At 37.6% G+C, this 72089-nt stretch overlaps 4 protein-coding genes across 4 annotated transcripts in view; all 4 read left to right on the top strand.

The window, feature by feature from the left end:
* The first annotated feature begins 7711 nt into the window (after window positions 1-7711).
* LOC143587498 (peroxisomal ATPase PEX1-like) lies at window positions 7712-20658 on the top strand. The gene is made up of 17 exons (XM_077068773.1): window positions 7712-7953; window positions 8895-9068; window positions 9315-9414; window positions 9583-10008; window positions 15063-15728; window positions 16347-16438; window positions 16530-16603; window positions 16683-16905; window positions 16996-17089; window positions 17188-17342; window positions 17432-17662; window positions 17757-17957; window positions 18023-18148; window positions 18244-18305; window positions 18538-18655; window positions 19335-19619; window positions 20196-20658. The coding sequence occupies exons 1-17, from the start codon at window positions 7747-7749 to the stop codon at window positions 20232-20234; spliced, it is 3273 nt and encodes a 1090-aa protein (XP_076924888.1). The 5' UTR covers window positions 7712-7746; the 3' UTR covers window positions 20235-20658.
* A 2565-nt stretch (window positions 20659-23223) lies between these two features.
* Window positions 23224-32174, top strand: LOC143587514 (uncharacterized). The gene is made up of 18 exons (XM_077068785.1): window positions 23224-23543; window positions 23626-23668; window positions 24658-24779; window positions 24863-24970; window positions 25162-25306; window positions 25382-25505; window positions 25574-25671; window positions 25755-26202; window positions 26943-27085; window positions 27168-27273; window positions 27399-27516; window positions 28764-28931; window positions 29018-29308; window positions 30202-30906; window positions 30969-31022; window positions 31654-31748; window positions 31832-31925; window positions 32070-32174. The coding sequence occupies exons 1-18, from the start codon at window positions 23367-23369 to the stop codon at window positions 32172-32174; spliced, it is 3144 nt and encodes a 1047-aa protein (XP_076924900.1). The 5' UTR covers window positions 23224-23366.
* Window positions 32175-34002: 1828 nt separating this feature from the next.
* Window positions 34003-36768, top strand: LOC143587506 (adenylate kinase, chloroplastic-like). The gene is made up of 7 exons (XM_077068779.1): window positions 34003-34193; window positions 34271-34411; window positions 35097-35225; window positions 35297-35431; window positions 35648-35794; window positions 35953-36027; window positions 36516-36768. The coding sequence occupies exons 1-7, from the start codon at window positions 34020-34022 to the stop codon at window positions 36618-36620; spliced, it is 906 nt and encodes a 301-aa protein (XP_076924894.1). The 5' UTR covers window positions 34003-34019; the 3' UTR covers window positions 36621-36768.
* A 28592-nt stretch (window positions 36769-65360) lies between these two features.
* The window catches only part of LOC143587499 (transportin-1-like), a 10582-nt gene continuing 3853 nt past the window's right edge, over window positions 65361-72089 (top strand). Inside the window, exons 1-19 of the mRNA XM_077068774.1 lie at window positions 65361-65546; window positions 66673-66960; window positions 67345-67434; window positions 67546-67623; window positions 67707-67787; window positions 67934-67984; window positions 68130-68215; window positions 68504-68570; window positions 68663-68719; window positions 68801-68830; window positions 68922-68981; window positions 69704-69817; window positions 69944-70057; window positions 70140-70238; window positions 70894-71019; window positions 71090-71164; window positions 71633-71704; window positions 71778-71888; window positions 71976-72059. Coding sequence (XP_076924889.1) covers window positions 65361-65546; window positions 66673-66960; window positions 67345-67434; window positions 67546-67623; window positions 67707-67787; window positions 67934-67984; window positions 68130-68215; window positions 68504-68570; window positions 68663-68719; window positions 68801-68830; window positions 68922-68981; window positions 69704-69817; window positions 69944-70057; window positions 70140-70238; window positions 70894-71019; window positions 71090-71164; window positions 71633-71704; window positions 71778-71888; window positions 71976-72059 — 1869 coding nt within the window. The remainder of the gene's footprint in view (window positions 65547-66672; window positions 66961-67344; window positions 67435-67545; window positions 67624-67706; window positions 67788-67933; window positions 67985-68129; window positions 68216-68503; window positions 68571-68662; window positions 68720-68800; window positions 68831-68921; window positions 68982-69703; window positions 69818-69943; window positions 70058-70139; window positions 70239-70893; window positions 71020-71089; window positions 71165-71632; window positions 71705-71777; window positions 71889-71975; window positions 72060-72089) is intronic.

The following is a 72089-nucleotide window of genomic DNA, read 5'->3' on the forward strand; positions in this document are numbered from 1 at the left end:
AAATCAAACAAAAAAATCAGCATATATTAAATCTAAAAATCAATGTACAAGAAGAAAACACACTCGTTAAAGCCAAATGGCCCAAATGGTTCTGTTTGGAGGATTACAATTAACCTAAAACTCAACAAAGAAGAATAAAAACATAAAAAGATGCAATAAATAATTAACCTAGTAAACCATGAGGCATTTAGTACCGCCCATAGCCATCAACGACTCACCTTCACATACAACCACACCTCCAACATATGCTTTTCCCTTTATTTTTGCAATCCCGAGCCATTTTTGAAGTTTGAGTAATGTCATTCTATTTTGGTTAAAAAGTTTTAAGGGGAATAACCTTTTTAGGACTTGGATGTTGTTGTGCAGTTCTTAATGTCTTCTCTTTCTTGAGCCCCTTTGTTGAATCTGATATTAAGATCTCCACGTTTTGGAAAATATAAAATGAACAGCAACTATGTGAAATCTTTACCCTCTTCAAGTAGCTTGATATGATTCATTTTCATAAACATATAAATTTTTTTGTGTAAGAAAAATAAAAACTTTATACTGAAATAGCAAGATGTTATACACCTTAACTTTTGTTGACATGTCTCTTAAGAATGACTCTTAACTTAAATCTAAGTCTGAAGTTTAATTCGAGGCTCTTTCCACACATATTCTGAGATTACTTTGGGTTAGCGTCACTGACCCTAAAATTGTCTTCCACGTACATGAAACTAAACAGGGAATTATCAATTTCATTAGAGCACACACGATTTACCAACCAGAGTGTATAAATGAATTAAATCACATAGATCAAACACTAACATGGAATACGTGCACATAAGTTAACAAATAGATAATCAGTTGTAAACTAAAAATCCGATCTAGAGAAGATAAAAGTGGATTGTATTACCTGGTTGAAGGTTTTGACGTCGAAATCTCCAGTCCATATGCAGAAACTAAATCAAAAGATGAAGGAGGGGAGCCGTGTAAATATCTCTGTATGGAGCAGGTAAATATGAGATAAATGTACAAATTTAATAGCAGACACTGCAAGGCATTAACCAAAATATAGGGTACAAAAAAACTTGCACATAGTACATAATAATATGCAACAAATCAAGTTAATAGTAACTATAAGACACAAACCAATTTTGAAAATTGTAATATATATAATTTAACAATATTACATTTTAGTAATTCAAAATTTGAAAAACAATTAATACTCATCCATTAATTTTTGTCCATACTTTAAGGTAATTAAAATTCTCTAATTTTTGGTTCTTAGTTAATTCCGTATATAAATTCCTTATTTATTCAAGTCTCCCAAAATTCAAATACTTTATTATTTATGTATAAATACTTCACTTTCACACAAGAATTCTTACACTATCACACCACCACAAACCAAAAACGATTATCTTTATTTCTAAGGTTTATATTTTTCTTGTGTTTATATCGTCCATTTTGTTATTTAGTTTTTTGGGTTAAAAGTGTTATTGTTCTAATATGGTTTTCAATGAAAGAGAAAAAACGAAGATTATTTATAAGTCATGTAGGTTGAATTGTATCAAGGCAACGGACAATAAAGTTAGTTATGATAATTCAAATGGAAGATTTCAACTCTATTTAGGTTATAATAATATGGAATTTTGGTGTTTTACTGTCAGATGATATTATTAAAATTAGTTTTAGATTTATGTAAAATATATTATTAAAATTATTATGAATATTTAACATGATACCATTTTGTTATGTAGCCAATCTTTCAAAAGTATCCATGACTCGAGAAGGAGCATCAATTATTTTGTCTTTGGATTTGGTAAGCACTCTAAATTAAATCATATTCCATATATATGTCTCTAATAAATATATGCTTTAATATTTTGGTTGTTTATTCAAACTGGTGTTCAAGCTGTTTCGGATGCTCTTCTTATTGTGCCAATGACACCGGCTGAAAACTCCAAACTTAACACTTAAGTCGCTATAACTTCTTTGACTGTAAGTTTTTGTACCTTTGACTTATTTTGAATCAATTGGTTAAAAGACTTATATTTCATACTCTATTTGATACTCTTATCATATTATTCCGGTAAGGTTTTATATCAATTACAATTATTTTGTTTTCCATTTTTGCTTGTATTTATATTAATAATTATATGATTTTTTTATAATCTCTTTAGGTTATATATCAAAATCGAAGATTCAATGGAGATCTTCACTATTTCGTTTTTCCGGGTAACGTGATTCAAAATTTCCGGTTGCAAATTTTAACATCAATTTTACATTTTTTCACATGATTCAAATATTCTATAATTTGTAATTTATTTATTTTGTTATATTAATATTAATATTTAATTTTATCATTTCAGATTATTGTCCCCAACTTGATATAGCTAATTTCATGGATTAAATATTGTTTGATAAGATGTCTTTTATTTTGTTTAATATTGATGTATATTTATGTTAGTATTCATGTATTTATTTATTTTTCACAATTTATGTAATTCAATTGATTATTATATAATTCGAAAATGAAATATAGTTGATTATTCTTTACATGCTTTGTTATTGCTAATTATTATTATGAAAACAAAATGAATATAATATTTATTAATTATTAGCATTAAATATTAATAGCAAATTAGAAATTGATTCACTATTTTCGAAAATATTTCATTTCAAATTCTAATTTTAACTTAATAATTAATGTTACTTCGATGACTAGATAATAACTTTTCAGTTTAGAGTTTACTTTTTTCCAAATTTAAATTATATTCAAAGGCTCTTGCCAAATATAATTAAATCATTTAATAGTTTTCTAACTTTTCTTAATTTACAATTTTACATTATGATAGTCATTTATCACAATTAATTACTTCATATAATAAAATTGGTGAGATTAACTTTTATAGTTTCATCAAATATCTCAAAATTTAAAATCATTTGAATGACCGGATTAAAATCACATTCAATTACCAAAATTACATATCATTCAATTTACCATAATATGCAAAATCATCGGTTTATGAATTAATTGTAATTAAAACCTTTAATTATTACATACTAGTTTGAGGCCCGTGTTTTACACGGGTAATTGATGAACATTTTAAATTTTAACCATTAAGTGAAATCCAATCAACAACATGATCATATATTGTTAATAGAATTACATTTTACATTAAAATTACAGAAATTACATAACTAAGATTACAAAAATGTGTTACAAATAAGTAAACCTTCATTGTACATTACAATTTTTATTGTATTGGTCAGTATACATTGTTTATCAAAAATTAAAATCTTTAATACATATCTGTTTGTAACTCTTGATGAGATAACATATAGGTATGCTTATAACTCTTTCGTGTGACAAGTAAGGCTCTTTATATACCAACCATAGATAAATGATAATGTATCCATGAAACTAACAAAAAAAATATTTATACACATAAAATATCATATATTTTAATCAATTAATAAGATGTCATTTTAGATCATATGCTCATGTTTATCCAAATATCATTATTGTCTCAAAAACCAGATTTCCTAACTTTGATTAGATAATCATCTTTATAATCTGAAATTGATTGATTATTATAAATTCGTTGTCATTAATATTCTGTGTATGATAAATTTTTAATTGATTTTATATTTTACAATTAAAACTTGCATAATCAAACAACATATATATAACCGAAAATTAAAATATAACAAAATGATTTGTTTCATTTCATATGAATGTAATTGTCATAAAAATGACAAAGATATATTAACCTTAAATCATGGTCAAATAACATTAATTATTCTAAGTTAGCAGAATATTAGAATATCAAAATTGCATAATGTGAATATAGTGATTTTTATTTATAATACTTGAAAATTTGGATTAAGAATGTTTAAATTTTGAATATTAATCTCGTGTTATTAGTTAATGTTATGAAAAGTTATTGGAATATTTAACTAATCGATATATATATATATATTAACAACTTATAAAAAAAAGCAAAAGTTTCGGATTTATGGAAGCATGGTAAATGACTTTTAATTGGATTAACTATTTTTTTTTAAATTAATGTGAAAATAGAGTATCCTTGAATATAATGAGAAGCATGATTAAGTTACAAATAATAAAAAATAAAAATAATATATATTTCTATTAAGTTACATTATAATTAAGATGTGAATCTTAATGAATTTTTATTTTAATAATAAATGTTATAACTGTAATTTTTTTTTAAAAAAATTGTGTATAACTTTATTATTTTGAATATAAACCATAATACGCACTTTAATTTTGTACTAACCAACAGGTAAAACTACCATAACCTATTTCGATGTATTTGTATAAAAATAAAATTAATATAATTAATATAATATTGAAATCATGTAAATAACTGATAAAATGATATTTTAGGTTTCAATATCCTAAATGATTTTTTGGAAAACGAAAATAGTGGAATGAGATTGAAACAAATTTTCTGGTTTAACGTTTTGAATGCTTTTAGTTAAGTAATTTGTCTTATAAGGCATATTAAATTAAATACATTTAAATGTATAAAAAAGGTATAAATCAAGCTATAAAATATATATTCTTTAAAGCGTTTTAGTCTGAGTTATGAAAGAACATACTGAAAACTAAATATCGATCTTCTTATTACTAAAACCATTTATACTACACAAAAATGTCATATAAATAAATGACAAATAGTTCATTCCTTATTTCGTTATTTCACAATTAATGTTAATAAATGAATAAGTTAGAATTATATTTAATAACAACTGAATTCAAAAATTAAAAAGACTTAAAATATAAGAACCATATATTAAAATAGGTTGAAAATAGGGAGGGTGACTAAGAGATTGACAAGTGGCAAACATGAGTAGTTATTTTTTAGAATAGATAGATATAAACAGGAAAATGTGTTTACTTTTTTTTTTATTTTCAAGAGATTAAGAGATCCAGTTTCATAACATTTGATACTAAAAGGGGCTACAATGTGGGGCGAATTTGGGGGGGGGGGGGCAAGTTATTTGGGCGAATTTGGGCTAAAAGGGGCTACAACACCGCCCCCATGGGCGAAATGTGGGGGGCGCCAAGTTATTGTCGCCTGCTTGTGTTGTTTGTGGGGGCGAAAAGTGTTTTTTATTATTATTTTATTGTAATTGAGAGAGGGGGGGTATATACATATATACATATTTATATATATATTATTATTATATTATATCGTGGGTCCAGTTTGTAGCCCCTTCACCATTACACCCTAAAAACAAATTCTTACCCATTGCTGATTGGGCGCCACATGGCTCAAAACGCCCCAATTTGTAGTCCCTCCACTACACATAGCCTAAGCTTAATAACATCTTTTCATATTGTTTTATTTATTATGTTTACTTAAATTTATATCATCTACTGTTGTAGGAATTATCAAAAGTAGTTTTAAATTCGAGTTCGAATTCAAAACAATTTTTAAAATATACATGATTTTCAAATTCGAATTCAAAACAGTTTTAATTTTAAATTATTGACTATTAATGTTTTTTATAACACCCAGGTTATTTGAACTATGGAATCATATTGAACTATGGAATAATAAAAGTCACATTTAATCATACATTATGAATTATGTTTAATGTCTAATATTATTTCTTTAATGTTTAATACGGTCTGATATTAGTATTCACGTAATGTGAGATATAATTTATCAGGTTGCAACCAACTATTTTGAAGAACATGAGGTTTTCAAATGCATTAATGCCATATGTAATTCACATGTTATATTGGCATTGCCAAAGTAAGCAATTTTAAAGTATATGGAAACTTTGAATGATTATATTGTAGTATTGTTTTAAAAATAATCAGACTCGAGTCACATATCAAAAATATGTTCGGGAAAATGCGAGTTCCGAGTAAAATGATTTTAGTTCAAACGCGCATTTAAGTTAACAAATATTTCTTTATTATAGTTTTTTAATTACCGCGTTTTAATTAAGGTAACCAGTAAATTATTATTAATTAATCAATGTATTTACGTTTTTATAAAGATTCTTATAATACGTGTTTTAATTACATTAACCAAAAAATTAATTATTAATTAATGTATTATTGTTTCTATTGAAATTTCTATAATTTTCATGTTTTTATTAAGGTAAACAAAAATTAATTATTAGTTAATGTATTTTCTTTTTTTTATACAATCATATAAATCCATATTTTAAACTTTTAATTAAGGTTACAAAACATTTTTAAAGTTATTGAATAAGAAGTATGTTCTATAAGTTTATGAGGTTAAGAAATGATATGTAGCTATAAGTGAAGCAAATAACATTTTGTTTTTTAAAATTTTGATGATTGTCTGTAAATTAAAGAATGGGCAAAGACACATGGTATCAATGATCCCAAAGCCAGACACTTTAATTCTTATTTACTAAGAGGTTATTTTAAATGTTTGTTTTTTAGTTTTAGTTTAACACTTTTTGACGTTTGTATCTTAATTTTTTCTTAATATTCATAACACATTTAAACCTGATTAAATACAGAATTTGACCAATTAGCAACAAACTTTTAAATCTTTCTATACTCTTCAACCTCAACAAACTTTTTCATTTTCTTATATTTGACCATTTTTTTAATATTGCCTAAATGTCAAAATTAATGTTTAAAATAAACACATCATTTTATTATTTCAAAAATAATAAAACTTTTCATATGTTTTGGAAGTTGACTAATTAACCAATTTAATTTTAAATTTTTTATAATTATGTCGAAATTATCTATTACAATACAACTATATTAAATATTTTTTTATGAAAATTTACTAATTTTTTTTATTCATAAAAATGAACCATAGCTTTGGATTTATTTATATATTTTTTATTACTAATATTCATAAAAATTTACTAATTTTTTTACTAATATTAATAAAAATTTATTTATTCATAAAAATTTACTAATTTTTTTTATTTATATTTTAGGTACTAATACTGCCTATCGCACTTATATAATTCGTTATGGTCTAACACCTTCAGATAAGAAACTTTCGTTTAAATTGAAGAGAATGTAGCTTTTTCCAGTTGTATTCTGTTTTGGAATGACCATTAACAAAAGTCAAGTTCAATCTCTAGCGAGAGTTGACATATATCTCACAGACCAGGTGTTTACAAATCGACAACTCTATGTAGCTTTATCAAGAGCGAAGAGTGGTGCTAAAATTCTTATATTAAACAAGGAAGACAAAGTTACAAATAAAGTAAATATGGTTTCCAAGGAATTCTTTTTAGTAGCTTATGAGTTTTACATTTTTAAGTTTTGATTATGTTTTCAAAGGTTGTAATTTGAATGTTGTTTTTTGGTTTATCTTTGTATTTCACAATCATTGGTTTTCGTACCAATATTATTTACAAATTAAAGTATGTTGTTGTCTTGAATAACATATAACAACTTATGTTATGTTGTCCTTTCAAATAACATGTGCTTATTCAAAAATTTAAATCGTCCCACCCGTATCGTACACGGGTTAATAACGTAGTATACATATAAAATAAGGAAATAACCAATTAACCATACATTGGCAACTGACTGAAAGATACATAAATATTCACCTCTCTTTTCGTTGGGAAGACAAATACACCTCAATAATAATAATAATAATAATAATAATAATAATAATAATAATAATATTATTTTATATCCCCAAAACTGATAACAGCAGTCAGTCAGCTACTAGTGAGGGCTGAAGGAAGAAAAGAAAGAAAGGTGTGAAGATGGAGATGACGGTAAGAAGAGTTGCAGGAATTGAAGGATGCTACGTGTCACTGCCACTTCATTTGATTCAAACGCTCCAATCAACTTCTACTGCTACTCTGTTTTCATTTCTAGCTCTGGAGCTTCGTTCAGTGGCCAACGATCACGACGTCTGGTACGTTGCTTGGTCTGGTTCCGCATCCTCATCTAACTCTTCCGATATTCAGGTATTATCTCAATCTCAATTGAGTTACTATCTTTGTGCGTTTCAATTTCACTTATTTGTTAACTTCTGAAACTAATCCTGAATTAGGGTTCACGTAACATAATATTAATTAAAGTCTTCCTTTAACTTTTTAAACTATTCCTGATTTAGACTATTAATAATAAGGATCATATGGATGCTTTTGTTTGGTGTTTTGGGTTTATAGGTCTTTCGGAATTTTTAAAACCATACCCAAAACTCTATTTCGGTTTTATCAGGTCGGCTTAATCAGTTATTCCGGATTCTGAACGAGAATACGAGTAAAATTATATAACAAAAAAAAGGCAGGACATTGCTAAAAATAAAGCAACATAATTGTTTTCACTCGTAATGTAGACGGCCAAATACTAAAGCAACTCGAGCCTTCAATGTGTTATTGAGAGCTAGAGATTATGTAAAAAGGAGATACCGATTACGGAATAGGAGAAGTCAGTTATCGAGTTGCCGAATGGGAAGATAATCTCGTATAGGGAAGATCAGAAGACGTCGCTTAATTTTGAAACCTATAGAAACTGGAAATTAAGTTTAAACCCGTAATCGGGTTAACCCGAATCTCCCTAACATCTATGCGAAACGCGAACAATTTATATCAGATTGGCTTCAGGTGCGGTTTGTTCGGGTCGGGTTTCGGTTACGGTTTTAATAAACCCACCCCTATTTGGGTTGGAATTCAAAAGCAGTCAAGGTAGTTGACTAATATCATATGCAATGTGCATAGATGTGGAAAACAATTACTGATCATATTTTATATCTTCAATCTTCAATATAAACGCCCTCTTATTCTTGTTTTCCTTACTTGAGAAACAATATTATGTGCTTTAGTTATCAAGGCACTTTAGAAAGTATTAGCTATTTGTTAGTTTATCCGACTTCGTTATGATGTTTGATACTTTTATTTTGTAGATTGCTCAGCAATTTGCAGAATGCATTAACCTGCCGGATCACACAACTGTTAGAATACGAGCCATTCCTAATGTTCCAAAAGCCAAATGTGTGACAATAGAACCCGATACAGAAGATGATTGGGAAGTTTTAGAGCTGAATGCTGAACATGCAGAAGCAGGCATTTTAAAGCAGGTGCGTATTTAATATATTGTATATTTGTTAATATAAGCAAGTTGTATTTGACTTCTCATTATGATTATGGCCATATGCAAATTTAGAGTTGTCCGATATACACAATAGTTAACATAATATACTATATGTGATTATTAATAGAAGTGGAAAAGATTGAACACTTTAGTAGCTTTTTGTTTGATTGTATATGGTAATCCATATGTTTCTTTATATTACCTTTTACATTGATTTATATACTGACTGCAGGCGGGAATTGTCCTCGAAGGCATGAGATTTCCTTTGTGGTTGCATGGTTGCACAACCATTACATTTTCTGTAGTCTCAACCGACCCCAAAGAACCATTAGGTAAGACGATATCTGATGCTTAATTCTTATTTCATGAATTAAAAGTGTGTTCTTCATAGTGCTAATACATGGTCATATAACTTCCAGTTGTTTCCTTTTTATTGTGATCTATCATATCTTCAGTTTCTGCTTATTATGGTAGTAACTTGTGAATTATGTGCTGTATAGTGCAACTTGTACCAGGTACTGAAGTCACAGTTGCACCCAAAAGACGAAGACGATCTGAAAATGCAGTTGTAAAGGCATTGTTGCGCATCCAAGATGGGGACAGTAGATTTTGTCACAAATGTCGGGTCAACGACACTGAAATAGGATTGATTCTAACGTCTGCTGTCTTTATTCATCCAGAAACAGCTGAATCTTTTTCACTAGATCCTCTTCAACCTGTTGTTTTAGAACAAAAGTTAGTTACAAAGGAGCGAAAACTAAATCGTGGAAAGTCAAATGCAAAGGAAGCTGAAAATGGGACAGAAAGTCAGCTGCACGATACTAGACAGGCAGTTGTCCGTCTTCTAATATCAGATTCAGTAGCTAAAGGGCACATCATGCTTTTTCAATCATTAAGGCGTTATCTGAAAGCAGGCCTACATTCTTGTAAGTTTAATTTTAACATCTCATAATTTCATGACATTAACTGTATTGAACGGTTTAAACCCTCAACCCTCTTTGTATTACTTGATTTCAGTTATAAATAGTGCCTAGTCTTTTGCAATTTAACATATCTTATGCGTTCATTATCTTTTTGTTTACGAACTTCAAGGTGATTCTGATTCAATGTTATTAAAATAGGGGCAATTGCGTATATCCCCTTGTAAACTTCACTAGTTGCATATTCACCCAACCCAAAACCAAAATTGCATGTATCCCCTCCCTTAATGAAAAAATATATGAATTTACCCATTTTGATTTATTTTATTAAAAATATTTTATAAAATGACCCCTATTTTTTAAAAAACTTCTAAGTTTTCATATTTTTTCATTTTTAGCTAGTTTTCTTTTCACAAATTTATATTTGGTTTTACCTGTTTTCTTGCGTTTTACTAAGTTATTTTTTTTTTGCTGCTTTTTATTATTTTCTTTTGTATATGTATAATCTACTCTTATTATCATGATCTTTTGGAGTAACAACCATAAAAAACACGAGTGACTGTCATCAAAAAAACAAATGTCAAAGTTTTAGCTATGAAAGGGTATTTTTGTCATTATGTGAAATTTTAATAAGGGAGGGAATTTGGGTTGGGTAAATATGCAAGTTGTGAAGTTTACAATGAAATATATTCAATTCTATCTGTAAAGAAGATGGTTGTAGTGAAAGTAACGTTTATTACTTGAAGGTGTGTCTAATACATAAGCCACTACACCTATATATACACAACTAAACCCTAGCTAACAGCCCATAAAAGGCTCATGGGCTCTATCTAACCAAATGGGCTAAAACCCTAACTAAATACAATTAACACTCCTCCTCAAGTTGGAGCATAGATGTTAATCATGCCCAACTTGTTACAAATAAAATCTATCTGAGCTTTCCGGAGCGGTTTAGTTAGAATGTCTGCTAGCTGAAAATTTGTCTTCACATGAACTGGTTGAATGGAAGGAGGATCAATTTGTGTGCCTACTACCCGATCTCTGATAAGGTGGCAGTCGACCTCAATATGTTTTGTCCTCTCATGAAATACTTGATTCTTGGCTATGTGAATAGCTGACTGATTATCACAGTATAGCCTCATCAAGTCATTAGAAACAACCCCGAGCTCTCTGAGAAGACGACGAACCCATGTCATCTCTGATGTTACATCTGCCATGGCTCTATATTCTGATTCGGCACTCGACCGGGAGACCGTGTGTTGCTTCTTACTCTTCCATGATACAAGGTTTCCCCCAACAAACACACAATATCCGGTGGTAGATCGTCGAGAAATTGGACAACCTGCCCAATCTGCATCTGAGAACCCTGATATTCGACCATCTCCTTCTTCCGTGAAGGCACCTACACGACAATGACCCTGATCAGAGTATAATATGCCCAAGCCAGGTGAGGTCTTAAGATATCTTAAGACACGAAGGGCAGCATCCCAGTGACCGGTGTATGGTGTAGCCATAAATTGGCTCAGAACACTGACAGTAAAGGAGATATCCGGTCGTGTGACAGTTAAATAATTAAGTTTACCAACCAGCCGTCTGTATCGCTCAGGATCTTTCATTGGATCTCCTTCCTTTGGGAGGAGTTTCTTTGTAGGAAGCATTGGTGTATCAACAGGTTTACAACCCAGTAAGCCACATTCAGTTAACATATCAAGAACATACTTTCGTTGGGAGAGAAGTATTCCTTGTGGAGAGCGGGATACTTCTATGCCAAGGAAATACCTCAGTCGACCTAAGTCGCTTACCTGAAACTGAGACTGAAGAAACTGCTTGAGTTCGGAAATCCCGACATCGTCATCACCTGTGATTATAATGTCATCCACATAAACAACTACGATAATCCTCTTCCCTTTCTGGTGTCTAAAGAAGACAGAGTGATCGTAGGCACTCCGCGTCATCCCAAACTGTCCCATAACACTAGAGAATCGACCAAACCATGCTCTGGGAGACTGTTTAAGACCATATAGAGAACGACGTAGTCTACAAACTTTCGAGGCCTCCTCCTCAACGACGAACCCTGGGGGCTGCTCCATATATACCTCCTCCTCAAGAACACCATTAAGAAAGGCGTTCTTGACATCAAGCTGGTGGAGCGACCAATGATTAATGGCAGCAAGAGCGATGCAAATACGGACAGATGGCATTTTAGCAACCGGAGAGAAAGTTTCATCGTAATCAATGCCATATGCCTGAGAATACCCTTTTGCAACCAACCGAGCCTTTAAGCGGTGTAGGGAGCCATCCGGGTGTAGTTTAACCGTAAACACCCAACGACAACCAACAATACGCTTCCCTTTAGGAAGTGTTTCAAGATCCCATGTATGATTGGACTTTAGAGCCCCGATTTCATCTTCCATAGCCTGTCTCCATCCTGGGTGAGCGAGAGCGCTCGTCACATTTTTGGGAATCGGGTAGGAATCAAGGGTAGTGGTGTACGCATGAGATTCAGGAGATAGGTGGGTGTAGGCAACATAGTCCTGAATTGGGTAACGAGTACATGTCCGGGGTTCCTTGCGAAAGGAAATAGGTATATCGGGAAGTGGGGCACCAGGAGGATCATAAACAGGTGTGTCAGAGGTTGGTGGATCGGGTAACGATGTAGTAGTGAGAGGTGTGGATTGCTCAGATGTAGGCGGAGTATCGGAGGGTATTTCGGGGTCGTGGCCAGGTTGTGAATCAAGAGTCGCTGATGTTTGACCCCTACCCCGCCTAGCATATGTGAAAAGCAGTGGCGGAGATTCTGTCGATGGGTCAGAATCAGTAGAGATTGGATCGGTAAAAGGAATTGACACAGGAATGGTGGGGATGAAGGGAGATGTGGGTATATCGAGGTCGGGAAACGGGTCAGAAACAGGAGTGGAACACTCGGGAAAGTAAGGAGACTCGTGAAAAGTGACATCGGCACTGGTAAAGTATCGGTGAAGTGATGGGCTATAGCATCGATACCCTTTTTGAACCCGTGAGTAACCAAGAAAGACACAACGAATGGCTCGAGGATCAAGTTTGATGGTTTTTGGACTATGGTCATGAACATAGGCGACACAACCAAATACTTTAGGTGCGAGAGGAAATGGATCATAATTGGGAAATAGTATAGAAAACGGTGTTTTACCATGAAGAACGGTTGAGGGCATGCGGTTAATCAGATATGTGGCAGTGAGAACGGCATCTCCCCAAAAACGATGAGGAACACGTGATTGGATCATGATTGTGCGAGCAACATCCAATATGTGACGATTTTTGCGTTCGGACACACCATTTTGTTGAGATGTATAAGCACACGATGATTCATGAATAATGCCGTTGGTTTTTAAGTATGAAGAAAAGTCGGTGGAAAAATATTCTTTAGCATTATCAGATCGTAAAGTTTTAATGGTGGTGTTAAATTGGTTTTGAACATAAGCATTAAATTCTCGAAATATGGAAAATACCTCACTACGAGATTTCAATAAATAAACCCAAGTAGTGCGAGAATAGTCATCAATAAAGGTAATAAAATATTCAAAACCCAACGTAGATTTGATAGGGCAAGGACCCCATACATCAGAATGCAACAGTTCAAAACAAGAACTGACTCGATTGGGCACCCTAGGGGGATAGGGACGCCTGGTATGTTTACCAAGTTGACACGACTCACAATGAAAATTAAAAGACGAAAGTGGTAAATCTGGTCGCATTTGCCTCAGAACTGCTGTAGAGGGATGACCTAACCGACAGTGAGCCTCCCTGACAGCGGAATCACATAAGTTTGCTACAGGATGCGAAAACGGGGATATACGATAGAGACCTCCTGATTCAAAACCAGTACCAATTACCCGATTTGTTCCTAGTTCATGAAAAACGCAGTGAGTTGGGTAAAAGGTCACAGAACAGTTGTTTTGTTTGGTAATCTGACTCACTGAACAAAGACTGGTAGGAAATTTAGGAACAAATAGGATAGAAGACAGTTTTAGGTTTTCCGAGTTACTGATGGATCCTATGCCGAGAACGGGACATGAAGATCCATCGGCAAGACGTACTGGTGCATGGGAAACATTTTGAAGACTAGAAAAAAATACCCCGATTCCCAGTCATGTGATGTGTGGCTCCAGAATCAATCACCCATGATAAGTCAAGGCTAGAAGGTTTACCTGAATGTGCCGAGCTGGTTTGAGGATGAGGCAACTGGGAGGTAAGAAACCGTTGAATAAGATCATGCTCCTCTTTAGTAAATGTATACATGTATGTATTTTCGCCCATAGTGATACACGAAACTGAAAATTGACTGTGAACAGTAACAAGTGCGGGTGGAGGGCAGGAACAGATTCCGGCGTAAACAGTTACTCGTCGTGAACAGTTAATCCCGGCAGCGAACAGTAATTCCGGCAGCAAACAGTAATTTTCCGGCAGCTAACAGTAATTCCGGCAGCGAACAGTAACTTTCCGGCAGTGAACAGAATCCCGGCAGTGAACAGTGGTTTCCCCGGCAGCGAACAGTGTTTTCCGCGTGAACAGTGTTTCCGGCGTGAACAGTACCGGCGAACAGTGATTTCGCGTGAACAGGCTCGTCAGTGAACAGTAGTTTTCCGGCGTGAACAGTATCGGTGAACAGTGCTCGCGTGAACAGTGCTCGGACAGAACAACAAGGCAGGAGCTTGTTTCAGATCTGAAGGCTGCTGGTGACGGCTGGTCAGACTCAGGTTCGGGTCAGATCGCGGCTAGGGTTTGGATCGAGAGCCGTAGCTCTGATACCATGTAAAGAAGATGGTTGTAGTGAAAGTAACGTTTATTACTTGAAGGTGTGTCTAATACATAAGCCACTACACCTATATATACACAACTAAACCCTAGCAAACAGCCCATAAAAGGCCCATGGGCTCTATCTAACCAAATGGGCTAAAACCCTAACTAAATACAATTAACACTATCATTAAAATATGACTCTAATATCTGTCCTCATACAAGCACAACATCTTTAAAACACCATCATAAGAGAAATGTAAAAAATGTATTTTTATTTTCAGGGATACATGTGAAGAGTTGCAATATTGTTCTACAAAAAGATTCCCCTCCGTTTATTCTTTCTCCTTGCCAATTTAAGATGCCTGGGAAAAAGGTCTCCGAAAATGGCGGTTTTGAAAATCTTAATGGCTACAAGAACCGTCACACAGAGAAATTGCTTCTCAAGACAAACTCAGACACCAAGTTTGACTTCACTGATTGGTCAACCCATGAGAAAACGATCACTCTATTTTCAAATCATTCATCTGGTCAACAAAATGAAGAGTTAGTGGGTCTTCTGCGTACATGGATTTTAGGTCAACTCGATGCCATTTTGTCTTTTTCTAAAACCGAGCTGAATTCAATGGTTTTGGGAAATAAGACGTTGGTTCACTTTCAAGTGAAACCTGAAGTACGAAAGAGAGGTGTAGAATCATTAGTGGATATCATGTATGTTTTGTCTGTTTCTGAGGATTCTTTTCAAGGTGGGGTCGCTTATGAGTTTGAGTTTTCTGAAGTGAATAAGATGTCTGTAAATAAGAAGAGTCTTGAGTTTTTTCTTGAGAAATTGAGTCTGGCTGAAGGTTTACCTCTTTATTTCGTAAAAGAAAGAATACCTGACAAGCCTTCTAAGTTAAAGATTTATTCTTTGAGCTGGATGGGAACGACAGCTGATGATGTAACTAATAGTAGGTACTTTAGCTTTGATTTCTAACTTTTGCTGATAATCATGACTTATGCATATTTTTGGTTCTTTCTTTGTTTTATTTAGTACCCAATTAAATCAGTTTGGATCAAAGCACATAATTTGATGTAGAGATCAAAACAGCCCACCCGTCAACACCTTTTGTCTACTTTTGAATTTTGTAAATAGTTAATGTGTTAACTTTGATGTCTACTTTTGAATTTTGTAAACAGTTAATGTGTTAACTTTGATTACTAATAAGATAATTTGCATTGAATACAATGTTCTAAGACAAGCATTTTGATACCCGTAGGCGATTTTAACCCATTTAATATGTTTGCTCGCTCGTTTTAAATCTAATTTTGTACATTTGTTCTGTTTGGCTTGTTACTAATAGAATACAAACCTAATTGACCTGAACTCAATAGCCAGGGGCCTGAAAGTAGAGTAATTTCTACTAAAATGCAACTGCATAGTAATTTGTAGGAATTACTATTATTGTCTAATGTCAGAAAGACAAAAGTAGATCAGTTGCTCATGAGAGTACTTGTTTATTTAATTCTAAGCTAAATATTAGTGCTGAATAAATATTTTATCTGCCATGCATTTCTTCCTCTTTCAGGATTAATGGTATTATTGTCACCTTCATCTGGAGTGTTTTTAAGTACTTACAATCTTCCTTTTCCTGGACATGTGTTAATTTATGGACCTCCAGTGAGTTCTTAATTCATATTTATAGTTTCAGTGAAATAATTGACATAAAATTAATCATATAGTTAACATCCAATCTGTTTCTTCTTACAAGGGTTCTGGGAAGACACTATTAGCCACAACTGTTGCAAAAACAATTGAAGAACATGAAGATATCTTGGCACACATGTAGGTTTTTTCTTAACCGAAATATTTATTGATTTATTATGTTATGAGATATGGTATTGATTGAGGGATACATCTGCAGAGTTTATGTAAGCTGTTCTAAACTTGCTTCAAGTAAGTCACAGACTATACAGCAAACTGTTTCTAACTACATATCTGAAGCATTGGATCATGCTCCTTCTCTTGTGGTACTTGATGATCTTGATAGCATTATATCATCTCCTAATAGCTCAGAAGATCATCAATCTTCATCTTCTTCTACAGCCCTAATGGAATTTCTCACAGGAATTTTGGATGAATACGAGGTTCGTTTTTTTATCATATTTCTGAAACATTATCTTTCATGTGTGTAACTTACTAATGATTAATGAATAAATTAAAATTTTCAATAACAGGAAAAACGGAAGACTTCATGTGGAATCGGTCCCATTGCGTTCATAGCTTGTGTGCAGACGCTAACTAGTATTCCACAGGCCTTGAGCAGCTCTGGTAGTTTGGCTTCTTTTGAAGAAATTATATAATGATTTTCAATTAAAAGTCACAACTTTAATAACTTCTTTCTCATGTTAAACGATTGTTGACTCCAGGCAGGTTTGACTTTCATGTGCAACTTGCTGCTCCTGCAGCTGCTGAACGTGGCGCGTTACTAAAACACGAGATTCAGAAACGTTCTTTGTTATGTTCTGATGATGTTTTGCTAGATATTGCTTCCTTGTGTGATGGATATGATGCATATGATCTGGTATTTGAATTTTTTTCTTAAATCTGTTCTGTTCATTAAATTGGCGATTCAGTCGACATGTTTCATACCTAGTATGCATTCTTGTGCAGGAAATACTGGTTGATAGGTCGGTTCATGCTGCCATTGGCCGGTTTGTGTCTAGTGGATTGGCTTTTGAGAATGAGAGAAAACCTAATTTGGAGAAAGATGATTTTGTGCAAGCAATGAAAGGGTTTTTGCCTATTTCCATGCGGGATATAACTAAATCTGCGTCTGAAGAAGGGCATGGTGGCTGGCAGGATGTTGGTGGTTTAACAGAAATCCGTAACTCCATCAAAGAGGTATAGTTAATCGAACGGGCATGAACACATGTCTCGTTAGTTCATTTATGTTCTTTTTGCGCTAATATCCTATTTCATGTTTTACAATTTTTAGATGATTGAATTACCTTCCAAGTTTCCTACGATTTTTTCACAAGCTCCTTTAAGGATGAGATCTAATGTTCTATTATATGGTCCTCCTGGTTGTGGTAAAACGCATATTGTTGGTGCGGCTGCTGCTGCGTGTTCATTACGGTTCATATCTGTTAAAGGGCCCGAGCTGCTGAACAAATACATTGGTGCTTCTGAGCAAGCAGTAAGTAAAGCTAATATTACTTATTTACCCCTCTTTGTTACCCTTATTTACATTGTTAATTTCAGGTACGTGATATATTTTCAAAAGCAGCTGCTGCAGCACCATGCCTTTTGTTTTTTGATGAGTTTGACTCCATTGCTCCAAAAAGAGGTCATGATAATACTGGTGTGACAGATCGAGTTGTTAATCAAGTTAGTTTATTATTATTATCGGCGAGTCAAATTTGTGGTCTTCCTGCTGCTTTTTGACCATTATACTTAATGATGTTTGTATCAAATGTCTCCAGTTTCTGACAGAGTTGGATGGTGTTGAGGTTTTAACTGGAGTATTTGTTTTTGCTGCCACAAGGTTTGTAATTCTTTGACTCTCTCTTTTCCTATATCTGGGATCAACGTTGACTTTTAGGCATCAAACTCAATAAGAGCTGTTTTGGTCACAAAAATAATCAATTCTGTTAGCAAAATATCATTACCCAAATAAATTAATCTTGATTTTCAAAATAAAAGAAATGAACTTTGATTTCAAAATTTTAGTTTTACTCTCTGATTGGTAACATTTGAAACTTTTTGTGGATATACAGTAGACCAGATCTACTAGATGCTGCACTGCTGCGACCCGGTAGATTAGATCGCCTACTTTTCTGCGATTTTCCATCACCACAAGAACGACTGGATGTTCTTACTGTTCTTTCTAGAAAGGTGAGAATTACTAAAGGTTATGTATTTGACCCGTTACTTGTAAACGGGTCGATCAGGGTTATGCTTATCTCTCTTAACGGGTCAAATGGGTCAAGTCAATGAGTCAAACGGTGTCAAATTCATCAGAAGAGAGTTCAATACAAATGCATTCTAAATTATATTATCAAATTTGTTTGTGGGTTGGCCCGACCTTAAAATTACCATTTTAACCCAAACCCACTTCGACCCACCAATTTTGCCTATCTTTTTAAGGATTAGGGGTGCTAAACGGGTTGTGTTTGCCTGTTGGTGGATCCAACCTGACACAACCTGAAATTTTGACACGAGCCTGAACACGACTCGTTTGACCCGAAACTTTTTTATTGTTATTATGTATTAATACTTTAAATTAACATTTTTACAACAAAATAATATAAAACAATTTTCATTTTAATTATAAATTTTATGTCAATTTCCTTCTCAGTTTTAAATTTTATCATAGGATACCCAAAAAATTTAATCTATTAAAAACATTTAAATAAAAAGTAAGGGTTTGTGGGTTGCCCGTTTGACTTGAAACTACCTCGACCCGTTTATACCAAACCCAAATCCGTGAATTTTGTGTTAGGTTCATGTGGTGTTAAAAATTCACACCCCTATTAAGGATGCACGATCTCATTTTCAACCTTTTGAATATCAGTTACCGTTGGCTAAAGATGTGAATTTAGAAGCCATAGCTCAAAAGACGGAAGGATTTAGTGGAGCGGATCTCCAAGCTCTGTTATCGGATGCACAATTGGCGGCTGTTCACGATCTTTTAAACAGCAAAGAAGCTCACGAGCCCGGAAATATGCCACTCATTACCAATTCACTCTTACGGTCCATTTGTGACAATGCGCGACCTTCGGTTTCAGAAGCTGAAAAACAGAGATTATACAGCATTTATGGCCAGTTTTTGGATGCTAAAAGATCTGCTGCTGCACAGGTCTTTCTCATACACCCTTTTGATTTTGTTGGTCAAACAATACTTTTTTGTTTAATTTATGATTGATCAAGATTCTTTTAAGTTAGCGGCAATATGCATTATAATAGGACTGCTAAACCCGTCGTATTAGCATGGCCCGTTACGAACCTGAAAATTGTGTCAGACATATATGCATTATGTTAGGACTTGTTGTGTTAGCATGGCCCATCACGAACCTGAAAATCGTGTCAGACGAACATTTGAGGGTTGGCACAAACATGACTTGTTTAACCGGAAATTGTTTTTTTTTTAGTTTTAGTTTTTTAATATTGATTATAAAATATTATGTCAGTTTCTGTTTTTCTAAAGTTTAACATAAAATACTAATCAGTTTAATTATTGAGAAAAAAACACTTATTTTGAATACAATGGTTTAGGAGGTTCTATGTAATTTGATCCATTTTCTTTTAAAGCCAACTTACATCCATTGATAAGTAATAAATTTACTTCTTTGACCCTTAAAAAGTCCAAGTTGTTAAATTGACTGGAGCATATGCGTTTGACTGAGACAATTTCTTGACTTGACTCTGTGTGCAGTCAAGAGATGCAAAAGGGAAAAGAGCAACCCTTGCATGATGATTGACCAACCACCGTTTGATGCAATACGTGGTTATTGCAATGGTGGCCCACGGAGATGACAACTGAGTTTGCTACAGTCAGTCAGGTTGCTGCTGGTGTGTTAATGCGACAGGTGCGGCACTATTCGATTGGTCATAATAAGAAACATGGACTCTTTATTTTTTTTTTATAGAAACCTATAATTGTAGATAGAATATTATTCACCATCCATGGCAAATTCTTCACATTCGACTGCTGGTGTCTGTACTTTTAAGTATGTTTTACGAAAGAGTTGTATACTATTTGAGCTGGGAAGTTAATAAGGTTAACTGCAAATGATGGTGAATTCTGGATTTATAAAAGGTTTGTGGGTGATGTTAGATTTGAGAAATCAAATATAGGCAAACAGTATAACGTATGCACTGTATATTAACCTACCTTGTGTTACCGTTTGACACGTGATACTAATGACACATTACTATGTGTTATTGTGTACGCTACATGTTTTACTATGATACTTTAGAGTATGTATTGATGGTTACTTAACATGGTTTACTAACGATTCTCATTCGTTCAATTTTAATCTATATTTTCTCTTCCAATTCGAAATACGAGACACAAAATCTAGAGAAGAAAAGCAATTGAAAATCACTTTTAAATCGCAGTTGTTGCCTTGTTTATCATTCAAATCTGCCCGGTTAGAAAGCGCTTTTCACTTTTGAAAGACAAAGTGATTCAAACATTTGGATGATTCTTGGCATTATTAATTCCATGTTTATATAATTATATTGCAAGCTGAAATCCCCGCTTGAACAGGGATGTGAACAAGTCGTGTAAAGCCCAAGCTCAACTCGTGAATGGTTTTGAAAGTTAAGACAGGCTCACTTTTCATTTATTAGCAACTTATAAACATTTATAACTATTTATACATTATATATTATATATTTGTAATTACAAGTTTTACATAACATAATTTGTATCAACTTAAATGTATTATTTTATATCTTTAAATACATATGTATATATTTAATATATAATAAAATTTATACTACATAAATAATAGCTAGTTTAGATTAGCGAGTCTACTCAGGCTCGATATGTAAAATCGTGTCGGGCTTTTGCTCGCTTATTAACAAACTAATTTTTAGACTTAAGATCTGTAAAATTTATACCCGTTCAAACTTTGAATGAGCCCATATGAATTAGTTTTTTCTTTCTTTTTGCACAACAATAACTCATGATGTTTTAAAAAGAGACATGAACGTCTTTAGCAGGGAGCTGGAAACAGTTACAAATAGAAAACATAAAATGAAAAAAACTACAATAAATGCATTAAGGCACCCCGGTTAGACACTTAAGCAACAATACAAGCGAAAGAGAAGTTTACGCAGCCCGACCAAACGATGGTCTTGACCTAAGTTTTATCTAACCAAAGAGATTCTTTTTTACATACGAATTTCATTAAAAACCAAAACCAAACCCTTCCTACCGAGAAGATAGCAAGGGCCGGTACCAACATACAACCGGGAACATATTACATAGCCAAAAATTTCCAAAATTTCCATCTATCCTAATACAGTTTTATACATTTAGCCTTATTTTAAATCCACAAGAAGCTCAACACCGTTATGTCTTTAATCACTTTATCAATCTTCACCATCTTCATAAACAACAAATGGGCACCATAATGATGGAGTAAACCAATTCTTTTTACAACCAACTTCCGGAGTCTGTTTTACTATCTCAAAATATGTCGTGAACCTCTTTTGCTTGAAACGCCTTAGTATTACACCACCTACCAATTCTCTGCCACACGGTCGTGACATATCAAAATGTAAAAATATGGTACACAGAATCTCCCCCGCCAAACAATTGCCAAAAAAATATCTTTCTCTATCAAGTTATCACTCGTGTGAAGATGGTTCTGGATGGCTCGCCAAACATCAAGTCAACAACGTTCACTTTCAACGGAACCCAACTATTCCACTCTAAAATACTGTTAGGACAAGGCGACTCAACTCTGTATAATAACTTTTTATTGACGCAATTGAGAACGAACCCCACACGAAGCATCATCGCACCTGAGGTGGGCAAGAGAATGGATTAACCTAACCGACCCAAAAATCGAATGGAAACTAAACCGGTGTGGAACCAATTTGTAATTCTCTCCACCAAACCGGCAAACAACCTGTCAAAACCCGAACCGAAACCGATCGTAACCTGGTCAAGAAATCAGTTTCTACCCGAACCGAAGTTAATCACAAACCGGTTATGAACTTTGTTGATCAAATCGAACCTAGTTTTAAACCGGTTTGTGTACCCACACTCAACTTAACAAATGGCTTTTCTTTTGCAGTAAAATAAATAAAAATAATAATAAGTTTATTAAATGATTCCAAACAAACATCCCTGTCTCTCTCTCTCTGAAATCGAAAACCCTGAAATGTAAGTCTCGCTTCTTCCCGCCATAACACTCAAATCTGCCGCAGTTATCCACCGCCATAATTACCTGCAACTTTTACATCTCTATTATCTCATATCGACGGTTTCTTCTCTCAGATCTCAACTTCGTATTGTTTTAACCTCCAATTATCCAGGTAAATCTCTTATTGCTGTTTAATTATGCTTCCATTAATTGAATTTATCTGTTAACTAGGTCAAAATTATTACTATCACTCTCTCTTTACTCATCTCTTTCCATGTTCCGGATTCAAACCTACAGGTTAATTGTATACTTGATGCATACACCTAATTAGAAGTTAATCTTTGATGTTTTTTTTTTAAATTATTCTACTGTACTTGAATTTGGATGTTAGGAACATTATTATTATTATTATTATTATTATTATTATTATTCTATTTAGTTAGTCGCACTAATTGCTGCTTAATTATGCTTCACCAGACCATAATATAACTTTATTAGGTCAAAATCATTACTCATCTTCTCAATTCAAACCTAGAGCTTAATTTTATAGTTGATGCATACACGAACAGAGTAAAATTTGTTACACTTACAACTTAATTTTTGATGTTTTGTTTAATCAATTAAGTTAATGTGCTGGAATTTGGATTATAGAAACATGATTCTATTCAATCAATTGCGCCAATTCGTTAGTATTTTGTTGTTGTTTTGTAGTAGTAGGAGGAGATATGAGGAAGACGACGTTCAAGGGAGCCAACGTGTTTATGTCCAGGAATCTGGTGGCTCCTGAGATATTTGATTCGCTTCACGATGTTCTTAAAGATAACGGAGCTGAAATCTTTCTATGCTGTGATCCTTCTCGGAATGGACCTAATGATTACCACATTATCTTCTCCATAGACCATGTATGCTTATGTTCTTTTAGTAATTGGATACATCGGTGTAAGATTTTGAAGCTAATCCGTTGTTTGTAATGGGATTATGCAGGAAAAGTTTGATGATCTGCGCCAGAAAGGCTGTAATTTGCTTGGTATGGCTGTCAATTTACCCTCTCAGGTTTCTTGATATTTGTTCGTTGGTTTTTGACTTTTCTTTGCCAATACTATGTTTAATTCTGTTTATTTTAGTTGAAGGGTTTCATATTATTGCGGTTACATAAAGGGGCCCTAGTTTGAGTTATTCACAGTTATTTAAACCTTTTTGAGTTTTGATAACCAGAATTTATACGTGTATTCGTTTTCAAATCATTCTAACAAATTGGCAGTTTTCATGCTCTAGATATTTTCTTAAATTCGATAGATGAGGAGAAGCAGAATACACTTGCATTATACTGCTTTTGTTTTAATCTACATAGTTATTATTTAATTAATTTGAACTGATAAGATAGTACACAGATGATACCATGGCATCTTTATAGTTTTTAATGTTTAATAAACCAATCCATTGAATGTAATTTTACTGTCATCATTCATATCTAGCCTTTTTCCTTGTTCTGTTAGATGCTTAATTTTCCTTGGATTTAGAGATGTATATTCATTGGTCAAAAGAAGTGGGCTTTGTTGAAAGGAAAATATAAGATGTATTAGGAAAGTAAGATGACTATTGGAGTATGACAGTGCATGATGGTTTATTGATCTATAACATATATTAATCTTATATGGGTTGTGACTTGTGAGGAGTTTATTTGTCATAAATCTAAGATAGAGACAATATGGCAGTTGGAGCTGAGCATATTAATGGCCAAAAGGTTATTTTTCATATAGGTTGCTGTACATCATGGTATTTTCACCAATGTTTATAGCATATAGAGATCAGGGCTTGGGTGGTTCACTAGTTGAGTTATATACTGTATACTGTATATATATGTGTGTGTGTGTGTGTTCATTTAGAATAACTGAATTAAAAATTTTCAGCATAATTACAAATTATTAACTAGAGGTGTATATGACATGTCTAAATAACTTGTTTTGTAAGAAGATATGATGATATGTTACAGTGGGCTATTTGTACGTTTATCAGGTCCTCAATGTGTGTTTTCCTGTGCAAAAGAGCACAGAGTGCTGCCAAAACAAGGATTCACGTGCTGCCTTGCAATGGATGGAGTGAAAATACTGGCATCTGGCTTTGAAATGAAGGAAAAGGTTTTTTCTTTTTTCTGATTTTTGCTTTTCTGTTTTTCACCACTGTTTTTGTTCATCAGTGTATCTTTAAAATTTTCTTGTAGGATGAGATTGGAAAATTAGTGACAGCTATGGGAGGTGTGCTACAAACTAAAGCATCATCAGATGTTAGCTTTGTAATTGTGAAGAATGTATTAGCTGCAAAGTACAAGGTTGTTCTTCTGTCTTCACATTAAGCATTAGAATGATTGGTTGTATATTATTGTGGTTAGTAAAGCACTTATGTAACTACACACACACACACACACGAATACACAAATTTGTGCATGTATTATGAGCTCAAACACACATACATAAGCATGTCTTGAGTAATCTACTATGCTTTTTTTTGCATGTTTTGCAGTGGGCTTTGAACAATTTAAAGAAACCGATTGTCTCGGAAAGTTGGCTGCACCAATGCTGGAAGGAGCATCGTGTTGTTTCTCACGAGTCTTACCGAACTCTTCCATTTTCTGGGTTGACAATTAGTGTCACTCAAGTTTCTTTAGGTTGGTTAACCTGAAAGTTAAATGAATGTTATATGTTTTATCATAATTATACATATGTCTTTTTTTTAATCATAGATGAGCGGAAGGAAATAGAAAAGCTTGTCCAACAGAATGGGGGCAAGTACTCTGGTGATCTCACTAAAAAGAGCACTCATTTAGTTTGTGATATATCCTTAATTATAATAGTTACATTGCATATGCCACTTAATAAATTTTGATTTGTTCACTTTCATCAATTTGTGCATCATGTTTATTCCTTAACTGCTAACACACTCCTGATGGTGACAAATACAAGGTTGCCAAAAGATGGGGTCACATTCATATTGTCACTAGGGCATGGTTTAACCAGTCTATTACTAGAAGAGGTAAAATTTGACTTTGTTGCCATGAATTATTAACAACATTAAAACATTGTTTGTAACCATAAATGATATAATGTGACAAACAGCATGTCTGAATGAGGAGTTGTATCCTGTTCAGAAAACCTCTGTCACATCCACGACTAGTCAAAGGACTTCTTCAAAGGTTGTCAGAAACTCAGAGTGCGAGCCCTACCAAGAGATCTCGTGTGATGGGATGGTAGATGCTGACCTGGAAACAACTCTCTCCCAGAATATGGCTTCTACTGTCTCAGATATCCCTGCCCATGTCAGCGATGACAGCAAGCCACCTGCCGTGCAGCATAAAGCTTCTATTAACATTGATGCATGTGTTGCTGAAGATTCTCAATCTGAAGATTATGATTTGTATTTGTTGGATTGTAAAATTCATCTTGTTGGTTTTGATGCTTCTGAAATGAGGAGATTGGTTAATATGGTCCGCAGAGGAAGTGGGTCCCGTTATATGTCTCTTAATGAACAATTAACACATATTGTTGTTGGAACTCCTTCAGAAAGGTAAATATCTTATCATGCCAATAAGTTTTTGTATTCCTATTAATCGTTTTTAAATTAATGATCTAATATTTAAAATTTTGGTGGTATTAATGACAGTCTTTTGAATTCTAGAAGAAATTTTAGGTTTGTAAACAAACCGAATGAACATGAGCGGGCATGTTCATTTTCATTTGTTGAACTTTAACAGAACAAACGATCAAACACGAACATTAAGCGAGCTGAGTTTTCTTTTTTGTTCGTTAAGAAAATGAACTTGTTTGTGTTCGTAGATTAACAGTATAAACAAACATTTATAACTGCACATAAATGATCAACATAATTGAGCTAAATCAGTTAAAAGTAATTGTGAACAACAATGTGCTGGGTCTAAAAAGTTATGAAAACTAGACTAAATTGTTATGAGCCTTAACAATACAAATGAATATATTAACGAACGAACTTAGACAAACGTAAAGTAACAAACATAGATGAATGTAAACGAACTAGCATAGATGAATTTAAACGAATGAATGTAAACAAACGTTCACAAACTTAAACGAATGAATGAGACATGTGCTCATGTTAGTTTGTATATTAATACACGAAATTTAATGAACTCCCATGGATGCAAATATTTTTACAGGCCAAAGTAATATATTTACATGGTTATAAATATTTTTAGATGAACTCCCATGGGTGTAAATATTTTTACAGGCCTAAATAATTTAATGGCAAGTTATTTGTAAATATGATAATTGTAGTGAAAAGAAAGAAGTTAGAAGCCTTTCTGCAATGGGTGTCATCAATGTGGTCAAAACATTATGGCTTGAGGATTGTGAACGTGAAAAGAAAGAAGTTCCTGTACATCGGAGACATGTTGCTTATGATCTGCTCCTCCCTAAAGGTGTTATAATATCTTATGATTATACCGTCCCAACTTTTTTTTTAAATATTTGTGTTTGCTAATTGCAATTCCTGGTTTGTAGATTCCGTATCCTATAATAAGGGATCTGTAAGTGGCATGCCTGGTCTGAAACAAGGGAACTACTCCTCAACCATTCAACCGGCTTTTTCAAATGATGTGTCTCAAAGGTATACAAAATCTTGTTTTTTGAGTTATTGTAGAAGAAAAGGGGACTAAAATTATAAGGAACATAAATGTTCTCATGTGAAAGGTTTTGATTATGATTTTACCACAAGCTTTATAATGTTGGCAGTTTGAGTGAGGATCAACAGAAAAGGCAGCATGCTGTCAGCAACAAAAGCCAGGACAAAAAATCAAGTGTATTCGTTGGTCGATTGTTTCGCTTTTCCAGTACTTTCCCTGATATTCAAGTATGCTAGTCTTTCTTTTCTTTATAAGTTTGTTTTCCATGTTGTAGCCTTGCAATTTATACATGTATAAGTATGTTTGTATATATGTAGACATAGAGGGAGAATCAGGATTAAACATTAAGGGTTCTAAGCGTGAGAATGTATTAGTTCATTCAATATTCACCTAAAGTTCACAGTTTTTATACGTGAAGATTCTTGTGTTTGGTTTTGATCTCATATGCATACACAATTGTGATTCAAAGTTACTGTTAGATTATATAATGCATATTAGTTTATGTTAGGGCCAGTTTGTTTCCCTATAGGCTTCACGATTTAGCTTATTGGTGATTCACAGTTCTGCATATGCATAAACTATATATGATGTAAATAGACAATCATAGTTTTGGTTAATTGGCTCACATTTTTATGAATCTGTTCAATATTTAGAACTACGAATCTAAGTTACATAATTTTGCGAATCAGTTATCTCATAGCCTCTCAAGATAAAGGCTTTTCACCGGACACCGATTTAGAGCGTATGGGACTATGGGTTGAAACATATAAATGTTATATGCAGTTTGTGGATGGTCTTTTTGGGTATGCAAATCATTTGCATATTTTAACTAGTGTATGCTTAACATTTATAAAGCAAGTAATATCAAATAAATTTATTTATCGTGCTGGCATGTATAAATTTATTTATTTTTACCAGTTAATTTTAAACCTTCATATCTGAAAGGGCAGAGTAATTATTGATTGGCTTGTAAATAAGTTAGGTTGCTTATTGAGTCCATGCATAGACCACTTGTACCTGCATGGTACATAAAGTTGGGATTCTTTTGGTTATACCAAACGCCTTACATCAGTGAAGCTCTTGTCTCATGCCTCGTAACACCTCACGCTTTTTAAAGTCAATTTAGGGTGTGTATAATATGGGTTTGCATAGAGGCTCTATATATAGACTATAGTATACACACACACACACACACACACACTAATCTTTGATAATTATATAACTAGTCTAATAGTCATTGATATGATGATAACTAAGTGAGGCACAAGTTTTGGAAAAGAAGAAGAGATGACTAGCATGCCCCCTTGAAACTGGAATATATTTGTTCAACTTTGTGTTCTCTTATATAACATATTTGCTACTTATGATTTACTTTATGTTATTGAAAACCCTTGATTTTTTTTTTACTGAAACGAATATTCTTTTTTCCTTCCTGTTTATCTGTACTTGTTAATTTATTTGGTTTTCTGCTCAGAGAGGTGAAATTGTCGATTGGATTCACAAAGGGGGTGGTGAGGTGGCGGATTCTAGGACCGAGATAAACGCCAATTACATAGTTGAAGCCCATGGTGTTCTATGCAGCCCAACACAGTTTACCAGTGTCACTAATGTATCCTCTCACTGGATTCGTTCATGTCTACAGGTATATAAAACATTTCCTATTTCTTATACTTTCAATATATCATAAGTTAGTTACACCTAATCAAAGTTGAACATTTTATGGTGAAGGACGATCGCTTGCTTGATGTTAACAGTCACACTCTCTTTTCCCCACTTCAATGCGAAATCCCGTTACCCGGATTTACAGGGATTCGGTTATGTGTATCCCAGTATGAGGAGAAGGATAAAAAGCTATTGAAAAACTTATGCCGTGTTCTTGGAGGAAAAGTTTATGATAATTTGTGCAGAAAAGTCAAGTATTTAGTATGCAAGTTCACTGAAGGTCCAAAGTATGAGGCTGCTTGTCAGTTTGGGCTGGAAACAGTTACAATCGAGTGGATATGGGAGTGCATTAAACAGGTTCGGGTTTGCCCCTCAACTGTCGTTTTACCATTTCATGTTTGGCCCAATTATATGAAAACAGGTCCATTTGGGCTGTATTTGTTTGATGACAAGTCAAAACAGGTAAAATATAAAAATTAGCTAAAAGTGATACATGTCAACTGTCAAGGGATCAAAACTTGATTTTCGTGTCATGTGTATTCCAATGTTTACGACGTCCTAAATCAATTTTAACTACAGAAATTATGTTATTATTTTAAAAATATAGTTCTTTTTAGAGGTTTGCATGAAATCGAAATAAACAATCCATAACGAACTGAGATAACCGTACCCAACTTAAAACCAATGGCTGGTTTTATGTTTTTTCAAAAGCCATATTTTCTATTTGGTTTTCGTATTGCAATAACCAAAAACCGAGCCGAACCTTTAAAAACGGAAAAAACTGACCTTTTCTATTGAATTTATAGATTATAATTTTTATTTTTGAATATTGAATAATTTATATATAAAAAAAACTAATATATGGTGTAACCCAAAAGATTTTACCCTAAATGTGTAATAATCAATTAATCAGTAATTAACCTAAAATTCTTAGGCCCAAAATGGCAAAACCGAAAAAATGAACCAAATCATTTTGAAAACCGTAGCTAACAATCGAAACTGAACAGGTTTTCAAAAACTTCAAATCTGAGTTTTCGGCATTTGGTTCGGTTTGAACCCAAAGCTGGTCCATACTCATCCCTAGTTATTTTCAATCATATTAAAAGTATTAATTACTTACAAATATTAAACAGAAGACAAAAGTGTGGGTGGGTCAGCCCAATCTAACTCGTTTGACCCCGCACAAAATAATCACTAGTTTGCCTTATAGCCCACTCATCAAAAAAACCCATCTATATTATTCCTGACAGAACAAAGTTGTTGCTACGAGTCAATTTCAACCAAAAGAAGCAACCATGAGTGACCGAGAAGCAGGAATGTGCACCACGAGCCAGTACCCAACTCAAGCGTTTCGAATGATTTCTTCAACCAGTGATTCTCAACTAACTGGTCAACCAAAGGAACCCATAACCAATGTTGCCTGTATTGATGATAGCATCAGCACAAAAAGGGTCAAATATTCAAATGTGAGTAAAAACCCAAGGCTATCTCAAGATGGCAGTATAAAAGGTTCACTATCTTTGGCATCAATTCCGACAAATCCCATTTGCAAGAATATTGTTACTAAAGATGGTAGTGTAAAAGGTCCACTATCTTCTGTATCAATTACCACAAATCCCGTTTGCAAGAACATGATTACTGAAGATGGTAGTATAAAAGGTCCACTATCTTCTGTATCAATTCCCACAAATCCTGTTCGCAAGAATATGGTTACTGAAGATGGTAGTAATAGAGGTCCACCATCTTCTGTATCAATTACGACAAATCCCGTTTGCAAGAATATGGTTACTGAATATGGCAGCATAAAAGGTCCACTATCTTCTGCATCAATTCCCACTCCCATTTGCAAGAATATGGTTACTGACAATATGGTTATTGAAAATGGTGGGGAAGTTTCCAAGTTGGTCCCTGATGTTGCATCTGCTATCGAGGATTTGTTAGAGCAGACAAGCAAGGTAAAAATGTTTTTGGTGCTATTATGAGTGAATGGATTGTTAATATTTTGGTTTCTTTATAGATTCATGATCAGATGTCCCCGGATAGAACAACAAACGATAAAAACGTATCTGAGGTAACACTTGATGCTTTGAACATTTCTTTCCTTTAAACAAGAGGTGTAAACGAGCCAAGCCAAACCTGAGCTCGGCTCGTTTAACTTATAGGAGTTTCAGCTTGGCTTGTTTATGTTTTTTAAACTAGTTTAATAATTTATTTTTACTTATATTTATAATTATAATTTTTGTTATAACATAATATAAATTATTTAGTTATTTCTATCATAGTTTTATGTCATAATAAATATTATTTAAATGTATATTTAATATATTAAAAAGTTATATGCACGTACTCGACCTTGATAAGGGAAGCTCGAGCTTGGGGTCTTAAATTGAGCTTATGTTTAGGATGAAGTTCAGGCTTGGGCCTGGACTCGTTTAAGCTTGGCTTGATTTCAGTTTTCATCAAGCCGATCTTGAGTAGCTCACGAGCGGCTTGGCTCGTTTACGCCCCAAGTTTGAACTTATATTAGATGTGATAATGTGGCAAAATGGGCAGGTTGGGTAATGGGTCATATGACTCATATCATTCTATTATTTGCTTTCTTAACTTATTAGTTTCTAGAATATGACCCAAATCGACTTATTCATACGTAAACTTAGTTTCTTTTATTTTTAGATTTGTAATATTGTGACTTTGTAATATAGCAGGTATTTACATCTGATTGTTCAAGGCTCGGGCTTGATCCTCATGGTGAGGATCCTCATTCGGCATTTGGATTGTCTAAGCACTGGACAAGAAGGTGAGATGACATGTTGCTTTCTCTATTGCTTGCTTTTTGAATTTTATTTTAATAATTTTTCTTGTTTGCTATCAATCTTCCAGGTCTAATGAAAAGGATGACATCAGCAATCCTGGTGAAGAAGAAAATGCTGGCATTTATGGAGGAGGTTTTAGTGAAACACAAACAGAATCTCAGGTTCCCATTCTCTATTTCCTGATGTTTCGATAATATTGTAAATGATTAATGTTTACACAGTTATATTATGATACAGTAAAAATAAACCAATATAGATGTAACAACTCGAAACCTAATTTAGCGATGTGTTTGGGTTCGTGACAGGTGGTGGGCTATGAAGAAGATTTATCCGGGAGGCAGATGATTATTGATAGAGTTAGAACACGAAGTGGCCTCACCCCCCAACCCGATATACTTGTTAATCGATAGGCCCACCATTATCCGAAACACCATTGTCCAGCATGTTACATGTAACATTCGACTTCTCGTATCAAACAATATTGTATTTTTTTTCAACAATGAGCTTACAACTTTTTTCTAGTTGCCTGAATGGATATACTACAAGTGATAATCCATCCTTGAATTACTCTCACTCGAGCTCTTTAGCTTGAAGCTATCCTCTTATCAAAAAAACAATGTGCCAAAAACAAGTCGGTGGTATTTGGGGTTTGATTTTTTTAATGAGGTTCATCTCTCTCCTATTGAAGGAAGAACGTAAGATTTTTCTAAGTGTCACTAACACATACACCATACTCATCGTTATCGATGAGGTTTGCCCCACCATCACAAATATGATAGAAGCAATAATATCATTTGTAACAACATTATACCCTCATACCAATCAATCAATACATTCATGCCCATTAGCTCTATATAACCCATTTGACCCACTAACACACACCCTACTTTCACCCATTAACATCCCCTTATTCTATTGTTTGTGTGTAGAATGCCCATATTAGTTTTCACCCCCACTCTTAATGCATTCCCTTTATAACGCCTCCAAGGAAGTGGTGTTTAACGCATGCCAACTCAGCTTTAACGCTCCATGGTATGCTGCATTGTTATGATACAAACTGGTACTTGAGCTATAAGATCGATAAAGAGAACAAGAAGAAAAAAACCCAACTCAATTCATCGATACATTTCACATTGACGACCCCCTGAACCTATTACATGTTATACCCTAAACTATTAGACAGTATCACTTTAGTCCCTCTACTATTTAATACAAATAGAATACGTGTGTTATGTATAAAATAAAATAAAAAAACAAGAAGAAAAAAAAGCTAAAAAGGATTGTAGCAAATAATAATAATAATAATATGTCTTCGGGCTCCTCGGGCTCAAGATTTCTTAAGTGTTCTCCCTATTGAAGGATTGGGCCAACATATGTCGGCTTTGGAGTACCGGGCCATCCTGAAGTATCGGTTAATGATCCCTTTGTTTCCGGTAGATGAGCCGTGCCCGGTTTGCCGTAAGGTTTGTTTGGATTCTTTTGGCGAGCATGCGGTTCACTGCAAAGAGTTGCCTGGGTTTAAGTACATGCATGATTTGGTGAGGGATGTTCTATACGATGTTCTTAAACGAGCCAGAATTTCGGCTAAAAAGGAAGCCCCCGTAAACTTTCTTACGGATCCTCAAGAAGGAAGATCTACATTACGACCAGCCGATATACTTGTTTTTGGATGGGTAGGGGGAAAACACGCTTGTGTCGACCTCACAGGAGTGTCCCCTCTTGTTGGGATTAGGGACACTGGATTTGTAGCAGGCCAGACAGCATTGAAGGCGGCATCGGGCAAGGTTGCTAAACACGAGAGAGCTTGTTTGGAGAATCAACACGTGTTTATCCCCTTCACCTTTGACACTTTTGCTTTCTTAGCTCCGGATGCCGTGGACCTTTTGAATAAGGTTCAGAAAGTTGTGTATAGTAACGTATCAGCCCATAAGAATCAAAACTTTGTTTTTAGTCGGATTGGGTTTGCTATCTAAAAGGGGGTTGCGGCGCAGCTTGTTGTCCACTTACCTGCCACTTTATTGTAAATCGTTTGGATGTTTCTATGAAATATAAAAGGTTTGTGATAATAATAATAATAATAATAGCATGTTCCAATTGACATATTGGGGGGGTAACAACAAGTAGAAGCAAATCCTTGTCAATGAAGGCCTGCTGCTATTCACTCATCATATCACTTTACATACATATCTATCCCAACGAAAGGAAAGACGATTATCAATTTGGTTATAATACTAACAGTTTCAATCACAACAACAATGGCTTCGTCTTATTATTTGAATTTGAATGTGTTATCAAAGCCGAAACAGCCGGCTGATTTTCTCAATTCACAACACCTGTCATCTTCATTATTATTCACAGCATCTCCTCCTCCGATTATTATTAAATCCGTTAGATGCCGCACCATGCAATCCAATCACCCTTATTCATTGGTGCGTATATTTTAATTCGTATTGTTATAATTATTGTGGTTGATGAAATTGTGTGTGAAATTGAAATTAATAATTAGGGTTTGGAGGTTAGGGCTTCAATGGATAATAATAAAGGTAAAGGTAGAAAGCAGCAGCAGCAGCAGCCTCCTTTGAAGATTATGATATCTGGTGCTCCTGCTTCTGGCAAAGGCACACAATGCCACCTCATTACTTCTAAAGTAAGTTCATTTTCATCCTATTTATTGCTACTTTGTTTCTTCATTTAATCACTCAACTGTTGCATTATAATCAGCTTTTGATTATTATTATTATTATTATTAATTGTAATGACTTAATTGTGTATCAATGAAATTATATCTTAATAAACTCTTTCTATGCTATCTCAAAAGTTTTAAATAATTTATATGCACTCTAAATGAATGTTATGTTATGTGTGTTGCATAAGCAATAACACACTTGTACTGTAGATGCACATGTATATTGAGTGATTTGTCAACGACATAACTGAGCTAAAGCTAGTTAAAAGTAATGTGAAAAACAATCTGTTGGGGCTAAGAAGTTATTAAAACTATAATAAGTTGTGATGGGCCAAAACAATTTAGATGAGTATATTAACATGCAGTAAACGATCAAACTTAAACTAACAAACGTAAATGAATGAACAGAAAGGAATGTAAATGAACAAACGTAAACCAATGTTCACGAACATAAATTCGTTTGTTTATTACATAAACAAGCTTCCCACCAAACTGCTCACTGAAAGTTCGGTTTGAGGAAAATAACTTAAGGGGTAAAATGCTGTAAATTTTATCATTTCTAAGTTTAAAGCAGCGATTTTCTTCTTTTAATGATTACTTTCTTGTGAAGTAGCAGAATTAAATGAAGCTATGTTGTTATGTGCAGTATGATTTAGTGCATATTGCAGCTGGTGATTTACTGAGAGCAGAAATTGCATCAGGGTCCGAAAACGGAAAGAAAGCAAAGGAATACATGGAGAAAGGACAATTAGTTCCTGATGAGATAGTTGTCATGGTAGTGCTCTTTGATGTTTTTGTTGACTTTTTTGGATCTTTTTAACTGCTGACTTTTTTATCTGAATATAGATGGTTAAAGATCGCTTATCACAACCAGATTCTGCTGAAAAAGGTTGGCTTTTGGATGGATACCCAAGAAGCTCATCACAAGCAACAGCCCTTCAAGCCTACGGTTTTAAACCTGACTTATTTATTCTTCTTGATGTGAGTTGTTTGATTTTACCCTTTAGAACCGTTAAAGATAACATCTAACCAAATCAACATGTTATAAGTTAATGGGCCGTAATTGTCACCTTTGTATACAAGTTTAATGATGGATTATTATCAAGTTATGTTGTTTATTGTTTGGATGTGATCTTTTTCAAAGCTAGATACCTTTTTCTATCATCTTTTTAAGATAAGATGTTTTTTTAATAATAGGTTCCTCAAGACATTCTTGTTGATAGGGTGGTTGGTCGTAGGTTGGATCCAGTTACTGGTAGAATATACCATTTGACATATTCGCCGCCTGAAACTCAAGAAATTGCTGCGAGGCTAACCCAACGGTTCGATGATACAGAAGAAAGAGTATGTGTTTGTAATATTCACTTTGTTATTTTGATTTTTGAATCAACTGATGCTTGCAAACCTATAATTACGTTTGTTCTATTCTATTTACTATTTGTTAGTATTATGCTTCTGATAACATGCATTAATTATTGGAATTTTCCATGGTCTTAATTTAGGTAAAGCTTCGGTTGCAAACACATAACCAAAATGTAGAATCGGTTCTTTCGTTGTTTGAAGATATTACAGTCAAGGTATGTAAGTTTGACTCTGGAATTCAAGATTGGTTTAGTTATGCAGTTAATATATGTTATTATTTAACTGCTCATTCTATTTTATATAAGGAGTTTAATAGCAAACAGAAAGGTGTTTGTTGGGTCAATCTGACCTCACCCGACCCGACCCATTTTGACAAGCAGTAAAATTTACACATTGAGACCCAAACACGAACTGTATAATCATACGTGTTAAGACATAAACCCTAACCCGGAAAGGTCTAAAATCCTGTAATACGGGCACAGCCCGTTCAACTCATTTATGTATACTAGTCAAATGGGTTGTAAGCGGGTTCACGGGTTGTAATCAAGTTGTAAGCGCGTTAAACGTGCCATAAACGGGTTGCACTAAATTGGTTCGACAGGTTATAAATGGGTTAACGGGTTTAATTAGAATGCTACAAGTCGTGTTAGAAATTGTCACCCATGCACATCCAGACACACTTTAATACATGAGTTTGTTTCAGGTGGATGGAAGTCTCGCTAAGGAGGATGTATTTGCCAAGATTGATAAAGCTCTCTCGAATCTTATTGAGCAAAACAACGCTCCGTTAGGAATGGCAGCTACATGATCTAGAATAATGATAACAAACCTCTGTTAAATTGTGATTTTGAAATATTGTTTGATACGTAATTCTTTGTTATATGATTGATATTTCATAATGTTCTTGCCAAGACATTCTTCATGATGACAATATTGTATTTGATATACATATATAATATAATTGATAATGCTTTAAACAAAACATACATTGATGTGACTTTAATGATGTTAATAACATGTGAGTTATATATGAATTCAAGTATTTCAGATCTTAATATAAATCTCACAGAAGTCCAAATCAACCGAATTGATAAATGTCTTTATGTCTTATGTCTTCCCTTCCATTTCATCCATGGTTTTCTCTCTTGTTCCCACGTTATCATGGGGCAGAAGGGTTACTTCTCCGTTAAGAGTGGGACTAACAAAAATAAAAAGTTAGAAGTGTCGTTAATCAAAAAGTTAATATTAATTCTAATAGCCAATGAGCCATGGTTTGGCTTCTTGAAAATCCAATTAACCTTTAAAAAGTCATGTAAAAGAAAATATGGAAGGAATAATCATTAATAAGATATATTGATTTCAAACTAAGTGGAATTACACCAATTAGGAAGTGATCAACTTCTGTGGGAAAAATGAATGGACTTATGGTAAAATTATAAACCTTCATCGGAACCATTGTATTGGTTGTTTGTGTTGTGATATCTATATATATTGTTTTCTCTTGTATCATTTACTTGTCTTCTCGTAACACTTGCTTATGAATAACACCGTTAAAAATGACCTATTCACATCCTCTAGGTTCTTACTATAATGTTATCATATAAGTCAAGGGACCAAATCTGTAAGGTCAATGACTAATTTGGTAACTTTTGATAAAGTTGATTAGACCGACAATCTAAAAGGTTTTGATGGTTCGTCTAAGGAGTTGTCAGAAAATCAGCTTTGACTGGCCATTATTTAGTTTGTACAAACCGTCTACAGGTTTGAAGACGTTTTCAGATATGTCATTTTTTTACACCTTGCCAATTGTGAGGCAAACCCTCATAACTCATCTCGACCTCGTTTTGGACGTCGTATGCTACCTCCATTTGCACACCTCCTTCACTATCATAGCTCCAATATTCAATTTTGTAAAGTTCTTACGTATTATTGTTGGCCATATATTAGAAAGCTTTAACTTCGTGGTTAAGGTTTTTTGGTGACTGATTTTAGAAGCTTGGTGATCTTTTCATTTAATTTGTGGTATCCAAAACTTGAATACCTTTAAGTTTGTCTTGATTTTACATCAACACTCTAGAACTTCGTATGCAGATGAATATTGTGATTTATGCAACAAATTACAACTTTAGGTACACTTTTGATCAATTTGTGATTTTCATCTTAAAACCGAGCTTTTGGTAGAAACTGACAAACCACACATGCATGGGTTATGCCGATACTTGTTTTCAAGGGTTTTTTTTTTACTAACAAAATGATGTTAGTAATTGTTTTAAAATTAGATGGACTATATGATGTATTATACGGTCCATCTAAAATCAAATTTTGGGCCATGTTGTTTATTTATAAAACATACCCATTTTACTATTAACAAGATCGTATGTAACTTTTGAAATCCTCATATGGTCCATATAAAACACCTGATTTTATGATTAGACGAACCATCTAAAAAGTTGAAACCCTAAAACGCTAAAGTTTGGAAACAAAATTTTGAGATCTTTAGTTTTATGGTTAGATGGACTGTTTAATCGTTAACCATGTTTTCCTTTGATATGTTTAAGAGGGGAAGGGGCATTAGTGTGGGTAAGGTTTGTGGGTTGTTTACCACATGACAAACCCATCCCTAACTATGTGGGTAATTTGCTAAATTACAATTTGTGCCAAAGGTTTACCACATGGCAAACCCATTGGAGGTTTTTGAAAAATTAGACACCCATTAATATTTCAATTAAATTTTAATTTTAATTACATTTAAATTTAAACAAAAATTTTTTTAGGGTACTTGTGGGTATGTGTTTCAAGTTATTTTCTGGTTTGTGGGTACTTAAGGGTATAAATGAAATAACAAATGAAATAACTGTGTATGATTGGTCGGTACATGAGGACTATCCATGAGTGCTTCCTCCCCTCTTAATACGAGTTAGAAAACCACTAGAGTCAGAAAACCAAACTTGTCTAAGATGACATTTTTGAAACCCGAAGCCAATTTATTGCATAACAAAAGGTTTTTAAACTTCAAAATGATCCCTATTAGAAATTTGGTTATAGGCCAAAGACTTTTAGCTTAGACAACCTAGATAAAGAGATACCAGAACTTCTGGGATTAAAACTAGTGACAATTAACTATTTTCAAAACTTATAAGGTTGATATTTAAAACTTATAGCATCTTATGAAACTAAAATCTATTGATGCGTAGAGTATGCTTAATTAGTAAACATTCAAGCTAGTGGTTTAAGTAGGATAATACTGATCTTGTAAGTATGGTACTTATTGCTATGTACACGTCTAGTAGTTGGCACACGTAATGGTTTAGGGCAACTAGTTTGTGCATTTAGTGGAAACACAACATATTTTGGTTAATCAGATGATTAAACTATGTCTTAATATGATCAAGTAGATTATGTATCTATTAGATGTATTCACCGTCTCTTGCTGATGTATATGAAGAAACGTGGATCTACTCACTGGTAGCAGATCTACTTTCCTCGGGTTTTGATTGTATTATTTCACCGATGGTTCTTATGGATCTGTGTTCTTCCACCTACAAAATGAACAACGCCGTTAACTTACCCCTCAGAAAGGGACAGAGGGGTCCTCTTTGGGGTAACCCTCCGGCGTGAGAATAAGTATGTGTCGGAGAAGATAATAAAGTGTGAGTAAGGGAATCTCAAGAGTATTGCTTAATAGCTGAATACTGTATGATTGTGTGACTGTGTGTTTGTATGTAACTGACTGTGAGTGAATGTAATTTAATATGATTGAATGTGATATCACTGCCTGTAACTGTCAATGATTGAGTATCAATGTGTCCATCAAAGTGGAGTTGATGCTGTATTTATAGTGCTAGGGTTTCCACTGATTAGGCTCAACCTCGTTGGCCTCCTCCAATCGCACTGCGCCACGTGTCCTCTGGGACACCTGGCGCTTTCTCGTTGGTTGTAATCACGTGGTAGCACATGTGTCATGCTGAGTTGTCGACCTTTCATTTGGCAGCTGTCAACATCAGCATATTCTTACTCCTTAAAAAGATGCATTCTGGAAGGTTGTCTGACGTGCACAATCAAGGTTGCCCTAATCCTGATTTGGATAAGGACGAGGTCGATTATGTGCATGTGTGATATGCGCCAATCCTGAGGATGCGCGAGGTCTTCTCTTTATTCTCACGCGCAGATATTTCATGCGCAGATGTGATATGCAAGAGCATGTGATATGCGCCGCGCGCTGATGCGCCGCGCGCATATGTGATGCGCGAGCATATGTGTGCCTGGGCAGATGTGATATGCACGAGCATGTGATATGCGCCGCGCGCCGATGCGCCGCGCGCATATGTGATGCGCGAGCATATGTGTGCCTGAGCATATGATGCCTGAGCATGTTTTGTATGCGCCATGCGCATAGGTTTTGGCTTTGTGCCTTCATAATGTCTTTATCTTGTGGGTTGACCCGCCTTGGTCGGTGTTGAGGCGGGTACATACCTCTTCAAGCCCCCCCAGTCTAATGTGTGTCTTATCTCGCGCTAGCGCGGTAAGATAGATATTAGACTTACTGATTTGGTCTTTTTAATGGGGTTTTGTCGTTTTCTTGGTTGTTTCCATCGTTGCGCGAAGTTCTATCCATTTGGTTGAAACGAAGGGTCCAAACACGTGGTTGGTTGGTGGTGTTGTGCGCCGTAAACGTGTCAGACGTTTCGTGTGCTCGAGGTGCTACAGTTGCCTTTCATGTCCCCTCGCACAGCTGTCTGGAACACGTGTCGCGCTCTCATTGGTTTGCACCTGCGAGTAGGGGCGCGTCTCTGCTCCGTGGCAGGTCCGTTACGTTTTTATGTCCCCTCAACAGTGTTAGGGACACGTGCCGCGCCCTCGTTGGCTTACACCTGCGAGTGGGGGCGCGTGAAATCCGATCAGTTGCCACTTTTCTCTCTCCTGGGCCTATAAAAGCAGGCCCTTAGGAAAAAATTTTTATCTTCATCTTCATTGTTGCTAATTTTCGAATTTCTGCCTTTCATATTCTGATTTGAGTGTATTCATCGTTTCGAATCTTCGATTATCTGTTGCTGCAGTTGTATGTCTGATAGTTCAGACTCCTCTAACCCCTCAATCACCTCTATTGCCTCTCGAAGACGCCGTGTGAAATCTGTGGTGATGTCGACATTGAAGCAAAAGGGCAAGGGGAAGAGGGTTGTTGAGACCACATCGGAGGAAGTAGGGAGGACCAAGGCCACGAAAAGGTGGAATGAAATCCCCTGCAAATTGAGGCAGGCCGATCTCGACAGCCTCATCTCGTCACAGGGTTTTCTCCCTGTGTTTGGCTGCATGTTGCCTGTGGCCGGGTAAACGGCGGCGGACCCGCCTCCCGGCTATATTTCATTGTACACCCATTTTTTCACCCACTGCAACCTTCGTCTTCCGATGACAAGGTTTGTAGGCGCGGTGTTACGGTTTTTCGGGATTCATATATCCCAAGTCCATCCGTTTGGACTTGTGCGCATGACTCATTTCGAGTTCATGTGCAAATCACAGCGCGAGGAGCCCACCCCTCGGCGCTTTCAATTTTTTTACAAGCCCAAGATCCAAGATTCTTGGATCTCCTTTATTCCTCGCAGTCAGAAGGTTAAGTGCAGCACCGTGTCATTCAAGAGCCTTCATGACTGGTCTGAGAGGTTCTTCTACATCAGGGCTGGTGTAATCCCCATCCGCATGACGATGCGCGCGATCGATTCTGCGCCCGCGGATGCGGATGTTATTAAGAACCCAACCGGCGCCTGGGTTAAGAAACTGACCGCCGAACCATCCCCGGCCAAGAAAATTCGCGAGGAGGCGCTGGTGGGGGTCGGCATGAGTAAGCTGTGGGCCGACAGCGCGCTTGAGCCCGTTATCCAAGTCGACGGGTTGTGTAAGTTTATTTCATTGCTTTATTTCTTTTTATGCGCGAACATAATTCTTTTTGCTGATATCACTTGACTTGTTTTTGCGCAGTCACCAAGGATTATATCCACGCCGCTTATGATGATCAAGTGGAGGGTGGCTCCGTCGCGCTTGGCGCTGGGGAGGTGGGCTTCCCAGATCGCTTTGATGACATGTTCATCCCTGTGGATCTGGAATTTGACTTTGATAGCGACGCGCCTGGTAAGCCTTCGCACTTATGCTTATTCCTTTAGAATACCAAAGTTTATTAACAGTTCTGTTGCTTGTATTTGCAGATGCGCTCGAAAACTACGAGCTGGAGCTCGCGGAAGAGGAGGAGGAGGAAGAGGAGGCGCCCCTACTAAAGCGCAAAGCTAAGGGGAAATCTGGCGCAGGGGGCAGTAAGAAACAGAAGAAAGACGACACCCCTGTCGCTCATGCCCATGCTCAAACGAAGGGACCTGAGGAAACCCAGGTGTTTACCACCAAGGTTTCTTTAGCTTCCCTGCCTGTGAAAGTGGGCAGACCTCCTGTCCACTTGAGGTATAGTGGCGTGACCTCCTCCCTTCGCGCGGCTGAAGAGAGAAGCAGTGTCGCGCCTGCGAAAGGTATACTTTGCTTACCCATAATTCTGATTGAACTTTTATTACATCTTTTCGCATTTGAATGTTTGCAGGACCGGCGACGGTAGCAGATCAGCCTCAGGCGCAACAAGGTGCTGAGGATGCGCCGGGGGCTGCTTCTAAGTCCCCTGTTCTACCCTCAGAAAAGGGTAGAATGAACTTTATGGCGATGTTCAACGCGCGAACAGAATTGCGCGAAGGTATGTTTTGCGCCATTGTCTTCTGAATTTTTTGTTTTGATCAAATCATAAACCGTTTTTTGTTGTTGATTTGTTCATAGGAGTTGTAGCTGGCGTACAAGCTGCTGGTGACACTCCTGGCGCCGTTGCCGGCGCCGCTGGTTCTGGTCCTGGTCCTGCTAGTGCTGAGTCTCCCCTTATTGGGATTACAAAGGAGCAGGAAGCCGTATTGCGCGCCGAACTGGCGGCGTCGAGACCTCCCTCGCCTCCTCCTACGCGCAGCCCTCTCCGCGAGGCTGGTTTGGAGCCCTCCAGGTCGCAGGAGAAGAGGCCTATTGAAGAAGATGAGGAGGATGAGGGGGCTCAAGCTGAAGACTCCTTGGGAGACCGCGCCAGCCCTGCGATGCCACAAGACTTCGCAGCGCAGACTTCTGGTGGGGCCGGCGCTGACTTTTCTGCTTCATCCCCGCAGGTATGTTTTAATTTGTTGCTCCGCTGCGCGTACCTCCATATAAGTATGTTTTATGACTTAGAACATTTCTTGTGTTTTGCAGGAAGGTGACCACATTTACCGCCCGAGATGGAATATTAATGAAGACAGTTCCTTCCAATCCATGGGCGTATGCGAGGACTTCTGGGCTCATGCCGTGCCTCCTACTGAAAGGAGGTATCAGGAGGAGCGCACCCGCGCTGACTTGCTCAACGATCACATTTTCGCTGGGTCAGCTTTCTTTGCTGCCTCCCAAGAGCTTCATCGTGATTATATTAAAGTACGCGATGCTCTTGTGGCAGCCCAGCAAGAGGCTAAGGTGGCTGCCTGGAACCTTTCTGATGCTCGCGCACGAGCTGAGAAACTCCAGGCGGAGCTCAGCGAAAACCGAGCAAGTGCCAACACCGCCTTTATTAAGCGCGGGCATGAGCTCCAAGCTGCGCGGGAGAAGCAGCAGGTGGCGGAGGCCGAAGTTGCCAAGTACGCGCGGAGAGTGCGTGTCTTGGAACAGCAGGCTGAGGCGCGTGACCAAGCTATCGTCCAGAGTATCACTGAGAAATCATCACTGGAGAGTGAGGTTGCGCGCCTGAAGAAGGAGTTGGCGGCCGCGCAGGCCGATAGAGATGAGGCCTTGGCGACGGCAGCGTCTAGCCAGGAAGCACTTGATGCTGCGCAGGCGGAGAAAGAAAAAATTTTGGCGGCAGCAGCGTCTGATAAAGAGGAGCTAAAAAAGACCGAGGAAACTGTTGAGTTATTAAACTCCCAGGTTCCTGCCCTCGAGACGTCTGTTGCTGGCCTCGCGCAGGATAGCCAATGGCTGGTGTCACAGGGCATGACTCGTTGCGCTTTGGCGATGAAATATTCTGCCGAGTTTCAGGCCCTTGTGATGGACTGCAATGCTGCCGCGCGCCTTGTGGGTCGAGCTGAAGGGTTTACGGATGGGTATGAATATGGGATGTTGAAGAAGAACCCATCCGAGTACCCTTACAAGAGCGACGCGGCCTGCGCGGACATGGCCGCGGTATACTCCCATCCCCATCCTTGTGCAGGTACCTTGACCTTAATGAATTTTTCTTGATTAATTTTCCAAGTTTTTTGTACTAAATCCTTTTCTAATGATTTGCAGATAGCTGCGCTTGCTGACCAGCCCGACCTCGGCGCGCTAAAGAAGTTGCTCGATGAATGCGAGGGGGCTGGTGGCGATGATGGTGGCGCGGGGGATGTTGCCCCTGCCAGCGGCTCTGGCGCGGCGAAAGAATCTGCTCCTGACACCGTCGTGATAGAAGACTCCATTGAGGAGGAAGAACTTGACTATGGTCAGTTCGGAGATGAGGAGCGGGCCGCGCCAGATGCTGCGGGAGATGATGAGGGTGATGAAGTGGCTAACGTCGACGTGGAGACTTGAGAAGCCCTTCATCTTTCTAATTTTTTTTTTTGTTTTTTGTTATACTTGTAATTTGTAACTCATCACACTTGTAAATTTCAATGCTATGGAATGAAATTTGTTTTCCCTTTTTCACATCTTGCGCATTTCCATTCATCTCTTCATGTTTGCTTGTATAGATATAAGATATGCTTGCACGTTAAAATAAGAACAAGGTTGTAAGGAAATTATTTACTTAACCATAGTCCTATTTTGTAAGTGGTTTCGCAGTATCTTGTTTATGCTGACATGCGCGATGACTTTTCACTACTCCTTTTTTGCGCGTCGTTGTCGCGCGTTTTTTATATGAGTTTTAGCCATTACATGTCAGCATGTGTTACTCAGATACCCACTTTTATTCCGCGCGCGACCTCGACCTGAGACCTTAACAACTATGATTTGGCATATACTTTGCCTTAGTTGTGTTTAGGGATTTTTATGATCAGGTTGCTCGGGATGTGAGATGGATGTTTGTGAGTGTTTTGAGCTAAGGCTCTTTGTTTTGGGCTAAGGCCCTGACGTTTTTAGAGTTAAGACTCGTTATCGTGTTTGAGCTAAGGCTCGTAGGTTTGGGCTAAGGCCCTGACGTTTTAGAGTTAAGACTCGTTAAGGCGTTTGAGCTAAGGCTCGCGCATGTATGTTTTACTTCGTTTTATTTTGTTTTTGAAGTCAATATAGTGTTGTCATATTGCTCCAAATTAATAAAGGAAGTGTGAAACATGTATGCAAAGGTAATAGAACAAATATTGAAAGATAGCGCGAATCATCATTCATGATGGCTTAAAAGCCTTGATTACATATTTGAATTTTTACATGAAGCATTTTCTAAGCTGTGCTGCGTTTCACGCGCGCGGTATCTTTTTTCCATTCAAATCTTTTAAAGTGTACGCGTCTTTCCCCAATTCTTCTGAGATTTGATAAGGTCCTTCCCAATTGGGGGACATTTTTTCCTGGGGGTATTGCGCGGCTAGCTTCATTATTTCGAAGGACAAAATCATTTTTCTTGAAGTGGCACTCTTTAACGCGCTGATTATAATATTTTTCCAGCTTTTTCTTGTATTTGGCTTCATTGATGATAGCCGCTTCTCTGCGCCCTTCAAGCAAGTTAAGGTCCAATCTTCTTTCGCGCTCGTTATCAGTCTTGCTCATCATGAGTACCCTATGGGATGGGCATCCAATTTCTGCTGGGATCATAGCCTCTGTCCCATAGGTTAGGCTGAACGAGGATTCGCCATTGCTAGTTTTGCTTAATGTCCTGTGCGCCCACAGGACATTAGGTAACTCTTCGACCCAAGAATGGGATTCTCCCTCCAACCTTTTCTTCAGCCCATTTAACAAACTTTGATTCGCGCGCTCCACTTGGCCATTCCCCTGAGGGTGGTAGACCGAAGTGAAGATTTGGTTGATGTGCAATTCTTTGAGCCAGCTGGATATCTTCCTGTCAGTGAATTGTTTGCCATTGTCGCTCACAATTTCCATAGGAAGGCCAAAACGGCAAATGATGTGGCTCCAGATAAATTGCTTCATCGCCTCTGCTGTGATTTTTTCTAGTGGCTTGGCCTCAACCCATTTTGTGAAATAGTCTATTGCCACTACCAAAAATTTCACTCGCCCTTGCGCTTGCGGCAGGGGCCCCACAATATCAATGGCCCATTTGTGGAAAGGCCATGCGGAGGTTACTGGAATCAAGTTGTTCTTTGGCCGCATGGTGTTTGGCGCGTAGCTCTGACATGCCTTGCATTTTTGTATTTCTTTTAGCGCATCCAAGTACATGCCTGGCCAATAGTAGCCTGAGCTCATTGCCTTGGCAACCACCATGCGCGGTGTGACATCTGCCCCGATCCGACCCGACCCAGGTACCCGTTTCTCTGACCCGATCTCTTTCTTTTATGATTTAATATTTATTTATTACTTTATTTTTAATAATAATAATATATTTTCCTTCCCGCCTCTCTTTCTCTCTTTCTTTCCGCCGTCCCGTCCCTCTTCCTTCTCTCTTCCTGCCTTCTTTTCCCTCTTGTCGCCGTCCCACCCTTACGCTTTGTTTCCCTCCTCTTTGCTTGTCCTTTGGTTCTTCCCGCCTAAGGATGTCTGCAGCTCCACGCGCCAGACTCCTTACATGGAAGCCTGCGTGAAGACATCTTGTTCCTGCGATGCGTGAAGAGAACTCTTCTCGCAGCGCGCTAAGAATGCATGTTCTTCCCGCAATGCGCTAAGAATGTATGTTCTTCCCGCGATGCGCTTAGAATTCTTGTTCTTCACGCAGCACGCTAAGGATTTGTGATTCTTCCCGCAGTGCGCTAAGGATTGTTGTGCCAGCCTTCGCGCTCGCGCACTCAGCCTTCCCGCGCTTAACCCTTGTATCTTCTGTTTAAATCTAGCCGTTTGCTTTTGTGTTGTCTTATCTTCTGTGCTGTTGACCTAACCTATTTAATGTCTGAATAGTTACTTTCGGCGCAGCATGCGTACCAACCCCCATTGGTTGGAAGAAAAAAGTGACTGACATTATCTTTTGAGATCTGCTTTTGCCATGCTTGACCAGTACCTTTATCTGAACCGCCCATGCCTGTTACTGTTTCCCTGACAGCTTTATCTTGCCCCCTGCAGCTGCCATATCTTTTGATATCTTTTGCTTTTGGAATCTTTTACTTTTTGAGATCTTTTCCCCTTTTTCTAGGGATTGTGTTCCCTAGGGTTTCTCTATAAATAATAGTATTATTTTTCCTAACACATCACACACAAAACACTTAATCTCTCCTGTTCTCTTGCCCCTTGCTCTCTCTGCCGTCTTCCTCTCTGCCTCCATCTTCCTCCTTGTTCTTCCTGCTTTTCCGGTAATATATATTGTAATTTACTTATTAATTATGCTAACTTATAATCAAGACTTAAAACAAATCATTAAAACAATAATCTTATTTATAGGTTAACTTGTGCTTGTTTAAAGTTGGTTCTTGCTTTATCTATCACCGCATCGTTTATCATGTGAGTTATCTCGTATCTAATCCCTTTTTTATTTTAAATGCTTTGGGATGTTCATGTGTTCATACAAAACTTGAGTCTTAAACTTGTTTATGAACTTTAGTCGCGCAGTATCCCATGTGTTGAGGACGTTTACTTGGCTGTTTATTTGTATGTGTGTATCATTAACCGCTTTGTTCGGCCTATTCCGCAGTTCCGTTGGTACCATTAGTTGAACACGGGAGACCTATCGTTTACGGTTTTCTTTGTTTACACTTGCACAGATGTTTTCTCGTTTTTATGCTCAATTGGGAGCATGGATTGAACTATGATCTATGAACTATCTTAGGCTTGATCACAATCTGATTACACCCTTGTTAAACTCTAGACATACACGTGTTGCGCGCAGATTTACTGTGATTATCTATGATTATCTATTAAACTTGATTTCTCACCAACACGCAAGTGTTTGACGTTTATTTTAACACATGTTCAGGTTTGCAGTAGCTGTTTTGGAGCTTGTGGACACGTAGGACGTTTTTACTTTTGGACCTAGAATTAAAATGTATCAAGACAAGTTGATGTTTGAATGTTATAATTTATAATATATTGATTTATGTTTGATTTATGTTCTTTATTTTCCCCGCTGCGCGTGCGCGATAAAATGTGTATTAATAAATATTGACACCAATAGTGTCGCGAGTAATGAAGCAATATGTGGCGCCCCGATGTATAATCCGCCTTTGGTCGGGGTGTTACAGATTGGTATCAGAGCTCGTTGACTTTAGGATAGGTGGTTAGACGTAACGGCCTAGAATACCTAAGAGTCCCTTCTCGCGCATGAGAGAAATCTCATGTTTGCGCACTTATTGTTAATTACTCGTTATTTATGAATATGCTCGCACTTGCGCAGTATATAAATTTTATGTTCTATTTCGCGATATTTCGATTTTTGTTGAATTTCGATTTTTATTGATTTTACTTACATATTCGTTTGTTGGGATTTGAAGATCCGAAAAGTCATGGTGATACATGAATAGTTGATTTTCAATTTCCATTTACGATTATGTTCTGAGGTTGGAGACTTGAAAAGTCATGGTGATACATGAATTGTCAACCTCCAATACTCATTTTCTTGTATATTTTATATTGAAGATTGGAAAGTCATGGTGATACATGAATCGTCAATCTCCAATACTCGTTTACTAGCTATTTTAAATTGAGAACTCGGAAAGTCACGGTGATACGTGAATTGTCGGTTCTTGATTCGAATTTGTTACCTTTATTAAGTCTGCATTTAGGATCATTTATTTTACTTTAACTTTTGATAGTATCTAACTCTGCGAAACCAAGCTTTATAAGATTAAAACTTTGCGCTAAAACCAAGATATTAATTAAAATTTAAAACTTTTATAGAATGCCTCCGCTATCTCGCCGATTTCAGAGAAGAGAAGCCTCGCGCATGCGTAGACAGCAACGTTCCCAGGAAATGGCCGCCGTGATAGCCCAAGCCTTGAGCCAAAACAATACCTCGAGTTATAACCTTAAGTCCTTTAACGCGGGTAACCCTCCAAAGTTCACAGGTCTTGAAGGAGCCACCGTGATGCTCCAATGGCTCGAAAAGATTGAAAACACTTTCCTCCATACCCAATGCCCCTCAGACAGACGAACCCTGTATGCTTCCAGTGTCCTGGAATCCAGAGCGCTTACATGGTGGAATGGAGTAGCTCATGCGCGTGGCGCAGAGGCTGCTTCTAGCATGACATGGGAGGAATTCAAGGAAATTCTTACGCGAGAATTCTGCCCTCCCAACGAAGTTAAGCGCCTGGAGGAAGAATTCTGGAACTTGAAGCAATACAGCGGTGAAGCGCGCGAGTACGCGACGCGCTTCCACGAGCTAAGCTTACTGGTCCCTCACCTTGTTACCCCTTCCCGCCGAGCCATCGAGAAATTCCTTGGGGGTCTCCCCATGGAAATTCAAGATTCTGTATGGGCCAGAAACCCAGTTACCCTCTCTGACGCCATCGAATTGGCCGCTGTGCTCAGCGACAACCATGTCAGAGCAGGAACCCTGTTCCTGCGGGGAACTGAGAAGACCAAACCCACCAAGACTGTCCCTGAACCAACAGAAACCAAACCAGAACCCTCAAACCATAACCAGAAACGTAGGCGCAGACAAGCCTATGCGCTTACCAACCCGCCCATTGTCCAGCAACCCATTTATCAACCTCCAGTTTACGCGCCTAACCCACTGTCAACCTACCCAGCACCTCCTGTAGTCCACAACTATGCCATAACAAATCCCGCACTCCCTGCCCCGCCAACTAAGAAACCTTACACAGGAAACCAACCCTTTTGCCCAACCTGTAGACTTCATCACCCACCTCAAGTCCCGTGTCGACAATGTAACCGATGTGGCCGCGTAGGTCACTCCGTTGAGTACTGTAGAACCCCTCCCTCCAATCCGATTGCGCCAACACCACCAGCCTACCCGCAGAACCCACAGCCAACTTACCAAAACCCACGACCCAGATCGTGCTTTAACTGCGGTGATCCAAGTCATTTCCGGAACGCGTGCCCAAGGCTACAAGTTCAGATTACTCAAGCGAATCCGGTGAACCAAATTTCGAACCAAGTGACGCGTGGCCGAGCTTTTAACATAACCGCGCACCAAGCGCAAGCGAATAACGACGTAGTTAATGGTACATTTTTGCTTAACGGATTTTATGCATCTATGCTTTTTGATACTGGCGCCGATCGAAGTTTTATCTCTCGCGCCTTCGAGCAGAAGCTTGCGCGACCGCGCGATGACTTAAAAGAAGATTTTTCAGTTGAATTGGCTAACGGTGAAACTGTTTTAATAAACTCGGTAATTAAAGATTGCACGCTTAACCTTAACGAAAACGATTTTCTGATTGACCTCATCCCCATGCCTCTTGGAAGCTTTGATGTTATTATTGGTATGGACTGGCTCTCGAAGAATCGCGCCGAAGTTATTTGCGCCAAGAAATTGATTCGCATACCTCGAGGAAATGGTGATCTTCATATCTACGGCGAAAAACCCTCCAGTGGTCTTAAACTTATGTCTTGCGCCAAAGCCCAAAGACTCATGCGGAAGAAGTGTATTGCATTTCTAGCCCATGTGGTTAAACCCGATGAAGGAAAGAAGCTTCGCGATATCCCTGTTGTGCGTGATTTTCCTGAAGTTTTTCCTGATGATCTTCCTGGTATCCCTCCCGCTCGTGAAGTCGAGTTTCGTGTTGATCTTGTCCCTGGTGCTTCCCCCGTTGCTAAATCTCCTTACCGTCTTGCACCCGCTGAGATGCAAGAATTGGCCAGCCAACTTCAAGAGTTGACTGCTAAAGGATTCATTCGCCCTAGCTCTTCGCCCTGGGGTGCTCCGGTGTTGTTCGTTAAAAAGAAAGATGGATCGTTTCGCATGTGTATTGATTACCGCGAGTTGAACAAACTCACCATTAAAAACCGGTATCCCTTACCGCGTATTGACGACCTCTTTGATCAACTCCAAGGTGCCTCTTGTTTCTCGAAGATCGATCTCCGTTCTGGTTATCATCAGTTGCGTATCCGCGATGAAGATGTTCCGAAGACTGCTTTTCGTACTCGTTATGGCCATTTTGAATTCTTGGTCATGTCCTTCGGTCTAACCAACGCACCCGCCGTTTTCATGGATCTTATGAATCGGGTGTGTAGGCCTTTCTTGGATAAATTCGTGATCGTGTTTATCGATGATGTTCTGGTGTATTCTAAGACCAAGACCGAGCATGAGCAACATCTCCGATTGGTATTGCAAAAGCTTAGAGCCGAGCAACTCTATGCTAAGCTTTCCAAGTGTGAATTTTGGTCTGATGAAGTACAGTTTCTTGGTCATGTTGTAAACAAGATGGGTATTCATGCCGACCCATCCAAGATTGAAGCAATCAAGAACTGGATTACGCCATCCTCTCCTTCTGAGATCCGTTCCTTTCTGGGCTTAGCTGGTTATTACCGGCGTTTCATTTCGAACTTCTCAAAGATCGCTTTGCCTTTAACAGCTCTGACGCACAAAGGTAAACCGTATATTTGGGGCTCGAAGCAAGAAGAAGCCTTTCTAACGCTCAAGCGTTTGTTGTGTGAAGCTCCTGTTCTTGCGCTACCTGAGGGTAATGATGATTTTGTCGTGTATTGCGATGCATCCAACCAAGGTCTCGGTTGTGTTCTTATGCAACGAGGCAAGGTTATCGCTTACGCATCAAGGCAACTCAAGGTTCATGAAAAGAATTATACAACTCACGACCTCGAGCTTGGTGCAGTTGTTTTTGCCTTAAAGATCTGGAGACACTACCTTTATGGTACTAAGTGTATCCTCTACACTGACCATAAAAGCCTTCAGCATATCTTTGATCAAAAGGAACTTAACATGAGGCAACGCCGATGGAACGAACTCATCAGCGATTACGATTGTGAGATCCGGTATCATCCTGGTAAGGCTAATGTGGTAGCCGATGCGCTCAGCCGAAAACCCTGCCAACTTAACTGTATCTTGCCGCGCACCCAGCTTCACTTCGCGCCGATTCAAAGCAACCTTGAATCGCGTATTCGTGACGCGCAGCGCGCATCCATCAGTAATGGTAACCTTCGCGCCGAGTTAGCGTGTGGCGCGGAAGCACTCTTTGTCCCTAATCTGAGTGGAATTCTCTGCTATCTCAATCGCATCTGGATCCCTTGTGATGAGAATCTTCGCGCTGATATCCTGAGTGAAGCGCACAAATCTCGGTATTCTATTCATCCTGGCGCTGATAAGATGTACAAGGATTTGCGCATAACTTATTGGTGGCCCGGTATGAAAAAGGATATTGCTGTGTTCGTAGCTAAGTGCCTGACTTGTTCTAAAGTTAAAGCTGAACACCAGCGCCCATCTGGTTTGCTCGAACAACCAGAAATTCCTACGTGGAAATGGGAAGGTATAGCGATGGACTTTATTACCAAGTTACCTTTGACAGCAAGCAAACATGATAGCATTTGGGTAATAGTGGATCGATTGACTAAGTCTGCTCACTTCCTGCCCATTCGTGAAAACTACCGTGTTGAGCAGCTCGCGCAGCTTTATGTCAAGGAAATCGTCTGCCGCCATGGTACTCCTTTGAGCATCATATCCGATCGCGATGGCCGTTTTATATCTCGCTTTTGGAAATCTCTCCAATCTGCGCTAGGAACTCGCTTGGACATGAGTACGGCATATCATCCTCAGACTGACGGTCAGTCTGAGCGAACTATTCAAACTCTTGAGGATATGCTCCGATCTTGTGTTCTTGATTTTGGAGGTAATTGGGATTCACACCTGCCTTTGATCGAGTTTTCTTATAACAACAGCTATCATTCCAGTATCGGTATGGCCCCATTTGAAGCACTTTACGGTCGTAAATGCCGCTCCCCAATTTGTTGGAGCGAAGTGGGTGAAACTCAAATCACAGGACCCGAACTTGTTCAAGAGACAACCGATAAAATCGCCAAGATCCGTGATCATTTGCTGACTGCCAGAAGCCGACAGAAGAGTTACGCAGATCGTAGGCGAAAGCCTCTCGAATTTCAAGTTGGTGATCTTGTTCTCCTCAAAGTGTCGCCTTGGAAAGGTGTTGTCCGCTTTGGGAAGAAGGGTAAGCTTGCTCCTCGTTATGTTGGTCCATTCAAGATTCTCGCGCGTGTGGGAAAAGTTGCCTACAGACTTGACCTGCCGCTCGCGCTCAGTAATGTGCATCCAACGTTCCATGTTTCCAATCTCAAGAAGTGTTTAGCTGACGAGAACCTTCACATTCCACTTGATGAAGTTCAAGTTGATGAATCCATGCATTTCATTGAGAAGCCTGTTGAGATTATGGATCGCGAGGTTAAGCAAACCAAGCGCAGTCGTATCCCTATCGTGAAAGTTCGTTGGGAGTCCAAGCGCGGAGCCGAGTTTACATGGGAAAGGGAAGATCAAATGAAGATCAAGTACCCGCACCTGTTCTCTGCGCAACCTACTTCGAGATAAATTTCGGGACGAAATTTCTTAAAGTAGGGGAGACTGTGACATCTGCCCCGATCCGACCCGACCCAGGTACCCGTTTCTCTGACCCGATCTCTTTCTTTTATGATTTAATATTTATTTATTACTTTATTTTTAATAATAATAATATATTTTCCTTCCCGCCTCTCTCTCTCTCTTTCTTTCCGCCGTCCCGTCCCTCTTCCTTCTCTCTTCCCGCCTTCTTTTCCCTCTTGTCGCCGTCCCACCCTTACGCTTTGTTTCCCTCCTCTTTGCTTGTCCTTTGGTTCTTCCCGCCTAAGGATGTCTGCAGCTCCACGCGCCAGACTCCTTACATGGAAGCCTGCGTGAAGACATCTTGTTCCTGCGATGCGTGAAGAGAACTCTTCTCGCAGCGCGCTAAGAATGCATGTTCTTCCCGCAATGCGCTAAGAATGTATGTTCTTCCCGCGATGCGCTTAGAATTCTTGTTCTTCACGCAGCACGCTAAGGATTTGTGATTCTTCCCGCAGTGCGCTAAGGATTGTTGTGCCAGCCTTCGCGCTCGCGCACTCAGCCTTCCCGCGCTTAACCCTTGTATCTTCTGTTTAAATCTAGCCGTTTGCTTTTGTGTTGTCTTATCTTCTGTGCTGTTGACCTAACCTATTTAATGTCTGAATAGTTACTTTCGGCGCAGCATGCGTACCAACCCCCATTGGTTGGAAGAAAAAAGTGACTGACATTATCTTTTGAGATCTGCTTTTGCCATGCTTGACCAGTACCTTTATCTGAACCGCCCATGCCTGTTACTGTTTCCCTGACAGCTTTATCTTGCCCCCTGCAGCTGCCATATCTTTTGATATCTTTTGCTTTTGGAATCTTTTACTTTTTGAGATCTTTTCCCCTTTTTCTAGGGATTGTGTTCCCTAGGGTTTCTCTATAAATAATAGTATTATTTTTCCTAACACATCACACACAAAACACTTAATCTCTCCTGTTCTCTTGCCCCTTGCTCTCTCTGCCGTCTTCCTCTCTGCCTCCGTCTTCCTCCTTGTTCTTCCTGCTTTTCCGGTAATATATATTGTAATTTACTTATTAATTATGCTAACTTATAATCAAGACTTAAAACAAATCATTAAAACAATAATCTTATTTATAGGTTAACTTGTGCTTGTTTAAAGTTGGTTCTTGCTTTATCTATCACCGCATCGTTTATCATGTGAGTTATCTCGTATCTAATCCCTTTTTTATTTTAAATGCTTTGGGATGTTCATGTGTTCATACAAAACTTGAGTCTTAAACTTGTTTATGAACTTTAGTCGCGCAGTATCCCATGTGTTGAGGACGTTTACTTGGCTGTTTATTTGTATGTGTGTATCATTAACCGCTTTGTTCGGCCTATTCTGCAGTTCCGTTGGTACCATTAGTTGAACACGGGAGACCTATCGTTTACGGTTTTCTTTGTTTACACTTGCACAGATGTTTTCTCGTTTTTATGCTCAATTGGGAGCATGGATTGAACTATGATCTATGAACTATCTTAGGCTTGATCACAATCTGATTACACCCTTGTTAAACTCTAGACATACACGTGTTGCGCGCAGATTTACTGTGATTATCTATGATTATCTATTAAACTTGATTTCTCACCAACACGCAAGTGTTTGACGTTTATTTTAACACATGTTCAGGTTTGCAGTAGCTGTTTTGGAGCTTGTGGACACGTAGGACGTTTTTACTTTTGGACCTAGAATTAAAATGTATCAAGACAAGTTGATGTTTGAATGTTATAATTTATAATATATTGATTTATGTTCTTTATTTTCCCCGCTGCGCGTGCGCGATAAAATGTGTATTAATAAATATTGACACCAATAGTGTCGCGAGTAATGAAGCAATATGTGGCGCCCCGATGTATAATCCGCCTTTGGTCGGGGTGTTACACGCGGGCCAGCGTGTATTCCGCAGATTCCTTCGTGAATCTCCCTAATCACGTAGCTTGCTTCTTCAGCATCCAGGCATTTCATGAGCGGTCCAAGATAAGAGCGTCGATATAATGTACCATCAAGTAGTTCATAGTTCTGCGCCTTGTGTCTTATCTTTCTCGCCTGTGCGCGATCGTCCGGTAACTTCCCCTCCTTCAGGAATTCCATTATTGGAGTTATCCAGGATGAAGGGGTTGTATGAATTACAAGGACAGATTGCGTTTGCACTGACGGGTTGCTCATCACTTCCACCCTGACATCTTTGCCAAAGTGATCAAAATTAGTTGATGCCATCTTACTCAACGCGTCAGCGGACTTGTTTTCGCTGCGCGAGATGTGTATGATTTTGAAGAAGTCAAACTGCTCAACGAGCTTTTTTGCCTGCTCTAGATATAGAGGCATGGTGTTCTCCTTGGCATCATAAAGGCCATTGACCTGTGCAGCTACCAAGTAAGAATCAACATGGGCCTCTAGCCTTTTAACTCCAAACTTGCGCGCAATGCGCAGACCAGCCAGCAGGGCTTCATACTCAGCCTCATTGTTGGTACTCTTGAAGTCCAACCTAATAGCATAAGTATATTCATGATTATCAGGGTCCACCAGTTTGAGGCCTGCGCCTGACCCTTCGCTGTTGGAGGCTCCATCAGTGAATAGCCTCCAAACATCTTCTTCATCATTTGCTCGCGGAGGGTCTACCTCGCGCTGAGCTTCTTCAATCTTTCCCTCTGGGATTTCCGTGATGAAATCCGCTAAAACTTGACCCTTTATTGCTGGACGGGGCTTATAGGTGATCGTGTGTTCACCTAATTCCAGCGCCCACTTTGTCAGCCTTCCGGAGAGCGCGGGGCGTCGCAAGACTTGCTGGATGTTGTAACCTGTCAGAACTTCAATAGGATGACCATTGAAGTATCTATGAAGCTTGCGCGACGCGTGTGTTAGTGACAAAACTAACTTTTCCATGATGGAATAGCGCGTCTCAGGGTCTGTCAGCACCCGACTCACATAGTATATTGGCGTTTGGATCCCCTTGCGATCCACCAATAATACTGCGCCGATGGCGCGGTCTCCAGCTGACAAGTACAATGTAAGGGTTTCGCCAGGAAGTGAAGCTGTGAGCGCGGGCAGCTTTATGAGACATTCTTTTATCTCACTGAAAGCTTGCTCAGCCTCAGGCGTCCACTTGAATTGGCTCTTCTTCAAGCAGTTCCTCAAAGTGTTAACGAATGGTGTAGATTTGCTGGCGTGGTTCGCTAGGAACCTGTTGATTGACACCAACCTACCATTCAGCTTCTGAACCTCTTTCATGGTGGATGGTGAAGGCATGTCAAGGATGGCTTCCACCTTTTCAGGGTTCACCTTGAAACCATCCTTAGTGACCATTACACCAAGAAATTTCCCCTCTTCCGCGCCGAAAGTACATTTGCTCGGGTTGAGCTTCATGTTAACTTCCGTTAAGCGCTGAAGAGTTTCCTCGATGTCTTTGAGCATTTGTCTCTCCTCCCTGCTCTTGATAACCAAATCATCAACGTAGACTTCTAGATTTCTTCCGATTTGTTCACTGAAAACCGAATCCATAAGTCTCTGATAAGTGGCGCCCGCATTCTTTAAACCAAAGGGCATTTTTGTGTAACAAAAAACACCCTTGTCGGTTCTGAAGGCCGTCTTGTCTTCGTCTTGTGGTGCCATTTGAATCTGGTGATAACCTTTGTAGGCATCCAGGAAACATTTGAGCTTGAATGGCGCCACGGAGTCCACCTTTGCGTCGATGTTTGGGAGGGGGTAACAGTCTTTCGGACATGCTTTGTTGAGGTCCTTGAAGTCAATACACATCCTCCATGACCCGTTGCTTTTCTTTACCATCACAGGATTGGCTACCCACGTCTGGTATCGGATCGGGCGGATGATGTTTGCGCGCAACAGGTCCTCAACTTGCTCATTCATGGCCTTCGCCTTTTCATCCCCCATGATTCTCTTTTTCTGAGCAATTGGCTCCACCGACTTGAACGTGTTAAGAGAATGTTGCGCCAAGTCTCGCGGGACCCCAGTCATATCGGAGTGTTGCCACGCGAAGACCGACGTGTATTTTGCGAGCAACCTTTTCATTCTCAATCTCGTTTCGTCTGAAATGGTAGCGCCAATTGTGACCGTTTGCTCTGGGAATTTTGGGTTTAAAATCCACTTCTCTGGCGCATTATCCGCCATTGGAAGTTTCATTCTCCCTTCCCGCGGCGTACTTGTCAATGCGCACAAATGATCGCGATAAACAAATGTTACACCTGTTGGTGTAGGGAACCCCAATGCGCCGTGCGCTGGCGACGGTACAACATTAAATTGGGCAATCGTTCCCCTACCCAGGATCATATTGTGGCATGACGTGGTGGGCAAGACCAAGAAGTTGACAACTTCGGCTCGCTTGTGCTCATCATCCCCCATAGTTAGTTCAAACTGAATTTGACCTAGGGGATGGATGATTTCATTTGAAACACCACAAATTGGTGCGTTCACCATCTCGAGCCGCGCTTGGTCTGCCGGGTCTAACTTTCTGAAACATTGCTCATACATAATGTCAGATTCGCTTCCAGTGTCCACCAGGACCTTTGACACTTCGTAATGAGCAATGTGTGTGGTGATGACGAGAGGGCTGCTGATTGAAGGGCCTCCCCTGATTCTTGGGAAGATAACTTGCTGCTCGCGCCAATCTCCGTGGATTTGCGCGCTTCTCTTTTTTGACGTCTGCCCTTGTCGTCCCCCCTCAGCCACACAGATTCTTTTGTATTTCTTGCTGGCAGAGGCTCCTTCCGGTTGCTCATCCTCTATTCTTGGGTTTTTCACCAAGTGAGCCAGCCTGCCTGATTTTACATCCTTCTCGATCGCATCCTTTAAATGATGGCATGCGTCGGTGTTGTGGCCCGGGGACCTGTGAAATTCACAATATTTGCCACTGTTTTGCGGTCCTTTGTAGTGTAGTTGCTTGGGGGGCTTGAATTGGACATTCTCAGTACTTAACACCTGTGAAGGTGTTTTAGTGATGGGAGTCCATATTCTTGGCAGAGGTCTGCTAGGATCTCTGCCGCCCTCCCTCTTGTCACCCTCCCCGCGATTACGAATATCTTTTTGGGGCTGGGGTGAGCTTGGTTGCGTTTGCTTTTCTGCGGAAGAAAAACTTGTTGGTTGCAACCTGGACCATACAGAGTTCTGTTTGGCCTTCTTCTCTTTGCTGCGCGGTGATTCAGCCTGATGCGCTCTTTCTCTTGCCCTATCTTGGGCAATCTGCTTTTCATTTCTCGCGAAGACTCGCGATGCTTCCATTAGTTTTGCCCAAGTGGTGGGCATACCATCTCTGCTTACGAGAGCTCGGCGGAGTTGATCACTGCGCGCGCCTTGTATAAAAGCCACGCGCAGGAGTTGCTCAGTTATACCCCCGATTGCCAGAGACTCCTGATTGAAACGAGTGATGTAGTCCTCAATCGTTTCATCATTCCTGCGCACGCAGTGCATGATGTCATCAGGATCGCGCGTGTGTCTGCGCTGCTGTACGAAGTGGGCTTGGAACTTTTCCAATAGTTCCTCGAACCCATCAATTTGCCCAGTCGGCAAGCTCTCGAACCAGACCCGCGCCGCGCCCGTAAGGCAGCGGGCAAACATGTGACACCATGTTGGCATCGTCCAGCTCTCTAGGTTTCCCGTGTTATAGAAACCTTGCAAAAAGTCATCTGGATTTGTTGTACCATCATATTTGCCCAGACCACTTGGCATCTTGGTCTTGTGCTGGATTGGGGCCTTAGCGATGCGCTCAGTAAATTTTGAGTGCTTCACTAAGATGGCCGGCCTGTACGGCGTGGTTACGTCCACTTGCCCCCTCACTGGCGGGCTGTACGGCATGTGCAGATCCAGATCTGCTCTGGCTCCAGGCGCCATGTTCACAGGCGCGCGGAGTTGTGAGCCTCCTGCATGAGTATCTCGCGTCTTCCTCATGCTATGCACTTCTTCATCACTGAACTCAGTGTGTGCAGTGTGAACAGAATGTCCTTCTTCCGGCGCGCGCGGCCTTTTTGTAGTCTGCTTATCAAACGCTTGCCTTTGTGTTTGGTCGGCTAGCTTTTTCTGTTTGACCATTTCATTGTACTTTTCCATTAAACGCCGCTGCTCGTTTATGAGCCATTCATTCGGATCATTTGTTTCTTCTTCTGGACCCATTGGTCCTTTCAGTTTCGCGCCGGCAAGATTTTGTAACGTGAGATCGTCTGGGGGAGTTTCAGTCTGGCCGTGAGGGGTTGTGATGAAGGGACGGTTACTGGTGGTGCGCGTAGAATCACGCGGCACCCTCAGAAACTGTTGTCCCTCATTGACACCCTCACGTTCAATATCCTCCAGAGCTTGATCAGCGTTACGAATGCCAGAAACCATGGTGATTGATTTTTTTTTTATGTAGATCTGATGAGATCTGATTGCCGTTTGTAACAGTGGATGGCGCCAATGAAGAAACGTGGATCTACTCACTGGTAGCAGATCTACTTTCCTCGGGTTTTGATTGTATTATTTCACCGATGGTTCTTATGGATCTGTGTTCTTCCACCTACAAAATGAACAACGCCGTTAACTTACCCCTCAGAAAGGGACAGAGGGGTCCTCTTTGGGGTAACCCTCCGGCGTGAGAATAAGTATGTGTCGGAGAAGATAATAAAGTGTGAGTAAGGGAATCTCAAGAGTACTGCTTAATAGCTGAATACTGTATGATTGTGTGACTGTGTGTTTGTATGTAACTGACTGTGAGTGAATGTAATTTAATATGATTGAATGTGATATCACTGCCTGTAACTGTCAATGATTGAGTATCAATGTGTCCATCAAAGTGGAGTTGATGCTGTATTTATAGTGCTAGGGTTTCCACTGATTAGGCTCAACCTCGTTGGCCTCCTCCAATCGCACTGCGCCACGTGTCCTCTGGGACACCTGGCGCTTTCTCGTTGGTTGTAATCACGTGGTAGCACATGTGTCATGCTGAGTTGTCGACCTTTCATTTGGCAGCTGTCAACATCAGCATATTCTTACTCCTTAAAAAGATGCCTTCTGGAAGGTTGTCTGACGTGCACAATCAAGGTTGCCCTAATCCTGATTTGGATAAGGACGAGGTCGATTATGTGCATGTGTGATATGCACCAATCCTGAGGATGCGCGAGGTCTTCTCTTTATTCTCACGCGCAGATATTTCATGCGCAGATGTGATATGCAAGAGCATGTGATATGCGCCGCGCGCTGATGCGCCGCGCGCATATGTGATGCGCGAGCATATGTGTGCCTGGGCAGATGTGATATGCACGAGCATGTGATATGCGCCGCGCGCCGATGCGCCGCGCGCATATGTGATGCGCGAGCATATGTGTGCCTGAGCATATGATGCCTGAGCATGTTTTGTATGCGCCATGCGCATAGGTTTTGGCTTTGTGCCTTCATAATGTCTTTATCTTGTGGGTTGACCCGCCTTGGTCGGTGTTGAGGCGGGTACATACCTCTTCAGTATACTTGTTAAGCATGTATATGAGGCGACCCTTAGGATGTCATATAGACCCAAAGCTCATGATTTGCTTGAAAGAAATTTAAGGGAACCAAGGCGTTTGGTATTAATCAATACAATGTTTTAGACTTGTGGTGAAGTATGTGTTTTAAGTAAATCCAGTTATAAAACTGAATGTTATGGATGAATAACTTAAACTTATTTTGTAATTGTTAAGTATGAATGAATGCTAGAACTCATGGTATACATATTTTGTGTTAAGTGTTTTGATATTAATCGGTCGCTAGCCGTAAATTAATTTTCTAAAACATACAATACAATACAATAATAATAATATTATACAAACTTTCAATATAGGGCGACATCAGGGTTTAATTAATTAATTAATTGATTTATAATATAACAATTTCATCTAAAGTATGCATCACCTATTTGTACAATATGCAGTCAAGTGTGTACCATGTTTACATCTATCTACTTTCTTGTGTGAGTCTGTGTGCATCAATTATGTCCGCCCAGGGCTCAACCAACACCATCCCTGGGGTGTTACTCAGTTGTTCGGTGGGCCCTTGGTGGCCACACACAATTAGTTCTCAAAAAACAAACTGTTGTGGTTGTGTTGCACTGTTACTGAATTGATTCATGTATATAAATTATTTATTTGTTAACTTTAATTTGGATATGAAAATGCAGGAGGTTTTTTTGGGCACTGCTAGGTTGAGATTGTGCAACTTAACACATGGACACGGAAAGTATACAAAAAATCATTAACAACACTTAATGTTATTGAAGTTTGGTATGTGTAAATATGCACTTTATGTTAGTAAGGCGTCATCTATCGTTTCCGGGTTCCGATTCGGAACCTCTGGTGGTGCCAGTTGTCTGTTGTGGTTGCAGATTGTCGATCATCTATCGTTGAGCGGATGGTAATTGCCATGCGCTGTTTTTCGGCTTGGTTTGTAAGGGCTATGATGATCACGTATTTGAGCCTATGCATTTAAACTAAAAATCTTACATCCTGTTACCAGTGGCCTTCCGTCGTGGTGGCGTATTGAGTTGGTTTGGATGATAAAGGCTATGATGATGACATATTTGAGCCGATTTGTGATTTTCACTTAACAAGCTTTTATTCTTCATTGGTTCTATTCTGTTTTTGTTAGCTTTGTCAAATTGAAAAATGAATAACACGGGCTTACCCGCGTTTGGCAACTTTGGGTCGGTTAGGTTGACGAAGGCTATGATGATCACGTATCTGAGCCTATTTGTGAATTGATAGAATTACTACTTATTTTAATCGTATAAAGGCTGGCATGGTTTGTTCGTGCTAACTTTGAATCAAAAGTGTTGGGTTACTTTGCATTGTCTGATGCCATGGTTTGTAATTGTGCTAAAAAGCTCAGGTCAGTTGTACTCTTGATACAATGATGCGTTGCTGAGTCGTACCAGCACAACGACTTTGAGTCAGTATTGATGATAAAGGCTATGATGATGACGTATCTGAGCCTATTTGTGATTCCGTCTCTGGTCAAATTCTCTTCTAAACGAATTGCTTTTGTGAACGGTTTGATGACCCCACTGCAACGCTTGGGTTTCAAGTTGGTCTTTGTGTAGAGTTACGTATACATAAAATGATTGTCTTTTAACATATCACCAAGAGTTTATTAATGTTATTGAAAATGATAATGCATTGGCATTAGTAGTAAAAAGTAGTAAAGTGTTAGCTCCTGAGTTTCAAATTTATGAAATAATTTACTTAAATATATGTTGTAATATGTGTTCCTATATGGAGTCGATTATGATTATTGTAGATGTTTTGATTGGAAATTATGATGATATCTTACATCATGTGATTGTGTTACTTAAAAAAACTGAATGATGAACTTGAAGCCTGAGATATTCAATTTGCAGGGATAACATGAGCAAATCAAGTGTAAGAATATTGTACATCAGCAACAACAGATGGAAAGGCATCAAGTGCAGATCTTACAAGTAAAGGAGTTAATGTTGCATATGGTGGTATGTTGTGATGTTGTGTATTTGTGTCTTTGTTTTGTCAAAAAGTTGTTTAGATGACACTTTATTCCTTTAATTTTTCCATTGGCGGAGTAAAAAATACTTAATTTGAAAAAGCCTAAAGGTAGTGTCTAACTAATTCACACACTAATATAATGAAAATTTGGATCTATGGTGCGCATGTTACATGTGACAAAATAACCAAACGGGCTGACTTGGACAGGTCAAAACAAGTTATTTTCTAATACGAGTCAAAATGTAAATGGATCATGAATTTTGTTAAAACATTATTTTTCAAAGTGGATACTCTTAACATTTACTGCTTGATATTATTAACTGCAGAGTGACGCTTCCATGTGGAGCCAAAAAGATTTGTGCAAAGTTGGACGCCGAGTCATGATTGGTCAACTTGCAGGTGGTGGTCGTATTGACAAGCCAAGGTTGAAAGCAGGTAACGTGTATCACAAGCTCCGTGTTAAGGGAAACTCTTGGCCTAAGGTTCATGGGTGGCTATGAACCCAGTTGAGCATCCTCATGGTCATTGTAATTATCAACATATTACTCATGATGAACCTCCTGGTCAAAAGGAGGCTGATCTTATTGCAGACAGGTTTACCGGTCAGCGAAGAGGTCAGGCCACTGCTACAAACTGCTAAGGCTGATAAGTGATGAATGTTGGTTTGGTTAGTTACTTTTGGATTTGTTACTCTCACATTTTTTGTTGGAAAGTTTTTGTAGTACTTTACTGACTTTTATTTGTACTACGCTTAGTTGTTGCTATTCGTTTAGTAGTATTCAACGTATGTTTGTTGTAAGGTTAAAGTCCCCGCCGCAACGCGCGGGTGGGTTTAAATACTAGTTTGCTAACATTTATTGACTTATCACATCTACCTCGTTTAATAGATTTGTTATATTCGACTTAACCGGCTAATTAAACAAGTTATATTCAGGTTGACCTGCTTAAACGGGTCAACTCGTCAACATGTTTAATTAAATAGGTTGTCGATTACCCATTTAAACCGTTTAGCACACTCACCACCCCGATTAACAAGTTTACACATGAACTGCGATTTTCGTCTTTGTGGTCTATTCAAATTTGTTATTTTCGTCCCTAGAGTTTCATTTTCGTCTACATAGTTTCATTTTCGTCCTTGTGGTTTGTTAAAATATGCTCTTTCAATCCAAAATATATTAATGAGATGAACGAAAATTGCATAAAAAATGGAACTCTATGGACGAAACTAGCAAATTTTAAATTTATAGACTGAAACAATAAATTTGAACATACCACAAGGACAAAAAGCGCAGTTCTCTCATTATATCTCGTCAACCATTTTAACATGCTTAGTTAAATAGATTAAATAAGTCATTTGTGGATTACACAAATGATATAGGTTTGATTTTTACATGGGTCAGTTTAACAGACATTTGGGTGAATGAACGAATAGGACTTTAAGAGCATGTTTGGCTAAATTTTTAAGACTTGCTTATTTGTTTTTCAAAAAACAAATTAAGCAAATAAGTATGTTTGGGTATCACAGAAGCATTTTCGTTTTTGCCTTTTGTTATGGATTAAAAGCTGTTTTTCAGAACCAAGAAATCCAAGCCTTTTGTCTTTGAAACACCAAATTACAAATATACCCACCATTCCAGTATCTGTAAAACTAGAAAATATATAAAAATGTTCATTTCGGTCATTTTACCTATATTTTTTGGTTTTTCCAACCACAAAAAGCTAATCCAACACTTTTTAAAACAAACTACTTTTGAAAAAGTCATAAGTTAATAACAATTTTTGCCGAAAACAATTTATTTTAGAGTTAAATAAGCTTAGCCAAACAAGTAGGTGACAGGGAACGAGAGTTTACGAATTCCATCGGGTTCCCGCACATCTAGAGGTACAATATCTCGACTATCAAGGAGTAAGTCCCGAACATAGCATTAGACGCGAGATTCACACGGCGTTAACGCCTTGTTCTTGAGTTTTTTAACCGAGGAAAGAAAAGGAAAGGAGAGGGAAGGATAAGAAAGGGAAGGGAAATATTTTTTTTTAATTATGTATGTTGTTGAGTTGGAGGGAAATTAGAGGAAATGAAAGGATAACTATGTTAAAAAATAGTAATAATCATCCCATTTTTGGAAGAATAATTTATTAGAAAAATACATTAATTTGATGCTTCCTAACTCCTTTCGTTTCCATCCTTTAAAAGAAACTCAAGAACATGGCGTAAGAGAATAGAACCGGGCATAAACCAAACCAAACCAAACCAAACCAAACCGAATCGAACCCGTGCGTTGTGTTGATGTTCATGATTTGAAGTAACAAAGCAAAGCGCAGTCATCTCTCTAACCTCGAAACTTCTCCCATCAATTCATTCTTCAACCATTTCACCATCAATCCACACACAAATACATACATACATACATACATACATACACACCATCTGCTAATTACCACCTATGGCGGCGCCAGCAGCAGCAGCTACATGGCAACCTCAGGAAGCAGGATTCAAGGAGATCTGCGGATTACTCGAGCAACAAATCTCACTGTCTTCCGATAAGTCTCAGATATGGCAGCAACTCCAGCACTACTATCACTTCCCTGATTTCAATAATTATCTCGCCTTCATCCTAGCTAGGGCACAGGTAATAATAATAATATCTGTTTTCGATGGATGTTACAAATTGGCCGCTGATTTCATTTCTTAGGGTTTCGTTACGTTTATTGCTGTTACTTTATTATCTAGCTAGTGAGGTACCTAATTTATCTATGTTAGGGTTTCATTACCTTTATTTATTAGTGTTTTTCAATAATTAGTATGATGTAGTTCATTGAGAGTGTTTATAACTTAATTGTAATCTGATTAGGTTGTGTTGATTGAGAAGAAGCATATAGATAGATATTTTAATCTATGTATCATTTGATCACTGAGATTTGTAGCAAAATGAGAGAGAGAGAGATTTGGGAACTCTGAATCGGTTGCTTCTGTATTTTATTTTGAGTTTTATAGCGCTTATATACCCTAGCTTAGGCTAAATACTTTTGTGTTAGTGGACAGCTTATCTCGAATAAAGTAATGTTTGGGAAACATTTACCGAAGTTAGAGAACTAAACTATGAAGCAACAACTGAGCATGGTGCAAAAGTAGATTTTAAGGATTTGGCATTATGGTTACTGATAGTTTCCTTGAAGCTTTTCGTTAAGATTTGTGGTTTGGGCTGGTTAGTTGTAGGAGGCGAGTTATCGTTTGTTTTTTCATGATACAAACTTTTAGTTTCTTGGAGTTGAATAGTTGATCATAGTTATATCATAATTATGAAGTTTTGTCTTAGATAAACTGTTAGAGGTGGTTTCTTCATAACAACTTTGGATTTAAAAGATAAAAGAGATTGCCCTTTCTTCTATATAACAACATTGAAGACTATTACAAGTACCTTGTAGTTGGTTTTGTGTATGGGATTTAACTATGTTGGTATTTAGTATATGTTGGTTTAGATGAGTACTCATTTGATTACTGAGTTTTAATTACTAAGTATTCAAGTCCCATAAATTCATCTTATTATTTTAGTTTGTTATTTATAAAGCTTTTGGTGGTCTTTATTATGTATGATTGGTATAGAGTTTTAAGACATTTGTTGCTAATGAGGAACTTATAAGTTATAATCAGATCTTCTAATAACAGGAAAACTATGGCAATAGTTTAGCATGTTTTCTACTTGTTTAATATCAAGTCATGTTGTATTTAGAAACTTTGGGTTGTATAATTTACAGGGTAAGCCAGTGGAGGTCCGGCAGGCAGCTGGATTGCTTTTGAAAAACAATCTAAAAGGCACATTTGAGTCAATGCCTCCAACGAATCAGGAATACATAAAAGCTGAGCTATTACCATGTTTAGGGTCAACAGACAGAGAAATCAGGTCTACTGCAGGAACGATCATTAGTGTTATTGTTCAGATCGGTGGTGTTTTGGGATGGCCCGAGTTGTTGAATACACTTGTAAAGTGTTTGAATAGTAACGACTTGGTTCATATGGAAGGTGCTATGGATGCTTTGTCTAAGGTAATTTTTGGGTCCATCTTATATAATAGTGTTCTTCAGTATTTTTCATCTTAGTGTTGGATTTTTCTTTTTAGAAGGTTTTGTACATTTGATCCTTGTTTCTTTTGTTTGATTCTGTTTCTTGTGTGCCTTTTTATGTTTGAACTTTGGATGGGAAAAAATGTAAAGACAATTTTCAAAATTTATGATGGTATTCTTCTTTGGGATGAACATTAATAATATTTAGATCAATAAATTCTACATAAAGTAATGAAAGTATATTAAAAACGGCAAGGTGGTTTTATTCAAGTAACTATGACAAAGGTGCTTAAGAACTGTATATTGGGCATACAGACGGTATGCGTGAATAGTTGACTTATTCATTAAAGTTACTGTATAATACAGATTTGTGAAGATATTCCTCAAGTTTTGAACGCAGAAAGTCCTGGATCATCTGACCGCCCCATTGATGTATTCATCCCAAGATTACTTCAGGTAACTTTTTTTTCTTGTTATTATAATTACTATATACATAAATGTGTGTGTGTGTGTGCTCTTGTTGACAATCTCATGGTCTTAACTCTAGTGGTGTTTTTTTTAATATAGTTATTTCAATCTCCAAATGCCACTCTTAGAAAGCTTGCTTTGGGTTCCGTTAATCAGTACATTTTGTTGATGCCATCAGTAAGTATTGTCATCTTTCTACTATATAAAGATACTTTTTACTGCATAAAGTAACTGTCAGTAAATGCATTATCTTTCTACAGGTTTTGTATATGTCTATGGATACATACTTGCAAGGTTTGTTTGTTCTTGCTAATGATTCATCCTCAGAAGTACGGAAATTGGTAATATTTCTAACCCTTGACATTTTAAATCTTGACCCTTCCTGCTTGATATTTATTTTTTGCAATGCGGTTTTTGAAAAAATTATGTTTTTGGTTGTTTTAATACTTCTTTAATTCAAATTAATAATTATTTCCATGGTGGATAGGTTTGTTCGGCTTTTGTGCAACTAATTGAAGTTCATCCTCCTTTCATCGAGGTGGGTTTTTTTCCTAAATTTTTGGTTTTTACTTATATTATTTCTACTTTATACAATTTGCTGCTTTCGTATTTCATCTTTTATAAATTTGCGATTATGTTTCTTATATTATTTCATGTTGTTCATCATGCTTTTATGCTTGCAGCCACATTTGCAAAATGTTATTGAATACATGCTACAAGTGAACAAGGACCCTGATGAAGAAGTGTCACTCGAAGCCTGTGAATTTTGGTAACCCATTGTTATCACTCTGTGCCCTCTAAACGTTTATTGCTTTATTAAGTTAAAAAGTTAATAATGTAACGATCACATATGTTTCAATGATTTAGAACATATATTATCTACCAAATTCTTGTTTTTTAGCTTCATGTTATGATACAATCTATTGCTTTGCTTAATAGCTTCATATTATTATTATAATATGGTTGATGAAGTTATAAGATATTTGTCATTTAGTATTTTCAATAAGTAATTTACTTTTATTCTATTTATGTTACCTATATAAATCATTATATGCAGGTCTGCATATTGTGAAGCATCATTACCACCTGATAATTTAAGAGCATTCTTGCCACGTTTGATTCCAGTATGTTATCCCTTAATTCTTATTTATCTAATAGTAATTTTTACTACTTTTCCATTTGCATTAGTTTGTCTTACTTTATGCCTGTATGGTAGGTTTTGTTGTCAAACATGGCTTATGCAGATGATGATGAGTCACTACTAGATGCAGAGGTCAACTTTTTTCATTGCTCTTTCTTCAACTTATTTTTAACATGAAATTTAAGTTTTTAACTTAGATATATTTAATGCCAGGAGGACGGCTCTCTTCCAGATAGGGATCAGGTTCTGGTTTCTGACTTCATTTAGAACTCTTTAGGATTGTGCTTAAGCTTGTGGTTCATGAACAATTTTCTTATTTATCTTAGCTATGCAGGATTTGAAGCCACGTTTTCATTCATCACGCTTTCATGGATCAGAAGATGCTGAAGATGATGTATGTTTTTGGATATACGTTGTTTTGCCAGTTTTTTTTTTTACCTTTTTTATAAATAACTGGGCTGATTTTGGGTTATTTTTTGATCTTAAACTGGTCGAATTATAGAAATAAGTAATATTAATTAAGTTACGTGTCAGGTTGAAAGTTGCCTAAATCATGTTCATGTTCATGTTCATGTTCATGTTCATGTTCATGTTCGTTCGAACCTTACTAACATGAATAGGGCATGTTCATGTTCGTTTGTCAACTCTAATTGAACAGACAATCAAATACGAACAGGGTTTTCTTCTTTGTGTTTGTTCGTTAAGGAGCGTGTTCATGTTTATTTATGTTCGGTCGGTAATAGTATAATCTAACGGTTCACTAACATAAAAGAATGAATATAACTGAACACAGATGAACCAATATGAGCAAACATAACTGAGCAAAGACCGGTTAAAAGTAAACGTGAATATCAATCTGTTGGGCCTAAAAAATAATAAAACTTAACTAAATTATAACGGGCCTAACAATTTAAATATAAACGAACAAACATAAAATAAACAAACGTAAACTAACATAAATGAACGAACAAGACATGTGTTCATGTTTTGTTGAACGGTTCACTGAACGTTCAGTTCATTTACAAGCCTAGCCCAGAGTATATGTGGAATAATTACAACTTCCTAAGGCGTATTCATATGTGGATTATTATATTTACATGATTTCTGACATTATAGGATGATGACATAGTGAATATATGGAACCTCAGAAAGTGCAGTGCTGCTGCCTTGGATATGATCTCTAATGTGTTTGGTGATGAGATTCTTCCAGCTTTAATGACTTTTGTTCAGGTAACTGTATAATGTTTGAAAATATAAAATTATTCTCCAAGTTAGCTACTTGTTTGCAGTTGATTTGTCTTTTTTTTTTCTTTTTCTTATATCATGAGAAATCATGTAATGTTATTGTTTGTGCAGTCAAAGTTATCTTTGTCAGATGATGCAAGCTGGAAAGAGAGGGAAGCTGCAGTTTTAGCTCTTGGTGCTATAGCTGAGGGTTGCATTAACGGGCTTTATCCTCATCTTTCAGAGGTTAGCTCTATAGTTGAAAGCACATTATCATTATAATATTTGTAACAAATTCTTTTAGTTTAAATCTTTATTTTTCTTGTAGATTGTAGCTTTTCTCACTCCCCTATTGGATGATAAGTTTCCATTGATACGAAGCATCTCCTGTTGGACACTTTCGCGCTTTAGCAAATTTATTGTCCAGGTATGATATGGTGATTCATTCTTACTAGGATTATAAACAAACCAAACGTTTAGGGAACCGTTCGTGAACTGTTCGGTGGGAACTTCGTTTTTGCTCGTTCGAATAATAAACGAACGAATACGAACATATTTGTTTGTTCATTTAAGTAAACAAATGAACATGAACATGTCTCATTCGTTCATTTATGTCGGTTCATTTCCATTTGTTCGTTTAGCAATTTTATATGTTACTTATATTACTTTAAAGTCAACTTAGTTTTTATAATTAGAATCTTTGTTAACTTTTAAAATGTTGGTTTCAAGGATAATCATATCTTAAACTTTAATTTGGATATTCATGTTTATTTTTAATTGGTATATGTTTATGTTCATTCGTGTGTGTTCATGAACCGTTCATTAGGATATTAACGAACTAACATAAACGAACACGGACACATTTATTTGTTTAAGTGTTGTGTTCATTCGTTTGCTTAGTTAAAGTTAAATGAATGAACAGGCTCTGTTTGTGTTTGGCTTGTTAACAAGCCTAATTCTTACACACTTGGCTAATCTCACTTTATGAAACCGTATTGTTCCCAAAGTATTTTGAATGCTGATTATTAAAGTTGACTAGTTAATGTGAAAAGCAGATGTTAATTTATTGATTTATGTTTTAGGGCGCTGGTCACCGAGAGGGACATGAACAGTTTGAAAAAGTTTTCATGGGTCTTTTAAGAAGAATTTTGGATGATAATAAGCGTGTGCAGGAGGCTGCCTGCTCGGCTTTTGCAACTCTTGAAGAGGTTGTTATTAGGAGTAAATTAATATGATTAAAAATGAAAGCATGTAATTATTATTATTTTTAACTTTCAGGAAGCCGCTGACCTTTTAGCACCACGCCTGGAGATCATTTTGCAGCACCTAATGTGCGCATTTGGAAAATATCAGGTTGATACTTAATCTTCTGTTGTTTGTTCAATTTTTGTTTAGAAAATTGCATAATTTGTCCCTGTGGTTGACTATGTTGCAAGTTTGGTTCCCAATGCTTTAACACTGCAAACTTAGTTCAAACATTTGTGGAGAGGGTTGCACATGTAGTCCCCACTGTTAATCCCAGTTAGTTTTTAATGAAAAAGTGATGTCATGTGAGAGTAATTGTGTCTTTTCAAATTTGAAATCCTAATAAAACACACTCTTTCAACTTTGGAACTCTTAACATTGACTTCATCACCTTAGATCAGTGTAAAATCGAGCATCTGTGGATGATTTGAAATCCTAATAAAACACTCTTTCAAACCACATGGACACTTGTGCAATTTTCTCAGAATTTAATTTATAATTAACAAGTTAGTGTATTATATGTGTATATAAAAACCAAGTTATTGTAATACCTTTTTTTTGCTTAATGGTATGCAGAGGAGGAATCTGAGAATCGTTTATGATGCTATTGGTACTCTAGCAGATGCAGTTGGTGAGGAATTGAATCAGGTAATTATAAGTATAGTTATATTTTATCTAACTTTATTGATTTGGATGATTAAGTTGACATTGTTAATTGCAGCCCAAATCTCTTGAAATTTTGATGCCACCATTAATTGCCAAGTGGCAACAACTTTCAAATTCAGACAAAGACCTTTTCCCACTTTTGGAGTGTTTTACATCCATAGCACAGGTAAAATTTCATTTACATACACGCTTTATTTCATTTTTATAAGTTTAGAATCATTTTTACAAAATAACATATTTCATTGTTTTTCAGGCATTGGGGAGTGGATTCTTACAGTTTTCTCAGCCTGTTTTCCAGAGATGCCTAGACATTATCCAGACACAACAGCTTGCCAAGGTTGTCGGTAGAAAAAGTTTATTATTATAT

Source organism: Bidens hawaiensis, unplaced genomic scaffold (genome assembly GCF_021521415.1).
Source record: "Bidens hawaiensis isolate Kalapana, Puna unplaced genomic scaffold, B.hawaiensis_p1.1 tig00035534_1, whole genome shotgun sequence".
Lineage (NCBI taxonomy): Eukaryota > Viridiplantae > Streptophyta > Magnoliopsida > Asterales > Asteraceae > Bidens > Bidens hawaiensis.

Excerpts from the sequence above, each read along its gene's own strand:
- LOC143587498 (XM_077068773.1), top strand. The coding sequence starts at position 7,747 with ATGGAGATGACGGTAAGAAGAGTTGCAGGAATTGAAGGATGCTACGTG. Across the intron at positions 16,604-16,682 it reads GAAGATATCTTGGCACACAT|AGTTTATGTAAGCTGTTCTA; the intron begins GTAGGTTTTTTC and ends ATACATCTGCAG. Across the intron at positions 16,906-16,995 it reads GAATTTTGGATGAATACGAG|GAAAAACGGAAGACTTCATG; the intron begins GTTCGTTTTTTT and ends TTTCAATAACAG.
- LOC143587514 (XM_077068785.1), top strand. The coding sequence starts at position 23,367 with ATGAGGAAGACGACGTTCAAGGGAGCCAACGTGTTTATGTCCAGGAAT. Across the intron at positions 25,307-25,381 it reads TGTCACTCAAGTTTCTTTAG|ATGAGCGGAAGGAAATAGAA; the intron begins GTTGGTTAACCT and ends TTTTAATCATAG. Across the intron at positions 31,749-31,831 it reads TCTAAGCACTGGACAAGAAG|GTCTAATGAAAAGGATGACA; the intron begins GTGAGATGACAT and ends TCAATCTTCCAG.
- LOC143587506 (XM_077068779.1), top strand. The coding sequence starts at position 34,020 with ATGGCTTCGTCTTATTATTTGAATTTGAATGTGTTATCAAAGCCGAAA. Across the intron at positions 34,194-34,270 it reads CCAATCACCCTTATTCATTG|GGTTTGGAGGTTAGGGCTTC; the intron begins GTGCGTATATTT and ends ATTAATAATTAG. Across the intron at positions 34,412-35,096 it reads GCCACCTCATTACTTCTAAA|TATGATTTAGTGCATATTGC; the intron begins GTAAGTTCATTT and ends TGTTATGTGCAG.